The sequence below is a fragment of the Dipteris shenzhenensis genome, chromosome 3 (genome assembly GCF_047967505.1).
Source record: "Dipteris shenzhenensis isolate YYH24624 ecotype China chromosome 3, Dip_SZ_1.0, whole genome shotgun sequence".
Lineage (NCBI taxonomy): Eukaryota > Viridiplantae > Streptophyta > Polypodiopsida > Gleicheniales > Dipteridaceae > Dipteris > Dipteris shenzhenensis.
Window position 1 is genome coordinate 37,631,052 of NC_141598.1, and position 58,017 is coordinate 37,689,068.

The following is a 58,017-nucleotide window of genomic DNA, read 5'->3' on the forward strand; positions in this document are numbered from 1 at the left end:
GCTCTGAATGAGGGTAAAATAATGCAAGATGTGATAAACACTTACTTTGATGCTCCTTCATCCCAAAATGAAAGAAATGAATATATGGAAGTGAATAGGGATGACAACATGAGGCTCGAGGAGGAGAGCTTGCGACGTGAAGCAAGAACCATGTTGTATAAAGGGGCAAGCCATTGTCATCTTGCAGCCATTCTTCTCATCTTGAATTTATAAGCAACTTGTGGAAGGTTAGACACTACCGTTACATTCCTCTTTTGGTAAGAGTTTTGATGTAGTCTAAACTATAGTTTCATGCATGTACTTCCAAATTGTTACTTCGAATTCATTGAATGGGTCAATGTCCTAAGTTACTCCAAATACTACTTCCAAAAGGAAATACAATGCCCGACTCAAGAAAGGATGCAAAGAAGATGTTGTCATCATTAGGAATGGATTACAAGTCAATTCATGCATATCCTAATGATTGCATCCTTTACAGAGGAACATACGAGTACTCTACAAGCATCCTTCACAGAGAAGATGCTGGCATCATTTAGGAATGGATTACGAGTCAATTCATACATGTCCCAATGATTGCATCCTTTACAGAGGAGCATACGAGCACTCTACAAGCTGTCCACAATATGGTGCATCTCAATACTGACAAGACACAAGGAGTAAAGATTTTGGGAAACGTATTGCAACACATGCCAATCCTAACACGCATCGTGCACTTGTTTCATTGTGGATCATTAGGTGGACTTATGGATTGGCATTCTCGCAACCACTCTACGGATGGAATATTGAGGATCCCTATAGATGGAAAGGCTTGGAGACACATAGAGAAGAGGTGGCCTAAGTTTGGGCTTGAGCCTGGTCATTTGCGTCTTGGGCTCGCTATGGACGTTGTTAATCCCTTTGGACATCAGTAGACATTGTGGTCCACATGGCCAATAGTAGTCATAATATAAAATATTCCTCCTTGGATGACCATAAAGAAGGGCCATTTTATCTCCATTTTGATGTTGGCACTCATTGTGTCGGGAACGCATAAGGTGAAAAAGATGGATGTGTTTCTCAGCCCTTTCATGGGGATGAGTTGCAAAATTTATGGAATGGCATGCAAGTTAATGACATTTCAAAGCCTTTGGGTCAACATCATTTTTGAGTGAAGGGCATTCTGATGTGGACCGGGTTGCATGATTGCTAGATACCAATTGTCTATTCCTCTCAATTCTCTTCTACCTATTAAAATGCAAGATGTAACTTCTGTCGATGCTCTTTGCCTCGATGGTCTTTCACTTCTGCAAGATGTAACTTGTGTCCTTGCATTTTAATAGGTCTCCAAGTGTCCAGATACTTTGCATGTCCAAATTGTGGAGATAGTTTGTGTAGTCGACACTCAAAAGATCTAAACAAGGTGGTATTTGAGAAGCACATGTGGTTTCTTCCTATGGACCATATGTATCTTGTGGATCCATCTTTTGGGGAGCCATAGTTAGCTCTTATGCCTCTAGTCATTTGATCTAGAGATTGGGAGTGGCTTTGACGTGATCCAAAAGTCCAAACACCTCCAACTGATATGCAATGTCTCTCCATATTTTATACTCTTCCTTACTGGAGGTAACACAAAGTCACATATTTGTTGGACCCAATGCATATATTCAAAAATGTGTCTAAAAGTTTGTGGAAACATATGATTGGGGATAGAGACATCTCAAAGGCACGAGCTGACTTGAAAGTGATGAAAACCAAAAGAGCCTTCTGGACAATAAAAAACCGTGTTAGTAAGGTGATTTTACCAAAGGCACCCTTGGTCTTGAGAAAAGCAAAGGAGACATAGGTGAAGAGTGTTATCGAGGGTACGGAAATCCCAAGTGGGTACATGCATAACTTAAAGGGTTACTTTACTTCCTCGTGGAAAACTCAGTGGTCTAAAGTTGCATGATTGGCACAAAATGATTTAGGCAACATTACTTCCACTTCAGTTCGATCCATTTTTGAACTCTTGTTTCAATTTGACTGACACATCATTGTTTCGATAGTATGTACTTTCAATTGCTTTGCGGGAAAGTAGTACTAAAGATGCAACAGAGGCCATCAACAAGCTCAATGTAGGTATGTTAGAGGCTATAAAAATGCATGCCTAATGTTTGTGCTCATTGCAAAAGCAAGTTCCATTGCTTACCAACATGTAAATGCAAGTGGATATCATCAAAAGAGATCAAGACATTTTGCAAATGAGATTTCTCGTAGACCATGCCACATGTTTGATTGAAAAGGCATTTCCAACGAGTGTCATGGACATCCAATTGCATTTTCTCGTGCACTTGGCAGATGATGTGGCATATGTAGGCACTTGGCTTAGCCAATTGATGTTTTTCTTGAAACGGTTTATGAAGGTGTTGAAAGGGTATGTAAGACAAAAAGCTAGACCAGAGGGAAGCATGGTAGAAGGCTGGGTGGTGTAAGATTCAATGTATTACATTATTGAGTTTCTTGTACAACTCAGGCCAACAGACATGCCTTGACTTTGGGATGATAGCGATGACCCACGTGGTGTAGGAGAGATTAGACAAGGAAAAGGAAAGCAGAAGAAAACGAGTATCGCCTTGCAACAAAAAGTGAACACCTTTAGTCTTTACAATTGTAGACAAATGGAGAAATGGAAGAAGAAAGAGCTAAAAGAGAATATGATAGAAAATCTTGGACAAGGGCCAATAGAGGTAGGAAGTATCCCCGGGAGTTATCAGAAATGCCAGCTAAATGCACCATTCATTGGTTAGAAGATTCTCCTAAAGAGGAAAATTATGAACGGGTCTTACGTCTACCAGCAGGTTTGTTGTCTTTTGCTCATGGGGGCCCCTGGGGATGGGATGAGGGGGCCCCCGAGATTTCATCCACCTTGCTTTTGCACATCTAATGATATTTTGCAACATGGCGTTATGCCTCCTCCCATGCCCCTCATATTGCGCCCAACCGGGGGGTTTCACACCCCTTCACCTGAAAATTGGCGAGTAGTGTGTTGCCCTATAGAAAAACACGTCTTCACAGCCATAAACCCACAATCATTATAGAAAACCTACATGGATCTGAGTCATGCCTAGGCGTGCACAAAAACTCGCACGGCCTTCATGTTGTGCCCAAGTCTGCCTGTGAGATTATCTGATGAACAGGCTGTTGGGATTCAAACCTAGGCCCATCTACCAGAGGTTTGACCAGCTTACCCAAGTGCTATTTCGTTGCATTAATATTTAGGTTCATTAGTCCGCCCTATTGTAAAAGGCGCTCAAGGCGGGCGTGGGTTTTGACACCGATTAGGGGGTGGACAAAGAATTCGGGTGCCTCACCCATTTGCAGACGTGTTTCAAGGGCATGTTCACACTATGCACTTGGACACCTTCCAAAACAAGAATACACGTTGTGTCCGACATGTGTGACGGGGCCTAGAAAAAAAGAGATGACTGGGTGAAGATGGCTGCCCAACGTCTAGACATGCAAAATCTTTTGCAACCATTGAGCCAATGATTCTTTGATGAATAAAGAGGCAGCCTTCTTTCAAGGTATCACCACGTGGCACCCATCCTTTCTTCCTTCGTGGTCGGGCGGGTGGTGTTGAGAACCCGGCTTAAGTGGCTCTGGGAAGGGATGTGGGTCCCCGAGTATGTGGGTCCCAAGATTACAATCTCCTTTTTTCAATAATGTTTTTACTTGGCTAGCACTAGAGCATTTTACGAAACTCTGAAATCTTACGAAGCCATGTGGCACATTCTACTCTAAAATCCTATGAAGCCATGTGGCACATTCTAAGCCATTAGATAACTGGGCTATTATTGGCTACTTACAGTAGCCCATATACTTAGCAACAATTTAGTTGCGCCTACATGACAGCCATGGAATTGGTTGCATCTTCAGTCCTCTAAAAGTTGCATGGATACGTGACAAACATGGAACGGTTTCACTTGAGTCCTTGAATTAAAATCTTTCCAATGACCCACTTTGATGCAGACAAAGGGGATACATTTTCTCATGGGATGTTTGTCAAAAGCAATCAATTGTCATGCGCTTGATATACTCACATTCATAAAAGGATCTTCAAGGGCAGTGCTTGCATGCACCCATGAGTCTTGTTTTTGAACACACCCAACATGACACTACACTCGTGGTCTTATCGAGGGGCAACTGGTCGTGTGCGGGTGGGCAATGGGCAGATAGCTTTGCACATGATAGGATTCCGATTGCAATCCGATAAAGGTGGACTTATTGGAATCAGGGGCACATGGTTGCAAGAAGGTTGCTGGACCCTACCGGAAATAGGGGCACATGAGAGGATCGAAATCCGATTACATGATCCTGAATTCCGATTGGATATCCCCTCTTGCCGGACCGTACCTGAAGGTGCAGTCCCTTTGCATCCGTCCATCTAAGCCCGAAGGAGAAGTGGAAACGGCTAGAGTAAGGGGGGGGGCTGACGAGCGTAGGTGTGAAGGGACTTCCAGGGGGGGCTAAGTGTAAAGAGGACCGAAAGCTTGGCTTGGCGACTTCTGCAACAACAAGCGTGATATTCGATATCGTCAGCGTGACGTCATCATCATCATCATCGATCGTCGTCTTCTTCAACCTCGTCCTCTTCTTTTTTTTTCTTCGCTCTTCTTCTTCATCAGCTCTGTTTTGCTCTGTTCCTATCTCTCCCCCAACTCCCTGCTTCTTTCGCAGATCTCATCCTCCTCCCCTCCTTCCCCAGCTTCCCCTTCCCCTCCTCCCCCAGGTTTGCCCTCTCCTTCCCCCTCTTTTCTTCCTCCCTTCCTCCTTTCCTCCCTCACCTTTTCTCTTTTCCCGCTCATCCTCTTTTTTCGCTGACCCTTTTGCCTTTTCCTGCTCGCATTTTGCACCCTCAGCTCCTCTCGGTTGCTTCTCCGCGGGAGCCACGCTGTCGAGGGTGAGAGCTCTGGCGTCGCGGTAACTAGCCTCGCTGGCATGCTGCAATCTAAGTGGTACTATTTTGTAGACAGTCGAATGCTGCCCTTACAACATAATGTTGCCTAGGGATGTTGGTTGGAGATTTAAAATTGCGTGAGTGGGAGATTTCAGATCTGCACAATGTATCAGGCCAAGAAATTTTCTACAACAAGTCTTGTGCCCCACAGAGGTCCGCTAGCTGAGCAACGGGTTTCGATTCCTGCAACGGGATCTAATATTGCCATGAACAATGCCGGGGGGGGCGTAGCGCCCGCTGTTGCAGCAGCGACAAAGCAGCGATTAAGATGGACTTCGGAGTTACACGACCGCTTTGTGGAAGCTGTCACTCAGCTCGGTGGTCCAGAACGTGAGTATTCTGTCTTCATCGTTTTTTCTGTTGTGGGGTACTGATAATAATCTTTCTTAAAGTTTTGCTCTGTGCGCACCAGGCCTTGAGGCTTACGGTCTGCGATAAAACTTTTAACAAAATTACGTTTTGATCTCATTTTTCGTTGTCGCTCTCTGTGGTGATGAAATAGTTTCTAGTCATGACCTCGTATGATTGCACATTTTCCCAAGTCAATTGCTAAGCTAGTTAAAAATAACGCTTTAGGCCTAAGCATGGCTTAATCAGATAAGCATTAACGTTTTGCTGTCAGGACCCAATCATGCTGCGACGGATGTCTAGGGTATCCATAGCCTTGTATAGTCTCGATGCAAAATCAAGCTATTATGTTAAAAATAAGGCTTGAGAGCTAAGCATGGCTTAATCAGATAAGCATTAACGTTTTGCTCCAAGGACCCAATCATGCTACGACGTGTGGCTAGGGTATCCATAGCCTTGTATAGTCTCGATGCAAAATCAAGCTATTATAACATTGATATTGCAAGAATTATGATTTGATTCGTGCAGCTCTTAATGGGTGGCGGATACCAATCGTTTTGATTATGATTTTTCTCATGCGGACTACAATATGGGAGGATAAAGCCAAATATGATGGAGCACATAAACTCAGGCCAACATTTGAATAGTGCGGTAATATGGAAGGGACAGGGCCTGGTCTGACTATGAATGTGAATTTTGCACATTTGGTCTAGAACGCATAAACGCAGAGAAGGTATGCACAAAGATTCTGGGAGTTCTAGATAAAGCATTTACAGCTGTTGCTTTGCGCTGAGGGTTGGAGCAAAAGAAACTCCGGCCTGCTCTACAAATGCTTTGTGGCTGATGGCAGTTGGCACTGACAATGAAATTGGCATGTGGCAGTCAGTGGTCATGATATGAGTAAATATTTTCCACACGAAGAGCTTCTTCCGTGGCTGTATAGCCTCATCTTGCCTTATAGTTCGAGCCAAATTTTATATATATATATATATATATATAGAGAGAGAGAGAGAGAGAGAGAGAGAGAGAGAGAGAGAGAGAGAGAGATTATGGTTGTTTTACTGTCCATGGGAGATCGATACGATCTATGGGACCAAGAGATTGCATACGATAGTAGCAAAAACCAATTTTTATGTGGGAGGAGTTATATTGGCTTCCTGGATTTATGCGGTCCCCTAAGATGTGTAAAGTGGAGTAGGCTGCACATTCTAGAAGGATTTGTTGCACAGTCTCCACCGACTTTTGACAGTAGAGTAGATTGCGACATATCTCTGTCTTTAGTGTGTTAAGATGCTGTAACCGTTTCTCATTGTCAGACGGGCACATGAGGGTGCCCATCATTGTCAGTGGATGACTTGGTCATAATTGGTAATCACATTGGGTGTCACTGGACTGGCAGCACGGATGGGGTATTCAGGTATCTCAAAGGTACATGCAGGGATGTGGCCGCATTTTAGAGGGGTACCACCTTGGATGGGCATTATGATTGAGAGTTGGCATGATTTTTGGATTGTCTATGGTCTAGTGTAGGATATGATTTTGTGCCGGGTTTAGGGACCATCTCGTGGTTTAGCAAGAAGCAACCTGCAGGCGCTATTTCTTTGACAAAAGTAGAGTTCTAAATGATGTTAACATCAGCCTGTGAGTCTAACTTGTTCAGTTGGGTTGTCAATGACCTGGCGGCGATCCATGGAGCACACCAAGGTTCAGTGCCATGGATACTGTATGATCCAGTAAAGGATATGTTTTTGTGCTGGGAGCAAGAAGCTACCTGCTGTTGCTATTTCTTTGACAAAAGTAGACTTCAAACATCAGGGTGCTGGCTTAGAAGGATTTCCAATGACCCAGCGGTGATCCACGGTGACAGTCGATGTTGCATCGTGATTGCAGAGAATCTGGTCTTTCGGTTTAAATGGAGCACACCAGAGGTCAATTGGCCACTTCATTAGGGACAGTATTCAGGATGAGCTGGGCAAGCGGTTTTAATGCGCAAAGCTCCATTATACTTTTGAAAATGGGCATATAATACGGATGGCGAGCAGCCCTGTTGGTCTCAATAGTGGTTGTTCCCATCAAGACATTGGTGCACAGCAGCAAATAATGCATATATGCAAATGATGAAAAAAATGCACATGGAAGTGCTATTGAAGGAGACCAAGATAAGGCTACCATTGCGAATGAGAAAAACTTGCCACAACAGAAGTTGAGGATTAGGAAGGACAAAGGCAATCAGCTTCTTTCCGAGGAAGGTGATCTCATAGGGCACGATAATGCTACATCCTTGTCGGTAGAGCACCAAGGTACACTATTGGATGGGGATTTTACTGGAATCCCACACATGATGCAAGTGGGCAACATGCAGAATTTTTATTACACAACCAGGTAGAGCCTTCCATCTTTGGTAAGCTTATTAGTGAGTAGCCCACTATGATCTTACCCATGGGGAACTTCAGCCAGAGACTTCCACCAGCGACATTTCTAGTGGTTTATTAATAGGAGCAATGGAGAATTGCTAGGGGGCTGTAAGCCAGGAAACAAGGTGCGATCGCAAGGAGAAGGGATGGCAGTTGCTAGAAGAAGAGACAACTGACAACAGCTCTAAAATTTGGGCCGGAGTATATTTTGTTTGAGAGGAGGATCTTGAAGCTTGGGTTGTGTCGATTGAGTGAGGGATGGAGGTGGCGCAGCTGAGGGTGTGCCTCCTCATCTACTCAGCTTGATTGTATCTGTGGAGTCAATGCTGAATCGACACGGGTGATCTGTGCCATTTCATCCCATATCTGCTCCAATGGACCTATGGATACAATGTACAATTTAAGGGTTACCAATCTACAATCCATGCACCAAGAAGATAATGATCAGTAGGGATGTTTTTTTCCATGAACATGAGAGGCAAGATCAGGTTGAAGCCTAAGGAGATGTACTAACATTGATGATATCAGCCACTAAAGATGAAGTGGAGGAGAAAGAAGTCAAGGATGCATGGATCCTTGAACAGGAACCACAGGGGCTCCTCCAACAAAGAAGATTTACCTTCTCTAATGTTACATAAAGATTTTAGAGTCAGGTCATTGGTTGGCAAGGTGCGATCTTTTGACTTGGGAAGACCTAGCCAACTGGGCGGAAAATGATGGACATCCAAGAATAGATGAGGGTTGAAATGGACTCCGCTTGGGCAGCATAGTGCAGGTCTACAAGGGTTTTTAAAGCCAAGAAATAGTTGAATGTCTCTTTGAAAAGTTCAAGATAGATGAGTGGATAATGGGTATGTAGAGGCCAAAGGATGTGAGGATGAGGGAATTTTTGCTTGGAAAGCAAGGATGACAAGCATTAACATAGTGGCTTCACATCAGTGGTATCGGTTCTTTAGACGGACATGAAGTTAGCCTTGTTAAACGGAGATCTTAAAGTAGTTTATGTGGAACAACATTCTGGCTTTGACTACAAAGGGTAAAGCGTGCAAACAAAGGAAGGCACTCTACTAGTATGCCATCTCCTATCTGTTACCCTTGGCTGTACTGCTCTGGCATGCTCGCCCAGATGGCCATCAGCTTGTGTATGGTATCAGTTACAATGGTTGCGTGCAAGTTTGCAACCTTTGAACTCAAGCAATCATGCAAACTTACACGCAACCATTACATGTATGAGAGCACTCACGTAGGCTTGCATGTGAACTCAAGTAAAAAAAGTTGTGGAAAAATCGTCTTGGATTGAAGTTAAAATTGAGCAAAAAGGCTATTCTCATGCATTAGAGGCAACCAAGCGACTAGAAGGTGCATGAATTCTCCAGTACACCTCATCATTTGTTCCTTGAATTAGAAACCTAAAAAAAAAAGACCTTGACCAACCTCATATCTATTATTTGTGCAAAATCAACATCTTCTCCCCATGCAACTAATCACCCATCTAGTCCATGCTAGCAATCATCGACACATCGGGCTACTAAACCCATTGTGTATCGTTTTGTCACATGAATCAATTGGCAAACAATAGCTCGTAGGCACGTTGTGCAATTCAACAAATAACCCTCTATATTCTATGTTACACACAATATATAGATCATGTGATTTCCATAGAGGCCAACACTAAAACACTAAATCTTCATGCAAAGAGCATAAGCATTTGTTCATATAGCCAAACTCAATGAACCAATAGAAAGGACACATGCAAGTTGCCACTCTATAATTCCAATTTGATGCTAGGTCCATTGCAACTCGAATTTGATGCTACGTGATACTCACAAAGTTTGAAGCATATAGCATCAATTAGAACATTGAATTCCACACCACCTATCCTCTCGTTCAAGTATGGAAACATGAATAGAATCAAAGCAAATAAGGAGACAATCCAAAGATAGAGAATAGAGTAGGCTCTGATACCAAATGAAACAACCCTTAGAAGGTTAGCCTAAGCTGACTTGGAGGTATATGTCGATCTCCATCTTCAAGCTACCTGCAAGACCAACAGAGGTTAGAACACTTACACAAGGACACACATGATGTAGGCTAGTGTAATGAGGTCGTGGAAGAAGCTCCAGGTGTTGGAGCCACGAAGGGGGCTGATTTCCCCTTTGATCCCGGTGGTGCTAATGAACATAATATGCATGGTACACATTCCGATGACACTCAGCCCATATGTAACATGCGAGGTTGTTGGCCTAAAGCCTTTCATGTGGAGCATCAGGTTGCTATGCCTTTTGTTGCGCGAGAGAATGCAAATGGCAATGCTCCTATGAACGAGGAGATCTATTGGGATGCACAGCAAGCAATTTATGCTATCTTTTCTCATGCGCAGCAAGCTATTTATGCTATCTCTTCTCAGATTGAAAGGACAAATTAATGGCAGGATTGTTCACATGCTTGTGGACAGCGATAGCACTCATAGTTTCATCAATTCCAAGACCTTACAGAAGGTGGGACTGATTGCTATTGAGATTGATCATGGGCTGAGAGTAGAGGTGGCAAATGGACAGCATTTGGTCAGTAAATTTTGTTGCCAAGATGCAAGGATCAAGCTCTCTGAGGATTATGAATTTGCTGGAGATCTCTTGGCACTGGATATGGGCCCAATAGATGCTGTCCTGCCCTGTGATTGGCTGAAATCTTTGGGTAAAATCAGCATGGATTTAAATGCGCTATCACTTAGCTTTCTCCACAAGGGTAGAATTGTAGCATTGCATGGCATTGCAAGTCCTAAATTGTAGGTCATTTCAGCTAGGCAATTGGCCAGAGAGCTCAAGAAGGAGCATGCCCTCTACGCATTGAATGTGTCAACATTTCAGGGGGGTAGCATTTCCCGTGTTGAGGATTGTGATATGTAGTAGTTGCTATCAGAGTTTGCTGATGTATTTGATGATATGCCATCCCTATTGCCTCCCAAGAGGGATGTGGATCATGCCATTGTTCTAGAGCATGGCAGTAAACCCATAAACAAAGCCCCATACCGTCTCTCTAAGGTTGAGCGGGAGGAAGTGGTAGTATAGGTGCGGGAGTTGCTTGAGAAGAACTTCATCTCTCATAGCACTTCTCCTTTTGCATCTCCGGTGCTTCTAGTGAAGAAGGAGGATGCATCATACCGCATGTACATTGATTACAAGGATCTAAATAAGGCCACTATCAAGAACATGTTTCCAATCCCCAGGATAGATGACATGTTGGATGAACTCAAGGGTGCTCAGTTTTTCACGAAGATAGATTTGAGGTTTGGTTACCATCCAATCAGGGTGAAAGAAGGACATGAACACGAGATGGCCTTCCGCACAGAACGGGGCTTGTATGAATTCAAGTTGATGCCTTTTGGATTGACCAATGCACTGGCCACCTTCTAGGCACTCATAAACAAGATATTGCAGCCACTTCTTTTCAGATGCGTGTTGGTTTTCTTTGATGATATCCTCATTTACAGCAAGGATAGACAAGAGCACATTAAGCATGTGAAGCAAGTGCTGGAAATTTTGAGGATGCATCAACTTTATGCAAAATCCAGCAAATGCACTTTTACGGCAACGGAGGTTGAGTACTTGGGGCATATTGTGAGTAGACGTTGCATTCGGGTGGATTCTGCAAAGGTGAGAAATGCATCAAAGATTGGCCACAGCCACAAAATCCCACCCAGTTGAGAGGATTTTTAGGTCTTGCTTTCTTCTACAGGCGCTTTATTCGCAAATTTGCCAAGAGGGCAGCTCCTCTTACTGACCTCTTGAAGAAGGATGCTTTTGGGTGGTCAAAGGAAGCACCGTGCAGCTTTGAAGACCTGAAATTTGCTCTCACTCATGCACCTTTCTTGGTATGCCCTGATTTTTCGCGTCCTTTCATTGTGGAGGCAGATGCCAGTGGCAAAGGATTGGGGGCTGTTTTGAGGCAAGAACACGTGGTAATAGCCTTTGAAAGCAGGAAGTTTGATGCCAAAGAACTCAATTTCCATGTTTATGATTAGGAGATGCTGGCTATCTTGCATGCTTTCAAGAAATGGCACCACTATTTGTACGTAAGTAAAATTAAGGTGAAACAGATCAAAGGACACCCAAATTCTTCCTCACCCAGTGAAATTTGTCATACAAGCAGAAGAGGTGGTTGGCTGCAGTCCAAATCCTATGATTTTGACATTGAGTACAAAAAAGGGAAGAAAAATGTGGTTGCAGATGCCTTGTCCAGGATGTGGGCTTGCAATTTGTATGCTATCTCCACCATATTTCAGGAGTGGATTCATGGCATTCAGGAAGAGTATATGCAGAATTCTAAAGCAGCTCCCATATTTTCAGATTTGCAGAAAGGGTTATCCGGATTTCAAATTGCATAATGGGCTGTTGTGGTGCCAAGACAGGATTTATTTAGTGCCAGACTTATAATACCGCGAGCTGGTTTTGCAAGAAATGCACTCTTCTCCCATGGCTGGACATGTAGGTATCACTAAAACATATGAAAGAATCAAGCAGAGCTTTACTAGGGAATGCATGTGGAGAGATGTGGTTAAATACGTGGCTGAATGCTTGCCTTGCCAACAAAATAAAGTGCACATCAAATTGCCCGCAGGTCTCTTGCAGCCATTACCCATTCCAGAGGGCAAATGGATGCACATAGCAATGGATTTGATCACAAGATTGGCTTCTACAGAGAGGGGATGGGACAACATATTTGTTGTGGTGGATAGAATGACAAAATTGGCCCATTTCATACCCATCAAGACCCAGCATCACAGGTTGCTTGGCAATTCATTGATCATGTCTTTAAGCATCATGGTTTCCCTCAGGAAATTGTCAGTGACAGAGATGCAAAGTTTATGGGTCACTTTTGGCAGGAGATATTTACAGCAGTGGGTACTTCACTCACACCTAGCATTGCCTACCATCCTGAGACTGATGGACAGTCGGAAAGGGTGAACAAATGGGTGGAGGAATATTTGAGGCATTTTTGTCATGATACTCATAAGTCTTGGGATAAATGGTTGTCACTTGCTGAATTTTGCTACAACAGTACCAAGCATCTCTCCATTGCATCAGCCCGTTTGAGGCAATGTACGGATACAAGGTCGGGATGCCTTCTTCAATTGCTGACATGGCTGTGAAAAATCAGCAAGCATGGAATGACTTGGAGAGGATGGATGCCCCTCTGCAGTTGGCAAAAAAGAATATGCAAAATGCCCAAGCCAAGCAGAAGAAATATGCAGATGAACGCAGGAGAGATTTGTCTTTCAAAGAGGGAGATTATGTGCATTGAACCGTTATGCCTCATTGAAAGGTAATTTCAACACAAAGCTTGCTCATATGTATTACGGTCCTTATAGGATCATTCGCAAGGTTGGAGAGGTAGCATATCAGTTGGAGCTACCCAGTGCCTCCAAGATCCATGATGTTTTCCATGTGTCTTTGCTGAAACCACACGTTGGACAGCATGTCCATGTTCTTCTAGAGTTGCCACCTATGGATGAAGAGGGTCACATTGTAACCGGCCTTTGGAACCCCAAAGGGAGGTAAACCACAACTATCTCTGATCACACCGTCAATGACAGCCGCTTAGCACCCAATTAATGTGAGAAAATGGAGAGTGAGAGAGAGCAAGAGAGTGAGAGCTGAAAGCTGAGTTGCAATAGAAGAGTGTGAAGAGTACAACTCAATGAGTGAGAGATAAGGTTTTGTCCTAGTGACAAAACCTTAGTAGTCACTAACCATAGTTAGTGAACTAACTGCGGTTAGGGGGAAAAACCTCTTAAAGAGGGAAAAGTGCCCCTAACTAGCTTATTAAATTACATTGGTCACTGCTGAATTATATCTATAATTCTAACACCCCCCTGCAGTGCCAATGTCATGTACAAGGCTGATCAATCACCAAACAGATATAAGTTCAGGGCACTACGAAATGCCTCAAACTTTTCACGTGGTAGTGCTTTGGTGAAAATATCTGCAACGTTGTCATGTGTGGACACAAAGATCATACTGATCTCTCCTGCATGCAACTTCTCTCTGACGTAGTGATAGTGAACCTCAATGTGCTTTGTGCGAGCATGAAACACTGGATTCTTTGCCACTGCAATGGCACTCTGACTATTAGTGAGAATTGGAGAAGGACCCTCCAAAGACAGATGGAGATCAGCAAATAGACGTCGCAGCTAGACACATTCAACTGTTGCTGTGAAAGCTGCCTTGTACTCAGCTTCACATGATGAGGTAGCCACTGTAGATTGTTTCTTGCTCAGCCAGGAAATGCAAGATTTACCCAAAAAGAAACAATTGCCACTAGTGGACTGCCTAGTATCATAATCACCAGCTCAATCTGAATCACTGTAGGCATGCATCTGCAAGTCACCCCCCCCCCCCCGGGAAATAGCATGCCAAAAGACTTCGTGCCCTGCAAATAATGGAAGATGCGCTTAACTGCCTGCCAATGCATAGTTTTTGGACTGTGCATGTACCTGCTCACCTGAGATACCGCAAACTGAATATCAGGTCTAGTGTTGTAGAGATATATGAGGCATCCAACAGCCTGACTGTAAAATGTGGCATCAACTAATTCTCCTGCATCATGCATTGTGAGTTTCAGCCCCGGCTCCATGGGAGTGGCTATGGGCTTACAATCATGCATGTTAAATCTGTCCAAGAGTTTCTGAACATACTTGGACTGAGACATAACAGTGCCACGTCTCTCATGAGAGAACTGGATCCCCAAATAAAAGTGAAGCAGCCCCAAATCTGACATGTCAAAGTTGGTCTGCAAATCAGCTTTGAAATCTGCAATTTTGTCTTCGTTGGACCCTGTGAGCAGTAAGTCATCGACATAAAGAAGGATGACTAAAATTTCCCCCCCATCCATCTTGATGTAGAGGGTGCTCTCAGTAGGACTATTGTGCAGCCCCTTGCTGGTCAAAAAGGCATGGATCTTGGCATACCATGCACGAGGGGCCTGTTTCAGCCCATATAAAGCTTTGTTGAGCTTGCATACTTGAAGTGCATTTGCTGTAATTTCAAAGCCCGGAGGTTGTTTGACATACACCTCTTCCAGCAAGTCCCCATTTAAGAAGGCTGTTTTTATGTCCAACTGATGAACATTCCACTCAAAGTGTGCAGCCATTGCAATAACTGATCGGATGGTGGTCATCCTGGATGTAGGAGCGAATGTCTCCTCATAATCTATGCCCTTTTTCTGAGCATAGCCTTTAGCAACCAGCCTTGCCTTATATCTGTCAATGGAGCCCTCTGGCTTCCGTTTGACCTTGAAAACCCATCGTGTGCCAATGGCATGTTTACCCGGTGGCAAGTCTACAACATCCCGAGTCTGATTTTTTGCAATGGACTGCAACTCATCGTGCATGGCATTCATCCAATGCACATTGTCCTTTGCCTCTTTGAATGTGGTAGGTTCCTCCTCATCAAGAAGAGTACCTGCATATGCTGATTCCACTGAATTAGCACCTTCCATGTGCCTTGCTGCACTGCAAGTCCTGCCAAGTAACGGAGCATCAATTTTACTCTCCCTGAGAGTCTGTAACAGCCAGTTTGGGACTGTTTTTGCTGCATGTATGTCTGCAATTTCTTGCTGCACCAACTGTTCCACTGCCTGTGGAGGGGGCAAGACATCTTGTGGCGGAACTAAAGCATTTGGAGGTTGCTGTAAATTCTGATTTGCATCAGAAAAATCAGCAGGGGAATCCAAGGCAATGGGTAGCATTTGAAATTCAGCCTGAGTGTGAGCTGAATTTTCAGAAAATATTACATCTCTACTTACTATGATCTTGCGTGTAGCAGGATTGTAGAGACGGTACCCCTTGCTTTCTGCACTGTACCCAACAAATATGCACTTGATGGCTTTATCTGACAACTTGTGTCTAAATTCAACTGGCACATGAGCATAAGCAAGGCATCCAAAGACTCGGAAGTGATCCACTGAAGGCTTTCTATCATTCCAGACCTCATAAGGAGTTTTTGTTTTTAAAGCCTTAGTGGGAGCCCGATTCAAAATGTAATTGGCACACATCAAACCCTCAAGCCAGAATTTGTGAGGCATGTGTTTGCTTTTCAGCATACATCTGTCCATCTCCATGAGAGTTCTATTTTTCCTCTCAGCTTTGCCATTTTGCTGAGGGGTCAGCCTGACTGTGAGCTGATGCACAATACCTTTGCCTTTCAGAAAAGCATCAAATTCTGTAGACAAGTATTCCCCACCTCTATCTGTGCGCAATGTCTGTATCTTGAGTCCGGTTTCATTTTCAACCATGGCTGAAAAGTGTTTAAACACCGTGAACACTTCTGATTTGCGTTTGAGCCCAAAAACCCAAGTGAAATTGGAGTAATCATCAATAAATGTAACGAAGTAGAGATGACCACCCAATGATGGAGTCCTCATGGGACCACAGACATCACTGTGTATAAGCTGTAATTTGCAGACAGCTTTAACTGAACCATCCTTCTTGAAGGGAAATCGATGCATCTTGCTCAAAATGCACCCTTCACAGGCATGTGGAGGAGGTATCTCAAGAGGTGGCAATGCATCAACCATGGAATACTTCTGAAGTGTCATCAAGCTGTTGTAATGCATGTGGCCATATCGGGCATGCCATAATTCTGCATTCCAGCCAAGCACTGGCTATAAATGCAACTCAGATTTCTGTACTTGCACTGTCAGAAATCTGTCCAAGCATCAAAAACTCTCCAAAATCTGCCAAAACTGCTGCAAAACACTCCAAGAAAGGCAGTATAAACTGAAAACTCCAGAAATTGCTCTCCCAACACAAAAGCCCCAAAATAGGCCTGAAATTGCAACCGGAAAGGGGCAAATTGATCAAAAGCCCCAAATGTTGCAAGAATTGCGCTCTGTCTGCAAAAGCCCCAAATTTCATTGCGAGATTGCAGTGTAATTACAAAATCCCCAAATTTCTTCAAGAAATTGTACTGCAGAACTGAAAGCCCCAAATTTCGAGCTTGAAATTGCAACCAGAAAGGGGTAGAAGTACTGAAAGCCCCAAATTTTGCAATTTCAGCAGAAAGCGCCAAATTTCAGACCAAATCTGCAATGTTTGCTCCAAGTGTAGCTCCGAAGCTACAAAATGATTGCTGTGTCTGCAACAAACAAAATGCCCCAAATGTACTCCCAAAAAACTGAGCCAAACAATGGCTGTCTGCAAAATGCGCCTGCCAAAGATCACCTGCGAGGTTCTCCTGTACGAAATCAAAGGACTACTTGCTGTACGGAAGCAGGTCCAGTACGGAAGTACTGTACGTTTGACAGTACGGAAGACGCACGTGCTGGTACAGACGAAGACAACGAGCTGTACGGTTGGTACGGCACTGTACGGCGAAGTACGAACGCGATGTACGGACAACCTCTGCGAGCTGTACGAACGGTACGTACGCGATGTACGGATGTTACGGTACGGGCGTAGGTAAGGTACAATAGGTACGGTACGCGATGTACGGCGAGCAAGTACAGTATGGATTTCGAGTCTGTAGGTGCAGTGGTACGGCAGGTAAGGTATGTAGGTACGGTACGGATTTCGAGTCTGCAGGTACAGATGCAGCTAGAGCTGAACGGGGAAGAAGCAGGGAGCGGGATCAAATGCTTTGATACCAAATGTGAGAAAATGGAGAGTGAGAGAGAGCAAGAGAGTGAGAGCTGAAAGCTTGGAAGCTGAAAGCTGAGTTGCAATAGAAGAGTGTGAAGAGTACACCTCAATGAGTGAGAGATAAGGTTTTGTCCTAGTGACAAAACCTTAGTAGTCACTAACCATAGTTAGTGAACTAACTGCGGTTAGGGGGAAAAACCTCTTAAAGAGGGAAAAGTGCCCCTAACTAGCTTATTAAATTACATTGGTCACTGCTGAATTATATCTATAATTCTAACAATCAAACACACCACATCAAATAATAGCACATAAGAAAATACAGGTGAGGCTAGAATGCCCCTGCTCAATGATCACATAGCAACACCGATTGGCCCCAAACACTTGGCACCCCTTGCGGTATTTCTTTATTCTTCTTTAGTGAAAAGTAATAGCGAAATTACAACTAGGGCGCACCCTGAACTGATCCCACTAGCTATCATTGTTCACCGGCCCACACTAGGCACACACTGCGTCGAACTGGCAAATTGTGCATCCCAACTACTAGAGCAAGGCATAGGCATCCTCTGACCTCAACAACCTGGTATCAACCTGAGTTCACCCTCTGTAACTAGGTGATTGCAACAGACCCGGAGAATCCCGTAGAGAATCTCAAATATAGAAACTAGAAATAAATCTCAAAGTGAAAGCAAAGAGAAACTGGGCTGGAAATCCGGGATTGTGCACCCACAGCACGGGCTGCAACCAAAAACACTTGCCCCACACTACCTCAGAACAGAGTTTTGCAGCCAAAAACCCTAATTCGCAGCAAGAAAAACGAGCCTCGGGCTGCGTGCAAGCACAAGATGCCTGCAATAGGGTCCGTACAGGCTGTACGGCCTGTCCATACAGTCCGTACATAATCCCCGCAGCCTGGAAAGAATCCGTACAGTCCGTACGAAATGTTTGTCAGTATGACAGGCTGAAAAATCCATCGTACAGCAGCAGATCAGTGCCAGGAAAGGCTCCGGCGATTTGCAGATGGTGCTCCCGGCGGGCTTGGACTGCGTGCAATAGGGATGGAGAGCAAGGAAACAGAGAAAACCAGCAACGAAAAAGCAACCAGCCACTTGGAGAAGGTCTGGTGCGGCTAGAAGGAGAAGGAGGAGATGGAGAGTTCTAGAACTGGACGCCAGCTGCCCTAATAGGAGGGAGATGCTAAAAGTGGAGGTGATGGGCTGCATGCCTGACACGTGGCACCCCTAACCCCGTGTACCAAGGAAACATTGGCTTCCTAGGGGCAACTTTTAAAGGCTCTAACCCCACCAACCAATGACAAACATTGGTACTGTCTAGGGGCAACCTTTTAATTCTTTTTAACCCCTCTTCCCACATGAAACTTGGGAATCTATGTGGGGGCAAACTTCCTAGCTCCGTCACACCCCTCCGCGAGGTCAAAGTGATGCCATGCCTTGATTCTAATAGTTAGGTCTAGCGAGTGTGTCCAGTTAGATGCTAACACTAGGGGCTTTCAAAAACTCACTACTCCTCTAGGCCATTCCCCCATGGCCAAACTGGTTACAAACTTAGTCATAACTTATTTGCTTACAAAATTCACGTCCATGTGACATACCCCTCTTGAAACAGCAAACATAATGGTTTGCTGCTCCAAATTACAGCAAATAACAATGAAAGAGTTAGGGCATGAATAACCCATCCAATTTTATACAATAATATACAACTGGCCATGAACATATGGTCTAGGAGAGCACGTGAATCCATTAATAAGGCATAACCAACAGGAGTGACTAGTACACTCATCATAGGGGTCTCATGGCAGAAATACTATCGCCAACAGCACCTCGGGTGAACATAAAGTATCCCCAAGCGACCCTATGATACCTTGTGAGCTGTCCGTCCTAAGGAGGTGGAGGCATGACCCCCCTCATGGGCACCAGGTATTGCTCCAGACGGATGCTAGGCTGAACCTGTATGTCCCTCGACTGTAGTTGGCATAAGCTGGAATGCATCCAAATAGAGCTCAACAAACATAGACAAGTGCACCCGATTGGCCCCAAACACCGTGGCGCCCCTTTTGGTATTTCTTTATATTTCACAGTGAAATGATTACAAGTTGCATCTAGGAGACCTTCCCTGCAACTGAGCATGCAGCCCCAATTCATTGAGCCTTCGCAACGCTTTCAAGCATAGAACATCATCACATAAGTGCACTTAACCCATAGGCTCAATCCAAAGGCATTCTCTTTTCCGAGTGCAATTCCATTGGCTATCCAGATGCAATCACACTGCACCCTAGCTGCACTCTCTTTGAGTGGTTTCCAGATGGCATTCACAAAGCTTTTCAAAGCTCCAAAATAAAATCAGTAAAGTACCCAACCAAAGAATGACTCATGTAGCATTGCTTGGGCACCTGTGAACCAAGAAAGAGGCGGCACACGAGGCCAACCAATAGCTTATGGCAAAAAGAAATTGCAGTAGCAAAATCACAACTCACCAAGCCCTGAAAACTCGAACCAAGTCCTCAATCGCCAAGAGGACATAGTAGCCAATGCCCAATTGCATTCTCAGCCAAAGAGGAGTGCAAAGGCATGAAGAAAGAGCATTTACAAGAGCCGACCAGCAAGAATTTCACTGAAAAATACGAAAAGAAGCACTTCTATCGCGAAGAAGTGGGAGTTCTTGGGCTCAAAAGAAGTGTGCTTTTGAGAGGAATGCATTGAGAAGGTTTTGGAGAGGTTTCATCGTCGGAAAGTCCTCCAAAACTGAGAAAAACCAGTCAAACAGCACGTGGGACCACTCGAAATTCAACAGAAAGCTGTAGCTTTGCAAGAGGAGAGGCCCAAGAGGCTGTAGAAGCAAAAAGGTTTAAAAAAAGCCACTTTTGCAAATTCGACCAGCAAAAGAAGTGCTCAACTTTGCTTCTCTCTCTTCTTTATCAACTTTTCCTCTAGGTGATTGAGTAATCGGTGTGTCCATCTCTTGTGTATTTGATGTTTTCCATTCTGAATCTTCATCAAATATGACATATTTAGAGTTTATGACCTTTTGGTTTATGTGATCATACAATTTGTATGCTTTTCTTTCTTCATTGTAGCCATCCATGATGCATTTACCTGATCTATCTTTGCCCAACTGACAAGAGGTTCTTGCTAAGCTTTGGAACATAAAACTTACACCTCTCACCAATCCTTTCGTACCAAAGAAATTGTTCATAGGGACAATGCGCTTTCCTTGAACTAGATTTGGTGTATTACACGGAGCTTCATTTTAAAGGGGGGAAAGGGAAAAACCCCAAGCCCCCTTTGAAGCGCATCGCATACTTTGCTGGCCGTAGTAGTGGATCTAATGATTGTCCCATCATGCAAGGTAGGTGGCTGTAGGAGCTTGGTGGCTATATAATTGGCTCCAAGCTTGGTGCCTAAAAAGCAATGAAACCAAGTCATCCTACTTAATCTTAAATGAACTCCAAGGGATGCCACTTAATCCTCCTAGATCTGGTGCTCTCTGCTCCATCATTTTTTCCAACTATCGTTATGTTATGTTACATAACCAAGTTTGTGAAGTTGAAGATAACATAAGGTTACACATGTGATCACTAAGTAATAGGAACTCGTAGTGTTACCATGGTGGTCAATTTCCACTATCATTATTTTAAGTGTCCATGTCCCAATTAAGCCTATTGAATGCTAACACGGTGGTAGAGTTATCTAGCATGAAAACCGGTTGAGCATATAAAATTCTTGATTGAAATAAAAAAATCTCGGTAATTGTATAAAATTTAGGGATTTTTATAATTCAATATCTACATTAGACCACATAATGGTTGTAATTGAACATGTACGCTAACTAGAATTCATGCAAACATAACAGAATTGGTTAAGTTATAGGTAACTAATTCTCCTAAGTAAAACTAGTGCTGTGAAGTTGAAGATAACATAAGTTACAAGAGTTCAAGAGTCTTGACTAAAACTAGTGCTCACTAGTTATTTCTGGTTGTGGGTATAGTTACAAGTCATGCATGTGATCACTAACTAGGAATAACTAATAGTGCCAACATAGTGGCCGATTTTCACCATCATTATTATAATTGTCCATGTCCCAATTAAGCCTATTGAAAGCCAGCATAGTGACCAATTTCTCCACTGTGACAATCGGTTGAGCAAATAAAATTCCTACTTGAAATCTCTAGATTAGACTACACAATAGTGCCAACATGGTGGCCGGTTTCCACCATCATTATTATAAGTGTCCATGTACTTTAACCAATTTTCTCTAATTAAGCCAATTTTTGTGGTCATCATGCAAGCTCAATGGTTGTAATTGAATGCCAATTTTCTCCACCGCAATGGGTAGAATTAGAGATGCATCTTCAAATTCCTTTGCACATCACAAGCATTCTTCTTGCAATCCTTTCACCTTGCAAGCCTTCTAGGATCCTACAAGCCCTGCGTCCCTCCACTACGGTGAATAGAATTAAAGACACTCTTCTTGCAAGCCTTGCGTCCTCTCTTGCTTACCCCTTGCACTCCTTCTTCCTCCTTGCAATCTTTGCAACTCACAAGCCTTCTCCTTGCAACTTTTGTTCCTTGTACTAATCATGGAAGTCTCAGAGGCATACTCTAAGGGTCCAATATCCTCTAGCCCGTTCCTTTGCAACATCCAGTGATTCCACTACTGTTGCTAGTCTTAATCACAACATCCAATGCATCCACTGATCTTTAGATCAATAGCTTTTCAAGATGTCTGAGGGAAGTAAATGTCAAGGACGTTCTACCAAACACACGGAGGGAAAAACATAGCACTGCAAAGGGGAGGCAGAGGGGAAGCCATCGGGCCAAACGGAAGTTGAGGAATCCAAACGGGTGAGGAGTTATGAAGAAAAACGGAATTCAGCTGAAGGAGGCTGAAAAACCAGTCCGAAATCTCAACAAAGGGAGAAGATGAAGAGACAAAACCACACACGTGAAGTTTAGAAGGCCCAGGAAGGTCCAGGAATGGTAAAGGAGCATGTAGAAGGCACTAGTTCCACCTAGAACGCTAGGGGGGGCACTGAAGGTACATGGCCCTCTAGGGGGCCCATTAAAAACGCCACATCATCATTTCCCAACAACCACTCTTTTAATTCCTTGGAATGCCTTTGGGCCTAGGGATTAATTACGCTTATGTGCTAGGCACCATGCCATGTTTAATTACACATTATTAAGCCCACGCTTGGACTTTTAAAACCAAAGTTGTCATAGTCTTGTAGTACATTAAAGTACTTAGAATTTCATGCCCCCGTGGCACTTTCCTCACTCAAAGAGCCCTCTTTTGCAAAAATCAAGTAAGTTGAAAGATGCTTTTTCATTATATTTGTAATAGTAGAAGTTGATACAATAGGGACTGACCCTCGCTTATGTTTTACATCAAGAACATGGGTCTTGCCCCAATGAGTAAGTGTCAGCTTCTTGTTTCTGGTGTCAAGCACACCTCCAACTCGATAACACCATGGCATCCCCAACAAAACGTCACACTCAGGTAGTGGCATAATGTAAAACTCTTCTATGTCCACATAGTTCTAAATATATGCAGCCGCAACTTCCCGATGATCGGAGTGACAGGAGTGACCAACTCCGGATTAGCCATGTTTGCTTCACACTGAGCTCCCATATCTTCTGCATGTATACCCAACTTTGCTGCGAGCTCATGTGAAATGAAATTCGCTCGGGCACCCGGATCAAAGAAAATAAGACATGATTGATCCCTGCTCTTTCCCTAAGTCTTGCATAACTCCGTTTTCTCCGATTCATGCATGCCTTCAACAACATCAGGCAACATGCCAGCACTCGGCTTTGGCTTTTCCCCCCTTGTGTCATCTTTCTTTTCCTCCTTATGCTCATGCTTTTCTTCTGCAAAAGACTTCCTCTTCCGATGTGGGCATTCATGGGCTCTATGGCCTTCCTGCTTGCAAATGTAACACTTGTGGGCTTCAAACAGTGCTTGCCTCTCCTCCGGAGACAACCGAGGTTGTGACGAAGGCTGTCCACGCCTTTGGCCTGCAACAAAGGCTGATTTTGCTGGTTTTTCGAACCGCTTAGCCTTTTTAAAATCTTATGTGGCATTTCCTTTGTTTCCCGAGCTGTTTTTAAACCCATTGATCCGTCCCTGCATCAAAGCATATATTGTATTTGCATTCTCTATAAGTTGGGACAGATTTGTCACCTGTGTTTTTGTGCAATAATCTCTTATCTCTTTAGGCAATCCACAGTAGTGTTTCTCAACCTGCTTAGAGAAGGGAACTAGATGGTAAGAGCTGATAGGTAACAAGGCATCTCAAAATTTCTTGTTGTATTCATCAAAATTTCTGCAACCCTCTGCACTAAGCTGATGCCATTGAGTCATAATGTTCACTTCAAACGTGGTGGTCAGCCATGCCGCTGAAAACAATTGCTTAAACTCAACCCATGTCGCGGGAGCTCTTCCTTGCAAAAGTAAATTAGTCCACCACTGAAGGGCATTACCTTTCAAGAAAGTGGTGGCTTTTCTGATTTTTGAGCTCTCAGTGAAGTTACCTCCGGTGTACGCAGCATCAAACTGTTGCAAATACATCAAAGCTTTCAACTGGTCCTGCATCCCACTGAAAGTCTCAAACTTGACTCTTGCCCCACCTTCTTTGAAGTCCTTTAGTTTTCCCTTAGGCGCCAGATTGTCATACACTGGTGGCTGCAAGTATGGGGGTTACATTATTCCAGGTACATTAGTTTAGTTCCCATACTGGGATTACCCATGCCGGGTCCCGTACTAGACATCTGCGGGGGTCCCAAGGAACCATCCAGCATACCAGGCATCCCTGTTTGCATTCCGGGCTGCATCCCCATGTTGGCATACATTACATTTGCATTCTCGGGCTGCATCATGCCTCCCATCATAGGCTGCTGTACCGGCCGCATGCCTGGCGGAAATGAAACATTTTGAGGGCTTGGCATACCATTCCTACCATGGGCTGTCCCACCATGGCCTGGAAAACTGATCCACTGCCAAAATAACCTGGTTGCATCACAGGCTGGGGGTAGGGCTGCTGTCCTTGATGCACAAACTGAAAACTATTCCCTTGCGAGGGATTTTGCTGCAAATTTGTGGGCTGCTGGGCATTTCCCATCCCAGATCCATGCAAAGGCATCTCTGGTGGCTGTCCACTGAAAGATACATGTCTTTGAGTCTTCTTTTTCTTCGCTGCCCGCTTGCTTTTGGGAGGTGCTTGCAGAATTTCTGCAAGGTTTTGTGTGAGCAAATTCAAGGCTTCCATGGTACCTGCCACTGGCGCTTAATGGAGAGCTTTGGCCTCTGCATCATCTGACTCATCAGGCTCCTCATTTTGAGAGGCTGCATGCATAGGCTCAAGGGTAACATGCTGTCCCGCATCAGGTGCATCATCACCACTGGCAAAAGGCTCTTCCTCGTGGCCATTTGACAACTCTGTTTCCTCTTGCGTGGAGAGTCTCTGACCGCTCACGGTGTGACATCGTGGCTGTAATACGGATGCAATAACCACTTCTCTTCACCCAAAGCTACCAGGGCCCACCTTCTGTAGAAAGAGAGAGTGGTCTCGGCAACGGAACCACTGTAACTGGCCTTCAGAACCCCAAAGGGCAGTAAACCAAAACTATCTCTAATCACACTATCAATTACAGCCGCTTAGCACCCACATCAAATAGCATAAAAGATAATACAGGTGAGGCTAGAATGCCCTTGCTCAATGATCACACAGTGACATCGATTGGTCCCAAATTACTTGGCGCCCCTTGCGGTATGTCTTTATTCTTCTTTAGTGAAAAGTAATAGTGAAATTACAACGAGGGTGCACCCTGAACTGATCCCATTGGCTATCACTGTTCACCGGCCCCACTAGGCACACTCTGCATCGAACTGGCAAACTGTGCATCCCAATTGCTAGAGCAAGGCATAGGTATCCTCTGACCTCAATAACCGGTATCAACCTGGGTTCACCCTCTGCAACTGGGTGATTGCAAGAGACCCAGAGAATCCCGTAGAGAATCTCAAATAGAGAAACTAAAAATAATTCTCAAAGTGAAAACAAAGAGAAACTGGCCTGGAAATCCGAGATTGCGCGCCCACCATAGTTGCACGAAACGGCCGTTTCTTGCCAGGAAACGGAAACAGCGAAACGGAAACAGTGAAATGCCGTTTCGTAATACCCTCCTCTTTTTTTTTTTGGATGGATGTCGGTTTGTCTGTTGGGTGTTTTTGTGTAAAGGTTGTTGGGGGCGGTTGGCTCTCTTTTGATTAAATTGATTTTGCCCTCTTTTGATTAAAACATTTTTCGCCGATTCGTCGCCTCATGTCGTCGTTTCCGCCAGCTCCTGTGCTGCTGCTCTCCATCCTGCTGCTCTCCAGCCTCTCCATCTTTGATTCCTGGGCCTTGGCACCCACAGCCTGCTCTCCTCTCCATCCCTCCATTCAGTAGGTTGCTCTCCACCCTACAAGCTGCAGCTTGCTCTCCATCCTCTCCATCCTGCAGGCTGGCAGTTGCTCTCCATCCTCAGCCTGCTCTCCATCCCTCCACTATCTCTCGTCTCTTACCTCTCCATCCTCCTTCTACCTCTCATCCTCCTCCTCCGACTCTTTCTACCTCTCCATCCTCTTTCACCTCCCCATCCTTCTTCTACCTCTCCATCCTTTCTCACCTCTCCATCCTCCCTCTCACCTCTCCATCCTCCCTTTCAAACTTCGGATTGTGATAACTTCAAACTTGTTAGAACTTGGAACTTGGAACTTAGAACTTAGTTCATGACACATGTTGATTGTTGAAGCATCATTCATGGATAATAGATGATACGAGATAGATCAATCATCATAGGAATTTAGAATCATAGAAGCATGCATGATGCTTCAAGTACAGATAATTGTATTATGTATGATTTGCACTCTATTGATAATTATATTATGTATAAAAAATAAATTTTTATACATAAATTGTATCATATTGCCGTTTCTTCCGTTTCCGTTTCGGCGGGAGCTGGAAACTCCGTTCTTCCGTTTCCGTTTCGGCTGGCAACTATGGTGCCTACAGCACGGGCTGCAACCAAAAACACTTGCCCCACACTAGAACAGGTTCCTGCGGTATCCAGAACCCCGGCAAAGACCTCAGAACAGAGTTTTGCAAACAGAAACCCTAATTCGCTGCGTGCAAGCACAGGACGCCTGCATTAGGGTCCGTACAGGATGTACGTACAGTCCATACACAATCCCCGCAGCTTGGAAAGAGTCCGTACAGTCCGTACGAACTGTTTGTCAGTCTGTACAGGCTGAAAAATCCGTCATACAGCAGCAGATCAGCGCCAGGAAAGGCTCTGGTGATTTGCAGATGGTGCTCCCAGGCTTGGACTGAAGCAACAAGGCTGGAGAGCAAGGAAACAGAGAAAACCAGCAATGAAAAAGCAACCAGCCACTTGAAGAAGGTTTGGCGCAGCTAGAAGGAGGAGGAGATGGCGAATTCTAGAACAGGTTCTAGAACTGGACGCCAGCTATGCTAAAAGTGGAGGTGATGGGCTGTATGCCTGACCGGTGGCACATTAATGTCCCTAACCCTTGTACCAAGGAAATGTTGGTTTCCTAGGGGCAACTTTTAAAGGCTCTAACCCCACTAACCAATGACAAACATTGGTACTGTCTAGGGGGCAACCTTTTAATCCTTTTTAACCCCTCTTCCCACATGAAACTTGGGAATCTATGTGAGGGCAAACTTCCTAGCTCCGTCGCACCCCTCCGCGAGGTCAAAGTGATGCCATGCCTTGATTCTAACACTTAGGTCTAGCCAGTGTGTCCAATTAGATGTTAACACTAGGGGTTTTCAAGAACTCACCGCTCCTCTAGGCCAGTCCCCCATGGCCAAACTGGTTACAAACTTAGTCATAACTTATTTGCTTACAAAATTCACGTCCCCGTGACACACATCCCCTATGTTCCGGAGTGCATCGTGGGTTTCATAGACCATGTACTCCGAAACAAGGCCTACGTAGAGTATCTTATCAAGTGGTGGGGACTCCCTGAGGATGAAACTTCATGGTAGCTAGAAAGCATTGTCCAGGACCACCCCTGTCTCCTACTGGAGTGGTTAGTAGTTGCTGTTTGCTGCACTCTTGGACAGCCATGCTGTGGAATTTTGAGGGCAAAATTCTATGGGAAGGGATGGCTGTAATGAAGGGGAAAAAGGGCCAAGCTAGAGGTCCTTTAGGTGGAAAATGTGGAGGGACTATATAAGTCCCCATCCACCCCTTACTATGTACCTTTTGATGTGACATCTAATCCTATCTACTCCGACCTCCTTCCTCCTACGTCCTGCCCACACTCTCTCTCCCTATCTCTCTTCCCATCACTCCTTCTCTCCCTCTTCCTCTCCCTCTACCCCCTTTCCCTCCTATCTTTGTCTCCTACCCCTTCTCCTCCCTTCTTCCCCCTATCTCTCTCCCTCTTCTGCTAGTCTATCCTCCTCCCCCAAATCTGCCCTACCTCCTTTTCTACAGCTAGTGCATCACCACCCAATCATAGATCCTCACAAGGATCACCCATGAGCTAGAGGTTAGGCAACTCGGGACAACACGCTCTCCCAAGTACGGCTACATGTCCCATATTATGTAGCACCATCTACGCATGGATATCTTTAGAGAGGCATAGGATAGGACGGGCTCCATCCTAGCTGGTTATTCTTAGGAGGCCCCACCCCTAAGAATGCCCCAAATAAACCAAGGCTCACAATCGTTTAGGCATAGGGTGTCTCAGGGCTAGGTTACATGACCCTAGGTTAACTTGACCTCCACACTATCCATGTTATGTCCGTGCGTAGACAAACACAAGGAGCCAGCTATGGCAAAGAGTCACGAGTAGAAAGCACGGGATGTGGTGCCTTAGTCTTTGTTTCCTCGGTGTGGATACGTTGTAAAAAGACTAAGTACACTAGAGTGCATTGGAGTAGGGATTGAACGGTCTCTAGAGAACAAGCTAGAGAAGGAGAACTCATAGATAGTGATGTCATGAGTATGGCTGCCCTCTTGAGCTTGTCTGGGCTGAGATCAGTCTCATACTTTCTATGGGTAGGAGTAAGACCCACCATGCACTCAAAGATTGGTATTTCCCTGACAAATAAGCAGCATGGGTGGTGTTGGAGTGTCATATAAGCTGAGATAAGCTGCACAAGGAGAGGGGAGCAGCAGGAGTGGATGGGAGAAGGGAGGAAGGCAGCATGGAGAGGCAAGGGAAGGGGCAGTGTGGGGGTGACGTGAAGAGGGGGGTGGCTGAGACGGGTCAGACAGTAGCAAGGGGAGGAAGGCAGGGGCAAGGGAGGAAGTGGAGGGGGCAGGGATGGGTAGTGCAAGGCGGAGGGATGGAGCTATGAGAGGCCTCACGATCGTAGCCTACACATTGTCAAGAATGGATTTCTTGAGCATGTGCGAACCTAGAATCAATCAAACTAGGATTCTGCCATGGACCACTGGTAACTTCCACATGCTTTCTTTTGTTCTTCTTGACTTGTGTGCGTGTTTCTTACGTTTGTTTTCAAAGCAATTTCTGAAGTTGTAAGATTAGATATGTCCTAGTCATATGAAGGTTTGCAAGGTGTTGTATAGCTTAATGGTAAAAGGACACAAGGTAAATCAGGAAACCAAATCTAAGAATGTCCATGAAAAGTCACAGAAGGCAAATCAAAACATCGTGCTTAGTTGGATTGCCCACCAATTAAAGAAATTTAACATTAAAGAAATTTAACATGATGAAAGGATTTGAAAGCTATTTAACGTGTGCAGGAAGGCATGTAAAAATCCCCTAGAGTTAATGTCTTTTGAAGAAAAGGACACTTTAAAAAAATTGAAAAATTTTAACTAGGAATTGCATTGGTCAATATTAATGGCAAATTGATGAAATTCAATAAAAGGAAACTGAACACTCACATCTATCCTTCAGAGCAGTATACTTTCTTCAAGTAAATTATAGAGCTGCACAAAATAGCAAAGAGTGACCGATATATTATGATAGCAAGGTGTGTCCAAGCTTGGCTGGTTTAAACCACTGTTATATGTGTTAACCATGCGAATGAGTACTCAAAATAGCGTTTATTATTATTATTTTTTATTTTTTGTTTCCAGGAAGAATTTGAAACCTTTTGCGTACTAATGCAAGATTTCTTGTATGCAACAGGAGCCACTCCAAAAGGTGTCTTAAGAGCTATGGGCGTCCAAGGTCTCACCATATACCATGTTAAGAGCCACTTACAGGTATTGTTTTTAGAAATTACAGCAATATTAGGAAAGTTTGATATTCAAAGCTGTTGAATTATTTTAATGTCAATCCTTTGAGAAGGCGGCATTTATATTTTTGAAATGGCATGCTTTTGTTCCAGAAATACAGGCTCGCTAAGTATATTCCTGATTCTGCTGTGGATGGCAAGTTCTCAATCTTTTGCTCTCAGTTATAAGAATAGTGGAAAGGCCACAATTTTGTATACCCATGCCTTCTTGTTCTTTTGGTTTTCCAAGTATCAATTGCCAGCTCTTTTGCTGTGGAGAAATATCTTTTCAAAGGGGAACTTGGAGGCTGGTGTCGTGATTCCTGAATGGTCTAATCTGATCTTGGTGTTTCTTATAGGTGGGAAGTCGGATAAAGCAAACGCTGTAGACATCCTATCTAATCTGGATGCGGCATCGTGAGTGGTTTCTAGTATACCAAAATTTCCACATGATGCATGCCAATTGAAGGGTTTTTTTGGGTGGTTTGTTCTGTATTTCCATTCTTCCTCTTCCCTTCTTTGTTGCCATTGGATTCGATGTCAATAATTAGTTTCTAAGTGAAAAGTTTCTTTGGGCAGTGGACTTCAGATAACGGAAGCTCTACGAATGCAGATGGAAGTGCAAAAGCGACTGCATGAGCAGCTTGAGGTGCCCTCGATCTTCTTTCTAATTACTTGTGCATTTGAGTGGAAGACATTTTGGTTAACATTGGCCAGCAGGGTGGGCTCTGAATTTCTTTGAATTGAACTCTGAAATTAGTCTTTGCTCAATGAAAGATCTGCAAAAAGAGTCTAGTCTTTTATGCACATATGTTAAGGGATGGAACGTGAGCATATTCTATCTACTCGTGCTTTTGATCGATCATTACTGTTTGAGCGGCTTGGTGACTAGCACTGAGTATTCTAGAGGAAGGTTAACAGGGTATGCTGGGCCGTGCCATGAGGTTTCCTTTTGTGGATTAAACACTTAGATTTTGAAGGTCCAACATGGGCCTACTTACTAACCCTTATATTCCAACATGTGGTGGTGGTTTTACTGCGTAACCATAGTCTTCATTTATGCCTCCTATATAAAGGGCTAATGCTCTAGTCTCAGCTTGGATTGTGAGAAAACGGGAAGCAAGAGCAAGAGTGAGCAAAATGGAGAGAGTGAGCTGAACGTAGTTCACTCCCCAAAGTGTACTGAACTGAAGTGAAGTACAATGAAAGAGATGAGGGTTTTGTCTAAGTGACAAAATCCTATCTAATCACTAACCGTAGTTAGAGATTAGACCGTGCTTAGGGGAAAAAACCTCTAAGAGGGAAAAGTGCCCCTAACCCACTTATTACATTACATTGGCCACTGCCTAGAATATAATAATAATTCTAACACTCCCCGCAGTGCCAATGTGGTGTACAAGGTAGTGATCAATCACCAAAAGGAGATAAGTTTAGGGCATTGCGAAATGCCTCAAACTTCTCACGTGGAAGTGCTTTTGTGAAGATTTTGCAACATTGTCATGTATTGACACATAGATCATACTGATCTCCCCTGCATGCAACTTCTCTCTGACATAATGATAATGAATCTCAATGTGCTTCATGCGAGCATGAAACATAGGATTCTTTGCCGTTGCTATAGCACTCTGACTATCAGTGAGAATTGGAGAAGGACCCTTCAATATGAGTGAACAAACGTTGCAGCCAAACAGACTCAACTGTCGCTGTGAAAGCTGCCTTGTACTCAGCTTCACATGAGGAAGTAGCCACTGTAGATTGCTTCTTGCTCAGCCAAGAAATGCAAGCGTTGCCCAAAAAGAAACAATTACCACTAGTGGACTGCCTGGTATCATAGTCTCCAGCCCAATCTGAATCACTGTAAGCATGCATCTGTAAGGCACCCCACCTGGGAAGCATCAAGCCATAAGACTTTGTGCCTTGCAAATAACGGAAGATGCGTTTTACAGCTTGCGCCAATGTGTTGTCTTTGGGTTGGTCAATGTGTTGTCTTTGGGTTGTGCATATATCTGCTCACCTGAGATACTGCATACTGAATATTGGGCTGTGTATTGCACAAGTAGATGAGGCATCCAACAACGTGGCTGTAAAGTGTGACATCCACTGATTCACCTGCATTATACATAGTAAGCTTCAGCCCCCGGCTCCATGGGAGTGGCAATAGGCTTACAATCATGCATGTTGAACCTATCCAAGAGCTTCCGCACATACTTGGATTGAGACATAACGATGCCACGCTTGTCTTGTATAAACTGGATCCCCAAATAAAAATTTAACATGCCCAAATTTGTCATGTCAAATTCATCTTTCAACTCAGCTTTAAAATCTGCAATTATATCCTCATTTGACCCTGTGAGCAGCGTGTCAGCTACATAAAGAATGATGATCAAAATATCCCCCCCATTCTTCTTGATGTAGAGGGTGCTTTCCGTGGGACTATTATGTAATCCCTTACTTGCCAGGAATGCATCTATCTTGGCATACCATGCACGTGGGGCTTGTTTCAGTCTATATAAAGCTTTGTTAAGCTTGCAAACCTGAAGTGCATTGCCAGAAAGTTCAAATCCAGGAGGTTGTTTGACATAAACCTCTTCCTGCAAGTCCCCATTAAGGAAAGATGTTTTTATGTCCAATTGATGGACATTCCACACAAAATTTGCAGCCATTGCCATAACTGATCGTATAGTGGTCATCCGGGATGTAGGAGCAAAAGTCTCCTTATAATCTATGCCCTTCTTTTGTGCATAGCCTTTGGCAACCAGCCTTGCCTTGTACTTGTCAATAGACCCATGTGGCTTCCTTTTTATCTTGAAAACCCACTTCGTACCAATGGCATGTTTACCTAGTGGCAAATCCACAACATCCCAAGTCTGATTTTTTTCTATGGACTGCAACTCATTGTGCATGGCATGCATCCAATGCACATTATCCTTTGCTTCTTCACAAGAGTCAGGCTCCTCTTCATCAGGAAGAGTCCTTGCATAAGTTGTCTCAACAGAAAGAGCTCGCTTTGCGTGGCCTATTGCACTACGAGTCCTGCCAGGCAATGGGGCCTCAAGCCTACTCTCCCTGAGAGTCTGTAGCAACCAATTCGGGACTGTTTTGGCTGCGTGTCTCTCTTGAATCTCTCTCCTGACAACTTCATCCACACCTTGTGGAGGTACAAAATCAGCCGGTGGTTGAATCGGGGCATGTGGATCGGGAGAAGGTTGCTGTAAATTCTGATTTCTAGCATGAACCTCAGTTGGGGAACCAAATGCTATAGGAAGCATCCCCTCAAACACATCATCTGAAGAAGCTGGAATCTGAATTCAGCATGTGTATGTGCTGAATTTTCAGAGAATATAACATCTCTACTAACAAAAATTTTGCATGAAGCAGGATTGTAGAGACGATAGCCTTTGCTTTGTGAACTATACCCCACAAATGCATTTAAGTGCCTTATCTGACAACTTGTGTCGAAACTCCACAGGCACGTGGGTATATGCAACACAACCAAAAACTTTGAAATGGTCCATTGAAGGCTTTCTCCCATGCCATGCCTCATAGTGAGTGATTGTTTTTAAAGCCTTTGTAGGAGCCCGATTCAAAATATAGTTTGCACACATGAGGCCTTCAAGCCAAAACCTGTGAGGCAACTTCTTACTTGTAAGCATGCATCTATTCATCTCCATAGCAGTGTGATTCTTCCGCTCAGCTTTGCCATTCTGTTGAGGTGTAAGCCTCACTGTAAGCTGATGCACGATAGCTTTCTCCTTCAAAAATGCCTATAATTCATGAGATATATACTCTCCCCCTCGATCTGTGCGAAGTGTCTGCACCTTGAGTCTTGTCTCATTCTCAACCATAGCCACAAAGTGTTTGAAATGCATAAACACTTCTGATTTTGCCTTGAGACCATAGACCCAAGTATAGTTGGTGAAGTCATGTATGAATGTAACAAAATAAAGATAACCCCCAAAAGCAGGTGTCCTCATGGGACCGCAGACATCACTGTGAATAAGTTGTAATTTTCGTGTAGCTTTCACTGCACCATCCTTCTTGAAAGGAAGTCTATGCATCTTACCAAGGATGCGACCTTCACATGCATGAGGAGGAGGTGACTCTAAAGAAGGCAAGGCATCAACCATATCATGCCTCTGAAGTGTCATTAAGCTGCCATAGCTCATGTGTCCATACTTGGCATGCCATAACTCCGCATTTTGCATCGCAGCAGTGGGAGTGCTTACTGATAATGCATGATCGGATCTTTTTTCATATAAATCAAGCTGAAAAAGACCCTAATACAAAGTGCCAGACAACATCAAAGCAGAGTCATTCTCTTTGTCTCTGACTGCGCACTTATCATCATCAAATACAACCTGAAATCCTTCTCTATTAAGAGAGGACACTGAAAGCAAATTCTTCTTTATGCCTGCACATAGAGAACATCTGAAATTCTGAAATTAGTGCCATTAGTGGATGTGAGAATAAGGTCTCCCACTCCACACACTGAATAAGAAGAATTATTTGCACAAGTCACCTTCTTTTTAGAAGGTGGTGGATGCAGAGATACAAAAAGGCTCTTCTTGGAAGTGATGTGCTTTGAAGCACCGTTGTCAAAATACCAAGTATTCAGTGTCTCATTGACATTGAGAGAGCATGCATCCTTTGAAGGATCATAGTTGCAAGTCAAAAAAGCATAAGGGTCATCATCATTAGTGGATGTAGCATTTGAACTACCCACTGAAAAATCTGAAGTGCAAGATAGAAAGGCATAGTGCTCTTCCACAAAGTTGGCTACAACATCTCCCCCATCATGAGAATGAGGAGATGATACATCTGACACAACCATACCTGAATCTCTTTTCTTCTCTTTAGCTATGCGCTTCTTGCATTTTCCAATATAATGACGTGGCTTCTTGCAATAGTGACAAATGCCCTTCTTTTTCTGTTTATCTGCATCACCCTTAGCCTTATAAGAGGGCTGTCCTGAATCGGCTTTATGCTGATGTGTTGGTTGATTGGCATGTTGCTTTTGCTGTCCTTTTCCCTTGGGCTTGAACTTGGAAAGCATGGCATGCTTGCGAGCGCGGGTTGCCATATTTCTTCATGTCTGCTCCTCCTGTAACAGAAGTCCTATCAACTCGTGAAAAGAGAGAGGATTGCTGCCCCCCCTCAATGACAAATTTAGTGAGGTGTGAAAATCGAGATAGGACTCAGAAAGAGAATTCAGAGTGGTGGTAATCATCTTTGAATCCGGAATGACTTCATCAATATTCAGCAATTGTTCCCTCAAGTCCTGAAGCTTTGTGAGGTGAGAATTCATGGAATCACGTATGGGAAAGCTCTCCCTTCAGAAAGGGAACTCTGGCATCATTTCTTGCTGCAAACATACTCTCTAGTATCTCCCAAGTTGCCTTTGATGTCTTGAATGACCGAATGTGAGGTATAATGAACCTCTTGATAGAGAGAGACATCACTGAAAGAGCTTGTGCATCTCTAGAGTCCCATCTTTTCTGCTTTGCTGTGGGAGCTCTTGGAGCAGCAGCTCCGACTACTTCATAGCCACAAAGTGTTTGAAATGCATAAATACTTCTGATTTTGCCTTGAGACCATAGACCCAAGTGTAGTTGGTGAAGTCATCTATGAATGTAACAAAATAAAGATAACCCCCAAAAGCAGATGTCCTCATGGGACCGCAGACATCATTGTGAATAAGCTGTAATTTTCGTGTAGCTTTCACTGCACCATTCTTCTTGAAAGGAAGTCTATGCATCTTATCAAGGATGCGACCTTCACATGCATGAGGAGGAGGTGACTCTAAAGAAGACAAGGCATCAACCATATCATGCCTCTGAAGTGTCATTAAGCTGCCATAGCTCATGTGCCCATACTTGGCATGCCATAACTCCGCATTTTGCATCGCAGCAGTGGGAGTGCTTACTGATAATGCATGATCGGATCTTTTTTCATATAAATCAAGGTGAAAAAGACCCTAATACAAAGTGCCAGACAACATCAAAGCATAGTCATTCTCTTTGTCTCTGACTGCGTACTTATCATCATCAAATACAACTTGAAATCCTCCTCTATTAAGAGAGGACACTGAAAGCAAATTCTTCTTTATGCCTGCACATAGAGAACATCTGAAATTCTGAAATCTGTGCCATTAGTGGATGTGAGAATAAGGTCTCCCACTCCACACACTGAATAAGAAGAATTATTTGCACAAGTCACCTTCTTTTTAGAAGGTGGTGGATGCAGAGATACAAAAAGGCTCTTCTTGGAAGTGATGTGCTTTGAAGCACCGCTGTCAAAATACCAAGTATTCAGTGTCTCATTGACATTGAGAGAGCATGCATCCTTTGAAGGATCATAGTTGCAAGTCAAAAAAGCATAAGGGTCATCATCATTAGTGGATGTAGCATCTGAACTACCCACTGGAAAATCTGAAGTGCAAGATAGAAAGGCATAGTGCTCTTTCACAAAGTTGGCTGCAACATCTCCCCCATCATGAGAGTGAGGAGATGATGCATCTGACACAACCATACCTGAATCTCTTTTCTTCTCTTTAGCTATGCGCTTCTTGCATTTTCCAATATAATGACGTGGCTTCTTGCAATAGTGACAAATGCCCTTCTTTTTCTGCTTATCTGCATCACCCTTAGCCTTATAAGAGGGCTGTCCTGAATCAGCTTTATGCTGATGTGTGGGTTGATTGGCATGTTGCTTTTGCTGTCCTTTTTCCTTGGGCTTGAACTTGGAAAGCATGGCATGCTTGCCAGCCCGGATTGCCATATTTCTTCATGTCTGCTCCTCCTGTAACAGAAGTCCTGTCAACTCGTGAAAAGAGAGAGGATTGCTGCCCCCCCTCAATGACTAATTTAGTGAGGTGTGAAAATCGAGATAGGACTCAGGAAGAGAATTCAGAGTGGTGGTAATCATCTTTGAATCCGGAATGACTTCATTAATATTCAGCAATTGTTCCCTCAAGTCCTGAAGCTTTGTGAGGTGAGAATTCATGGAATCACGTATGGGAAAGCTCTCCCTTCAGAAAGGAAACTCTAGCATCATTTCTTGCTGCAAACATACTCTCTAGTATCTCCCAAGTTGCCTTTGATGTCTTGCATGACCGAATGTGAGGTATAATGAACCTCTTGATAGAGAGAGACATCACTGAAAGAGCTTGTGCATCTCTAGAGTCCCATCTTTTCTGCTCTGCTGTGGGAGCTCTCGGAGCGACAGCTCCGACTACTTGTGCTGCATTTTGACCTCTACCCCTGCCTCCAGCTGTAGGAGTGACATGTGGAGCCACTGTATCTGGTCTTGCTTCATCTCCATTGACATAATCCCAAAGATGTCTGCCAACCAAGATATTGCGAACCATGAAACTCCACAAGGAGTAGTTGGTGCCATCCAACTTAACCTCTTGTGTGAGAACTCCGAACACCTCATTGGGGTTGTTCTGAGCCATTTTTGCCAGATAATCTCAAAAAACACAGCAAACTGACCAAATAAAATCCTTTTCAGGGATTCCAAATGCACAAGTAAAACCTGCAAAGAAAATCTGCCCACAGTGACAAATATTGTCACAGCCTATCCGAGGCTCAGAATGCACCTAAATGCTCTGCTGAATGCCTAAAAATCTGCAAATAGAATCTGCAAAAAGTGGCAAAAGTCTGCAAATTCACTCGTACTGAGTCCATAAATGCTTGTAAACTTCCAAAATGCTCTTATACCTGCAAAATTGCAACCCAAATGCAAAGGCCCCAATTTCTTGTGAGAAATTGCATACAAAAGAGGGCAAATGATCTGAAAGCCCCAAATGTTGCACAAATTGCACTTTATCTGCAAAAGCCCCAAATTTCAATGCAAAATTGCAGTGTAATTGCAAAAGCCTCAAATTTCTTCAAAACCTGCAGATTAACTACAATGTTTGCTAAAGCTCCAAATGTGCTCCCAAAAGCTAAGCCAAACAATGGCTCAATGCACAAATGAACCTGCAAATGGACCCTGCCAAAAAATGACAGACACCTTCACCTTGTACGGAATTGACAGTACGGATTTTGTACAATGGTATGGACAGTGTACGGTCGACATCCGTACACTTGTGTGGATGTACAGAGTCCAGACGGAGTTATACGGGCGGGGTTGTATGGAAACAGTAGGAGAGTATGGAACTGTACAATGTACGGCGCAGTCTATACGACGAAATCTGTACGGCGCAGAATTGTATGGCGGAATGTACGGCGCAGGACTGTACGGCAAAATGTGTACGAAAATTCGTACGCTTATACGAACAACTGGTACGCAGGGTTGTAAGAATGTACGGCCAGGCGCATAGGTACGGGGATGGTATGACTGGCGCTGATCCATTTCACACGTGTGGTGGCACGGAGCAGGTAGCTAGTACGGGATCCATACAGTCGTACGGGTTGTACGGAATGGAGGCTGCAGGTCGCGATGAAGCTGTACGGAATGGAGGCTGTAGGCCGCGATGAAGCTGTACGGACGTGAGGCAGGAAGCTCGGCGATGGAGTTGAAATGCAAGAGCTGGAAGAGGAGAGCGAATGCGGAAGCAAGGAGCAGGTCCAGGAAGGGAGAGCTGCTCTGATACCAAATGTGAGAAAACAGGAAGCAAGAGCAAGAGTGAGCAAAATGGAGAGAGTGAGCTGAACGTAGTTCACTCCCCAAAGTGTGTTGAATTGAAGTGAAGTACTATGAAAGAGATGAGGGTTTTGTCAAAGTGACAAAACTCTATCTAATCACTAATCGTAGTTGGAGATTAGACTGTGGTTAGGGGGAAAAACCTCTAAGAGGGAAAAGTGCCCCTAACCCACTTATTACATTACATTGGCCACTGCCTAGAATATAATAATAATTCTAGCATGGATATTACTTCTCTCAGCTACTGCCTACAATTTGGGACCTTAGGCTTGGTATTTGTAGGCATTGCTCTACCTACAAGCACATAGATTTCTTTGTGTGTTTGATTTTCTCAGGGTTTGTGAGCTCTTCTTTGTGCATCACCATGGTGACCTAAAGCTAAATTTGTAGCCACTAATTTTATAAAAGAAGAGAGCTGAGTCCCAGATATGAAGAACTGAATGTTGGGTGCGGGTGAGCAATGGACTGCAAATGGAATGCGAGGGAGTAGACAACAACTGAGAGAACACGAAGTACTTGCAAATGGATAGTGAGAAAGTTGTACAAGTATTGGCCAATATAGGCCCCAGAGGCAACCACAAGTGTTGACCAATGAAGTCAACTTGAGGGTTGATTGGCCTACAAGGCCATACCAAGGCTAAATGCTAACAAGCCCGCCTCTATGGTATGGCTGAAGTATCCTAGATACATCTGGAAACTTTATCATGGTTGCACATATTCGTTCAAGATGGATATAACAACCTATGACAGTACAGGGAGATCAACATCATGTAATAAATGATGCCAAGTGTAAGGCATGCAAAAAGTCTCAAACTTGGGTCGTGATAGAGATTTCGTGCAAAGCTCTGCTATGTTATCCTCCATGAGAACGTAGGACAACTGTATATCTCTAGCTGATAGGTGCTCTCGAACATAGTGATAGTGCGTGCTTGGTGCACGCATGAAAGGTAGGATTATACAAAGGGCAAAAGCGCTCTGGCTGTCAGTGTAGAGGATCGTAGAAGTGTCTTGGCTGACGTGAAGATTTGAGAGTAACTTATGGAGCCAACACACACTACTATAGCTGTGAAGGCTGCCTTGTACTCAACTTCACAACTAGAAGTGGCATTTAAGGCTGCTTCTTGCTGAATGAAGAGATGCATGAAGAGCCAAGCATGAAACAGTTGCCATTGTGTGACATGCGGGTGTCATAACAACTTGCCCAATCACTGTCCATGAATGCATGCACATCTAATGAAGACTAATCACTATAGAACAGTCCCAAATGCTGCTTTGTCCTTCAAGAAACGAAAGACCCGCTTCACTGCCTGCCAATGCTGTGTGCTGGACTTGTGCATGTACTTGCTTAAAATTCAAAAACGGCATACTGTAAATCAAGCGGGGTATGGCAAAAGTAAGTAAGGCAGTGTGCTGATAAAGAGTGGCATTAAATGGGGCACTTCCATCTTCGTAGGAGAAACAGAAGCCAGGTTATAATGGAGTAGAAACTGGCTTACACTCCTCGAATTGGAAGCGTTGCAAGAGCTGTCAATATATTTGGATTGACTCATCATTATGCCCCCATCAATATCAGCAAACTGGATGTCCATATAGTAGTGCAACTGGCCCATATTTGACATTGCAAATGCTTTTTGCAAATCTGCCTTGAACTCTGTAATATTCTGAGTGTCTGGCCCAGTGATAAGCATGCCATCCACATAAATAATTAAAATTAAAAATTCAGATTCACTCTTCCGGCCATAAAGGTGGCCTTTGAAATCCAAGAAGGAATGTGTCTTTCCACACCATATCCTTGGTGCCTGCTTCAAACCATAGAGGGTCTTTTAAAGCATGCATACTTGATTTTCAGATCCTTCAACCTTAAAGCCTGGAGTTCAACCAGGCTCGATCTTTCCTCCAGGGTTTTAGTGGTCAATCGGTTTTGTTGGCCGCGGCTTGGTTTGTATGTTCTTGCCGGTGCCATATGTATCACTCAGCTCAAGAGACCTGTAAGGGAGTGGACTTGATGGCACATCAGATGTTAGAGCCAGCGTGGCTCAGGAGATATTGATCCTTCCCACATAGGAGGGGGTTGAAGGAAAGCAAGAGATAGAGAGCAAGCTACACAAAACATATTGAATAAGATAGAAAGAACATACAAAGTAGAAGGTTTTGTCTAAGTGACCAAACCTTATCCTATCCACTAACCGTAGTTAGGGGGAAAAACCTCTAATGAGGGAAAAGTGCCCCTAGCTCACTATGTACAAGGAAAGGATCAATCACCAAAAGGAGATAAGTTCAGGGCATTGCAAAATGCCTCAAACTTCTCACGTGGAAGTGCTTTGGGGAAGATGTTTGCAACATTGTCATGTGTGGATTCATAGATCATACTGATCTCCCATGCATGCAACTTCTTTTTGACATAATGATAATGAACCTCAATGTGCTTTGTGTGAGCATGAAACACATGATTCTTTGCAACTGCTATAGCACTTTGACTATAAGTGAGAATTGGAGAAGGACCCCCCAATGATAAATGAAGATCAGCAAATAAACGACGTAGCCACACACATTCAACTGTTGCTGTGAAAGGCTAGATGGGCAGATCTAATGCAAGATTTTGATTTTGAAATACGTTATCAAAAGGATTCTATGAATAGTGTGGCGGATGCCTTAAGTCGAGCCAAGTTTATAAATGCTATGTCATTTACGGAAATATCCTTAGACCTATTTCAATCCTTGAGAGGGCTTTGCGCAACTGATAGTCATTTCAGTTCTTATTGGCAGAAGGTCCAAGATGGGAGTCCATGGTTGACTAGGACTCAGGGCTTGTAGCACCTACGGTACATGCGGTGGGAGGTCAGTGGATGATTAGGAATTGCATTTTATCTCACAAAACCCTTCAAGGTCTTCATGAAGCGCTCGAGGAAGAACAACCATCGTGCATGTATAGTACCGCATATAGCAATCTCATCCACCAAATGCACTAAAAGATGTAGTTGGCTTGTGAGAATAGAACGTGGAAATGTCTCCTCCACTAAACAAACCACCTCCACTGACATAACTCGAGTATTCTCAAGCGTGGTGGGATCTATTTCCTTTGAGCTCACATATCTAGAAATGAAAAAGTACACCATAAGCGCAATATGAACACCTTGCATGGAGCATTGATACGCATCATATTTTGTATCATGTAAAGTACCTCACAAGCTCGCTCATCTTGTAATACAATCCTTCACGTCCTTCGATGCACTATGAGAAATGCTTGTAGGTAGTATGAAACTCTTCAAACATCCCATTAGGCTCTACATTCAACCCATATCCACTTTTCCATAACGATGTGGGTGTGTTAGTACAATCTATATCCTCATCGTTGTCATGCAAAACTAGCCCTTTAGCCTTTGGCATCTCATCTTCTAATACATATTCCTCATTAAAAGATGCATGTTCATCTCCCGAGTCAATTGGCAACGGTACATATTGTGGTCGACCTCTTTTGATAGAAGGATTTTCTACTCAGTTACTCCTCTTGACAATTGTGTGTCCCTTCATAGCATGAACCACTTTCAATGCATTTGTAGATCTAACATGGATACCATCAACAATCACAACATGATCCCCCTTTATCCTCTACCCACAATCAATTGCCTTGGAGGTTGACCTCTCTTTTGAGACATAGGAGGGGCATCATTGGGAAAACATGCTACTAGAGTAGTAAAAGCATTTGTAAAATGTATCTTTGGTGTAGTAATAGCTTGAGCATTTGATGCATCACATTTGGCCTGCTTCGTCATAGCCAAGGTTGCAAAATCACCCAAATCTATAACAACCGCATCTGTTTCGGAATGGAAAGATACGTGTACCAGGTGTTTCGGATCCTCAATTCAAGATTCTCTGGGAGTGTCATGATGCTCCTAGTGCTGGACATTCAGGTATACATTGGACTTTGACTCTTGTGAAACATACCTTTTATTGGCCTAAGATGCGTGTACTTATTGAAAGCTATGTGGTAGGTTGCCGAGTTTGTTAGGTTACTAAGGCCTAACGCCATAGAAGCGCGTGTTTATTACAGCCGTTACAAATCCCTGGTAATAAATGGGAAAGTATTTCCATGGACTTTATTACATGTTTGCCTAGAACGTGCAAGGGTCATGACTCCATTTGGGTCATAGTTGATCGTCTGACAAAGATGGCTAGATTTTTACCTACTACTAGATCGACCATATCAGCTGTTGAGTTAGCTCACGAGTTTGTGGACCAATTGTTTAAGCTATATGGTTTGCCTTCAGACATAGTTAGTGACTGGATTACAAGTAACTTTTGGACACTTGTTTTTGAGAAGTTGGGAACTACTATAAGTATGAGTTCCTCCGATCATGCACAATCTGATGGCAGTATAGAGAAGGTTAACCAATTGGTTGAAGATACGCTTTGGGCATATGTTTCTAAGAGAGTCTCCATGGGAAGATTATCTCCCCATGATCGAATTTGCTTATAACAGTGCAAAGCATTCAAGTACGGGTTACAATCCATTTATGCTCATGTACGGGTTTTAACCTAAGTCACCATTTATGGTTGGGTTCAAGGAAATTCAAAATGATGCTGCAAGGACATTCTTGCAAGACATGCAATAAATGTTGTACTTTGCCAAGGAGTCTATTAGAAGTGCCCAAGATCGGGATAGATTTTATGCTAATAGACATCGTTCACCCAAAGAGTACTCTGAAGGAATGATGGTATATTTACGTATTCCCAAGGAATCAAAGAGCCTAAGTATTGGTCTGGTTCCGAAATTATCCCCCAGATACTGTGGTCCGTTCAAGATTATTAAAAGAATTGGACTAGTTGCATATAAACTAGAATTGCCTCTTGGTGTTAAAGTGCATCCAATTTTTCATGTTAGCCGACTGAAAGAGTTACTAGGTGCGGATGATCAACTTGTTTCTTCTCAAGAAATAATAGAAGTTACCGATTTGACTTTTATTCCACACGAACCTGAGAGTGTTTTTGAATTTCGTGAAAGACAGATTCGGAATAGAACTATCATGGAATACAAGATCAAGTGGAAGGATCGTGTTGAGGAGGATACAACATGGGAGACATCACCTAACCTCCAGAGGACATTCTCAGCGAATTCAGGAGTGAGTTCTTAAAGGAGGGGAAGTATGTCATGTGCACGGATTAGTATTTGACGTGTACTGGGGTACATAAGGCTAGCTTAGGTAGCCTGGGGAGGCTTAGGGCTAGGCAGGCTCGATTCTCGGGTTGAGTGACGAGGGTACGAACCACATAGAGGTCTCTGCTATTTTTGGTGCATTAGGCCCGAGTCTATAAAAGGGCCCCAGAGGTGCAGTTTTCAAAGAGCCGATGGGAGCAAGTCTAGTTCCCTAGTGCTAGTTCTGATCTTGGATTGAGTCGTAGACGCATGCCTGCATCTTAGCGTGGCCCAAGGCCCAGTAGCAGATCCAAGGCCTCTAGGCGCCACTTGGTGGTAGGGGACACCAGGCTGGTCAGGATCTAGTTGGGAGTTCGTGCCAGTAGCTCAGCTCGTATCTCAGAGGGGACATCTCTGTTGGTAAACTAAAAAGAAAGCATGGAGTGAACACAAACTCAGAATTCTTGCTTTTAGAATGAAGAAGGGTGAGGTCCTTATGTAGGCACTTCTTACATGATCACTGACATCACAGATGACTTCAAAGCTCCACAATAATCTCCTCAATTTACTCCTAGATTCTCTCAATCATCCTATGTGGCTTCTACCACCACCTAACTGTGCTTATGGGCACCTAACTGTGCCTCTAGCACACACACATAGAAACCAAGGTGTGCCTGAGGCATACACCTTGAGATATCCCAACAAAGCCCCCCTCAAGGGAATGCCTCAGGCTATGTCAAGGATACATCTAGCACAAGGTGTCACATGCCATCTCATGGTGGTCATGGATCTATCAATGGCTAGGATCTCAAGCTAGCAAGGGTTCCCATGGGTGTAAGGTAAACAAAAGGGATACAAAAGATCTTCCAATGGTTATTTCCCCTGCATGTACATGCACACAATGTCTGCAGGAGGTACCATGGAGTAAAACACATACACATGGCCTACATCATATGGTGACCAGAGGTGTTACAAAACACACAAAACACAATAGTTTATTTCATTCATTTTGGAGGACTATCCATGCTGAGTACCTTGACTCAACAAAAGAGAGATCTGGAGCATACATGAAGATGATTCAAAAAGCATAATCTTCAAAGGATGCCTCATCTTGTGGAGGCACATCAACTGAAAGTAGATTGGCATTTTCTGTCTTTGAAGTTGCTTCCTTTTTTACTCTACAAAACCTTTCATGATGATTGTTTTTGCCACAGTGTTTGCATGGATTGATTTCGAAGCAGTCCTTTGAGAGATGATTAGTCTTCCCACAATGATTGCAAGGTGAAAACTTGCCCTTCTGGATTTTTTTGGCATAGGCTGTGTCATTGCCTTTCCGGAGCTCCATGTGCCTTTCTTCTTCTTGGAGAGCAGAGATAAGACCTTCAAGATTAGGATTAGGAAGATTTTTCAAAGTGGTAACAATATGATCATAATCTTCAGGCATACTCTTGAGCAACACTGCCATTGCATCATCTGTAGTGATAGGAGAGTTGATAGAAGCAAGTTGAGTCATAAGACTCTGCATGTAATTGACATGGGCAGCCAAAGGAGTGCTACTAACCATCTTCAATTCAAAGAAAGAAATTTTAAGTGATAATTTTGAGATGTGAGAGCTAGCACAAAAAATAATGTCAAGCTTCTGCCAAGCTTATGAAGGAGACTCTAAGTCAGAGATGTGATGAATATAATCATCTCCTAAAGCAAGAGCAATGATGCCATATGCTTTCTCCTCTCTAGCAGGATCTCTTGCCGGGTGTGTCGGAGCTGAGGATTCTCCAGCATTGGAGGCTGCTGAAGAAGAAGTTGAAGTCGGTTTGACAAGTCCTCAGAGGTTTTCCCTCATCAATGCAAATTTCACCTTCATCTGCCATGTGTGGAAGCCCTTACCATTGAACTTATCTATATTCAATATGGTAGCCATGAGAGGGTCTAACCCAGGTATTGGGCAGTTTCTTCTCTCTTACAAGGCTAGAAAAATAACTGAAAAGCTTCAAAGTATAAGCATTTAATGCAAAGACTTGTGACCAAATTTCATACTACAAATCAATGATGCTTTCACTTACATGCTTCACAGAGGTGGCTAAATGAAAGCTTTCCAAGCAAATCCAGCTGTAGCAACTCAAAGCAAAGCTGTAGCCACAGTTGTACTGATGCTTTTTAAAACTTCAAAACCTCAGAAATGCTATGTCAAAACTGTCAAAAACAGAGGCCTGAACTTGGAGGGCTTGTATCTCACTCTCCAAAGCAAAGAAAAAGGGGCTTTCTGAGGCAAAAGAAAGCTCATATACCAGAGAGAATCCACTGAGGAGGAGAGGCGCAAATCCACGTCATGTCGCCATAGCTCGCTTCTTCAAAGTCGACTGGTTTTTCTCTGTTTTCTCCTTGAATATGCAGCCATTGCTGCTCAGATTTCAGCACAAGATAGCCCAAGGTATGGAGAAGCTTCCCCTGAAAGGAATTAGAGAAGATGAAGCAGTCTCGGAGAAATCGCAGGAAAGAGATTCGACAATTTGTGCGAAATGGCGACCAGCAGAGATGAAGATGCTTCAATTCCTTGCAGCCAAAGGTTTGCCCCTTTGAGAGGTATCTCCAGTAGGAAGGGCTTGGAGAAAGGCGGAGAACTGAGGGAGAACAGGCTTTAGCAAGATTTGGGAAGAAAGAGGAGAAATGGTGAAGATGAAGAAGATGAAGAAGAAGATGATGTGGCAGAAATGGGCTCAAGGGGGATCAAAGGGCTCTGATACCATGTTGGTAAACTGAAAAGAAAGCATGGAGTCAACACAAACTCAGAATTCTTGCTTTTAGAATGAAGAAGGGTGAGGTCCTTATGTAGGCACCTCTTACATGATCACTGACATCACTGATGACTTCAGAGCTCCACAATCATCTCCTCAATCTGCTCCTAGATTCTCTCAATCATCCTATGTGGCTTCTACCACCACCTAACTGTGCTTATGGGCACCTAATTGTGCCTCTAGCACACACACATAGAAACCAAGGTGTCCCTGAGGCATACACCTTGAGATATCCCAACAATCTCTTGATTCAGGATCGTATCCCGTAGGTGTCATGGTTGGGTGGTGAGCAGCCTGCTCAGATTCCTCACGTTTGGTGTGTTCTTGTGTTTGCTTGTAGGTCAGAGGTTTCAGTATTGTTGGGGACGTGTCGTCATTGCACTTCTTGATAAAAACAATAGACCAAACTTCAAAATAAACAGATTAGATATTTACTCTGCAATACTATTCGAAGTGTATATGTATGAACACTGCTTAATGATCAGGTTCCTGATATTCTAAGTATTGTAATTAGAATATTATTCAAAGTGCATATGTACACAAACTACTTAATGATCAGGTTCCTGATATTCTAAGTATTAAAATACAAAGTAATTAGAATCTCAGATTGCTGATATTCTAAGTATTAAAATACAAAGTAATTAGAATGTCAGATTCCTGATATTCTAAGTATTAAGATACAAAGTAATTAGAATACTTACAATATCGAAAGCCACAATACCATTTCATGCTTTAGGAATGTCACAAGAAGATGCAAAAATCCAACATCTCTTGCAATGCTTAATCACTTGGCCTCAACTGAAAAGTCTTATGCGGTTGTGCAAGGTGAGAGAAAACCTTGCATCCACTAATTTAGTGTCTGTATAGGAAGCTGTGAAGACAACCATTGAAAGGTTTGAAAAATGCAATTTTATGGCAGCTGATATTTAGTTTTTGAATGCTCTATCCTAATCACTTGGCCTCAACTGAAAAGTCTTATGCGGTTGTTCAAGGTGAGAGAAAACCTTGCATCCACTCATTTAGTGTCTCTATAGGAAGCTGTGAAGACAACCATTGAAAGGTTTGAAAAATGCAATTTTATGGCAGCAGCTGATATTTTGGAATGCTCTATCCTAATCACTTGGCCTCAACTGAAAAGTCTTATGCGGTTGGCAAGGTGAGAGAAAACCTTGCATCCACTCATTTAGTGTCTGTATAGGGAGCTGTGAAGACAACCATCGAAAAGTTTGAAAAATGCAATTTTATGGCAGCTGATGTTTAGTTTTTGAATGCTCTATCCTAATCATAATGTAAATACTGAAAGAAGTCCACAGACTCATTGACCCTTCGAGAAGGGGTTGCAATGTTGAGGTAGAAGGAGTTGTAATGCTGGAGACATGGAAATCATGCAGGGAAATAAGAACAGGAATCGCTTTGGTAAATTCATCTTTTCACGGAAAGCCTAAGTTTCTAACCATTCATTACTTGGAAGAGGGTTGATGCTGAATCATTCATAAAGAATTCAGTTGGGTAGGGACAACAAGGAAATTGTTAGTCAACTCCTCCCACATTGCAGAAAAGATAGGGGCCTATCAGCAGTTACACTGCTGGAGTCTGCTTGCTTGTGGTTGGATAAACAGGTTGATGCTCTTCAGGCTTTACTTTATAATCTAGAATCTTGGAATGGAATGGGTTTTGCTAGCACATGTAGCTCTATAGATTGGTAAGTCTAGTATTCTTTGATAATTCTAGAAATCGAATAGGAGATGCCGAGAGGTATGCCTTATGTTTGATGAAATGAGTTGTTTGGGTGTGAAGTTGTGTATGGTTTATGTAGGAGGCTTTGGAGGAGAGATGTGTTGGTTGATGTACTCAGTGTGTGGTGCAATGGCAGTTGCATGCAAGTTTATGAATGTGTTAGATGATGATTAGAGGACTTTCTTTCCAGGTGCAACGGCAGCTGCAGTTGCGTATTGAAGCTCAGGCCAAGTATCTGCAAAAGATAATTGAAGAACAACAGAGGTTAAGTGGAACTTTGAAGGCCTCTACAAATTCCTCAAAGGAGCCAGAGGGGCCACAGTTAGTTGAGCCACTGGCAGTGGAAACTCCTGAAATCAACTCCAATCGTACCTCTAATGTTAAAGCAGCATTTTCGCCCTCACAAGCGTCATACGATATTCAAGCACAGAGCACTGGGCACTCTGGAAGCAGTTCGATAAGTTCTGTTCCTGTTGCAGATGCTGCTGCTGGATTATCAGATGCACAGATGGAGCGACAAAATGTATCTGCTGCTTTGGAAGATGTATCTCTTGTAGCAAGGCCAGATGTGTATGAACCAGCAGGCGAGCCAACTTTGAAAAAATGCAGGGTAGCTGAATGTATGATAGAAAATGAGGAACAAGGGGATTTCAAGCAGTTAAAAAATCAGCAGGTTAGCCAGCAACCTGGTGAGTCATCGGGATCAAGGTTACTCCAGCATGAGGAAGGGCAACCGTCTCCAACAAGGCCTTGTCAAAGGCAGGTGAGCTTCAATCTTGTCAAAGGCAGGTGAGCTTCAATCAAAGCAGAGGAACTTAACAAGATATCATTTGTTGCTTTCTCACATTTTCATTATTTGCAGGTATTGCAACTCTGTTATAAAGCTTGTGAAGGAATTGGAAACGAACAGACAGTGCACCAACCATCAAGACCCTTAGATCAAGGTGGGCCATCATCGGGGTTGTCGTACAAGAAATAGCTTGCTCGCAAGTCAGAAGGATTCTTCAGTCGGTCAACTTACCAAGGGATGACATCAGGCAAACATTGCAATCAGCAAAGTAATTAATTCATGCCTCTCAATCAGGTAGACTAACTTGATTGCAATGCTGACACTTATGTTTTGATAGCTGTACTGTGAAATGTTACTGTTCCATGCTCTTCTCAACCTCCAAAACTTTCACAACGGATCTTTGCAAGGATTTACAGAAATCACCTCCTAGCTACTGCTGCTGCCTACAGTATCTCTCTTTAATTTGGGGAGGCTTGTGAACTATGTTATCCATCTCACACTACATGTAAATTTGGTTACTTGTTACTAGGTATTTGGACATACTAAATTCTCTCGTCTAGTCGTATTAGCATTATGAAGCATGGGATAATGTCAAGGTTTATTTGAAGTAATTTCGTATCATGCTTATGTTCCCTTAAGATGAATGTTCGTTTAATTCTTCAAATCTATTTTTCAATCTTATGACTAAAGTGCGGCATTTCTGTTTCTCACTTCAGTTTGACTTCAACCAGAAAAGGAGTCTGTGTATGTGCAGGCACATTCGTGTGTGTGTGCAAAGGGGAGAGAGAGAGAGAGAGAGAGAGAGGTCCTCGTATGGTTTATGGGAATAATGTGTAATGTGGGAGCTGCCCGAGTGGTTGCTGCTTTAGTGTGTGCGGAGTAAGGCATTGTTGGAGATTTTTTCAAGCATCTATGATCTGGACGATGTATCTTCTGCCTTGTATGGAAGGAAGTGCTTGCATTCCAAAAGGGCCTGTTGCTGAGGCTTCGCTGCTGCCTGATTGCAATGTGTGTAGAAGGTGGGGACATCTGCCCTGATTATGGAAGAGTATGCCGTGCTTCCAATAGAGCATGTTGCAGTTTTCACTGTTGGTTGATCGTATAGCTGTTTCCCCATAGTTATAGAATGAACGAGTGTGCCACCCTAGTAGAATGTCCTGTCTGAAAGTGTGCGCTATTGTGCCCCTGTAGCATTCGTGTGCACCTAATGTGAGGGGAAATGGACAAGTGTGTGTTCTTCTAGTAGAATGTGGTGACATTTGCCTTGTGGAAGAGCATGCTATGCATTTAAAAGGGCATGTTGCTTAGGATTAATCGCTGCCCAATTGTAGAGTAGACAGCCATTTCTGCATGCCAAGGTTAGGTCTACTTTCATCCCAAGTGGTGTGATCCCTGCAGATGGATGTCATTACTTTTGTGTTTGCCTGGTTACTGGACCAAGGAAGTATGGCTACGTTCAGAGCCCTTGTTCAGCAATAAATTGGATCCCTTAGAATGGATTGCTGTGTTGCATATTGCTTCGTTTGGTTGTTTCCTCCCTCCAGAACTCTTAAGAATTGATACCGACACTGCAATGCAAGCAGGCTTCTTCATGTGTTGCATATACTCCTTGTTGTGGGTGCCTCCCTGCAGACTTCACAAATTGATACTGAGGTACATGCAAGTAGGCTTCTTCTATAACTCCAGGGATGGTTTGTGTCCTTTCACTTTGATTGTAGGAATCTGCTTTGGACCCTTGTGGATGTGTTTGACTACGGTCTCCAACCAAGTAGTTCCAAATTAAGATTTCCAGCCTCACTCCGAGTATGCTATGAGAAGTTGTTTGTGCAAATCCCAACCCCATGCACCAACATTGGTGTGACAAATATATCAAATAGACAAATTTATCAAATAGGACGAGTTTAAACTCTATCACCATGTGTCTTTTGGTTACATGTGTTCTCAAACTAGTAGGATTGCCCCACAATTGTGCATCTATGGTAGAAAAGAATCTCAACCCATATGTCCTATAATTGTCGACGGTTTCAATTGGCTGCTCCCGTAAAGGAGAATTTGTTAAGTCTTTGCGAGTCCTAACTGTTAACCGTATGCTTTTAATATGGATTGGTTTCAATCCAAATTTGTGTCTCTCATTGAGAGTGAAAAACATACCACATCATTTGCATAGAAAAAAGCAAAATGGCTAACCTTTGAATCATGGATTCTTAAATCCTTTTCCAGCGTGATACACTATCTTTTAGACTATACATAGCCCAAATAGAGGGGGAAAAGCGGGCTTGACATGGGAGTGTTGAAGTCATAAATACCATTTCTTTATTGAGCATTACTTGCGCTTGTGTATTTTGGCCATAGTACCCATATGTTTGAGGTGCTAGTATATGTTCCATAGATTGAGTTTGGGAACTAAGTTGGGTCTTTTGGAATTCAACAAAGCAATTTTGTGGGTCTTCTTGTCGCAGTCCTTCAACAAGAACATGTAGCTTTGTTTGGGTAGACTAGAAAAAGAGTAGGGCCACGCATAAAGTATGGCTATGGAATTTAGGAGAAAGGTGGGTCACAATGGTTTTGAATGGTGAATACCTAGATCCGACACTTGCTCCGACACTTGCAAGCTACTAAGAAAGAAAGAAGGTTTATTAAAAGTCATCGGAAGACCAAAAAGAAAAAAGGTTGGTCACAATGGCTTTGAATGGTGAATACCTAAATTTGACAACTGCAAGTGATTGAGAAAGAAAGAAAGTTTATTAAAAGTCTTCGGAAGACCTAAAAGGGTCTAGGCTCAAATAAATTGATACAATGAGTTGAGGGGTGGTCCACTAAGTGGGCATCAAACCCATAACAAATATAAAAGAAAATCCATAATCTTGATCATAATGGCATCGGTACATAAAGAGAAACTCACTTTGAGCTCATGAATTGGAAGCCAACGAGAGCGTCAACCCTATCTACCACATCAACAAATGTTAAGCAAATGACACATGGTAGGTGGCCATGTCACCCTACCATTTTCGCAAGAAGGCCACATCATCAACATACATGGCAATGCCACATCATCATTACCACATCAATAATTCCACCTCAGCAATAGTACCAACTCAGTAATTCCACATAATCAACAATGCCCTACCTCATCACTAGCGACCACATTTTTGGCACCAACCCACCTTATCTTGATCCCAAGTGTCATAGATTAGTTCAAATAAATCACATCTTGAGCCAAGTAATCATAATTGTCGCTCATTTTGGTAGCCATTGGTTGTTGTAACCAAGGTGTGCAAGTTACTTTAACTAGAGTCAATTGACACATGTAGCTATTGTGGTTTGACTTGGTGACACTAATTGAGGTGCCCTAGCCATCGAGGTTACCACAAACTAAAATTGCCATAGTTAAAAACCCCCATTTGAGCCTAGTTGTGACCAAGAGTTCAAAAGCTTTATCATTTCAAGAATATTGTTCTCAACTCAACTCAAATAGCACTTGTTAATGCATTTTTCTTAACTCAATTCAAGTAGCCCTTGTTAAGGCATTTGAGATTGTTAACTCCTACTTAGGTCAAATTCATTCCTAATAGTGCAATATAAATGCATCTATATGCATATGAAAAAACTTTCAAACTATAAGGTATGGAATATATTCTGTGCTATGTTCATTGGAAGTCAATTTAATTCCAATTATCCTTGTTTTCACTTTATTTTTACAACCTCTAGATGTAGACCATAACTCTTGTTTTTAAGTCGTGATTCATATGCATCCCGTTAGCAACCTCCCATGGGTCATTTTTAATAAAGAGCTTGCAAATCAAGCAATCAACTCCAATAGACGGAGTCTAAAGATAAAATCCAAAGCAACACACAAGAGCACAATACAACATAGAAGAGCATAGACAAAGATGAGGAAGAACATGGGACACAATAGATGCAACGCAGAAGGTTGTCACAATTGCTCCAAGGCTCCCTCCTTCAGATTATATGGGTTACCAAAATTACAAGTCCTCTTATAAGAACCCTTAATGCAAGAGGTTTAACGAATAATAGGGAAAACTATTGTAAAGATGAGATGGGCCATCAACCTTCAATGAGAAACACTAGATGCATCGTTGCCATGGAAATACTTCACTCTAAAGAAGGCCAAATACCATGCATAGTGGGTGAAGTGAGGGAGCAACAAAGGGAAGTAATGAATGAGTTGTAGGAGATGGATGATATATAAATGTTTAGTATGTTACTCTCTCTTGTATCCATTGAGGTACTCTGGTTTTTTCATATCATTTTTTGAAATTAGTATAACTATTTCCTTTGCCCAAAAAAAAAAGATTGAGATGCCAATGACTTATCTACAATGAAGAGACTTTGTATTAAGAGTCTTGTAACAAGTTGATGATTTTAAGGTGGAATCCATGGGAATTGGCAAGATGTGCAATCGACATTCAAAACTATTTCAAGAATTTCTTTGGTAAAATTCGTATGTATCACCAAAATGCTATTTTCATTCTCCAATTTTCAATGTCAATAATATAGTGGAGATCTCCCATGTCTTTGAATAAAACTCAACAATGATCTAAAATTGACTTCAAAAACAAGCTTGCCAGTTGGCTATATGATGATCAAGTAACCTATATAAAGCACAACAAGAACGGTGTCTTGTGTATTGTTTGTATAGAGCGATGGGCCAAAAGTTAATGATTGAAAAGCCATGTAGAGTGATGGATCAAAATTTGAGGATTGGAAAGCCATGTGGAAAACAATATTGTGTATTCTAATATTCCATGTCCATGTTGCTTGCTTTTGTTATGCCTGAAACATGGTTGCACGTAGGTGCTTTGCTTCATCCAGACATGCATGGTGCCTTTGCATTTGCTTTAAGTGTGTGGGGTATATTGCCATTTCTAAATGGCTAGGTGGAGCAAAGTTAAAGCCCTCAACTTGTGAGCAGACCTGTGCAAAGTCTTTATGCCTTTAATTTTCCAAAGATCCATCATACTTGTACCATACCCATTTAGTGCTAATGACTTTCCTTTTCATAGGCCTATTAACCAAGTCCCAAGTTTAGTTCTTGATGAGGGTGTCATACTCATCTTGCATGGTAACTTCCTAGTTTAATTTGCTATATCCTCATCCAAACTTGAAGGCTACTTAATCTTACAAATCTCAACCATCAAGGGCATATTGATATGTGTTTAGACACCCTTATTTTCTCTTCTATCCTCTTTGACCTTTGAAGTCCATCTATGGATGACTCCACCATGATTGGAGGGCTACCTTGCCTACTTTGGATGTGGCTTGCCTTATGGAGCTAAGGCTGTGGTGCTAGTGGACTCTCTTTCTAAAATTGAATCTCTACTTTAGGTGTGGGCACAAGGTGAGTTATTTTTTCGGAGGATGATAATGTGGATGGAACCATCTCCTCCTCCACTATATGTGGCTACTCATGAAACACCACATTATGACTGACTAGATTTTCTTTGCGCCTATATCATATAATTTGTATGCCTTTGATTCCCAATGAAATCCAAGAAAGATGCATTTCTTGCTCTTTGGGTCCAACTTTTTTCTAGAGCTATCTAGAACATGTGCATAACACTCACATTCAAATGTTGTGAAATGAGAAGTTGAAGGTTTCTTACCTAAGTAAGCCTCTAGTGGTGTCCTGTTTATTGTTAGAGCCTTCATGTAGCTCTCATTGAGGATGGGTTCTATAGTGATGACCACCTCATCCCACAAAAACTTAGGCAATCCTTTCCCTTGCAATATACAATGCGAGAGCTCCATGACAATTTTATTGTGATATTCTACAATGCCATTCTATCAAGGCATATGCGCAACTATGAGTTGGTGATGAATACCATCTTGTTCAATTCTATTGTGACATTCTACATCATCATTTTGCCAAGGCATATGTGCCACTGTGAGTTGGTGTCAAATGCCATTTTGTTCAATTACCTATCAATCTCCTTTGAGATAAACTGACCTCCTCTTTCTATTTGAAACTTTTTTTTCATCTCACTTTCATTCTCCACTATCTTGTGCCACTCTTTAACTTTTCCAAGAGATTCATCCTTATCCCACAAATAATACACCCACATGTACTACTATAGTCGTCGATGATTAGCATGAAATAGGAACATCCTTTTTAAGTTGGTTTGCCCACATAGATCACCATGCACTAGAGTGGAAAAGGTCTTGTTTGTTTCCCATCATAGAAGATTCACATGGTTCCTGCACCTATGAAAATGCAGACAAATGCATAGTCATACTTGCTTTAGCATCTCCTCAAGGACAACATAATTGAGGTGCTTGAACATTTCATGTCATAGCTTACTGATGCCCACTCTTGTAGTGGTTGTTAGAGAAATCAACTCATACAAATTGTTGTTCCTGATTGCTTTGGAAACAACCTTGCTAGGTGCATCAATGATTTTTGCTCAAATTCTTCTTAATCTGAGGGACTAGCAATACTCTTGAGCTTCATTATGTTGAATGGAAAAAGCAACAATATATATACCTTCAATAGGGCATTTTCCATTGTTGCAGACCGTCACATTGATGGGCTCTTTAAGAGGCATCAATGGGAGATACCATTCCTTCCTATTGTTATGTAATAGGATGCTTGACTATCAAGGAGCCATGAATCATTTCTTATTGAAGCCCGAGTTGAGAGGCATACTTCTTCAATTGTGACCCATAGCTCCAACTTAGATTCAATCATGTTGGCAGATTCATTGCCTTTTGACGAAGACTTGATTATACCCTTCTTCTTATTCCGCAAGCTTCTTTTAGTAGTCCTTGTTCATGTGACTACTCTTGCTATAGTAGTGGCACATACCCTTGAACTTCCTCTTCTTCATGTCCTTTGTCTTCTCATCCTTCTTCTCACCACCCTTTCCTTTAGTGGTGGTTGAGAATGCTGCACTACTTTCACCATCGTGGGTTTTCAGTTACATCTCCTCCTGTAGAAGCCTAGCACCACATTAATCAAGTCATTGTTAAGAATCATGGTGTAAAAACCACTCCCTAAGGCTAAGGGTGATTGTATGCACATGGTTTGCATGCAAAGAGTCGCATGAACAATCATGGGCTCCATAAATGGTATCGCATGGAACATGACCAAGGATGTGGAGAAGAATGTACACAAGTGTGTGGATTGTAACCCTCAAGGATGGAACTCTTGGCCTCTTTTAAAAGGCCTAAGCGAGTCTTGTTTCTAGGGATTGAAATACAAGGACTTAACCTTCATATAGATGAAAAGTTCATCATGTGTGGTCTCTCTTTCTCTCCTCCATCTCTACCATGCTCAAGTCTTCTATTTCATTCCATACTCTCTCTCTCTCTCTAGACTTAACCTTCATATAGATGAAAAGTTCATCATGTGTGGTCTCTCTCTCTCTCCTCCATCTCTACCATGCTCAAGTCTTCTATTTCATTCCATACTCTCTCTCTCTCTCTCTCTCTCTAGATTGTTGACATGGTATCAGAGCTAGTAGTGTAGCTCATTCTTTTGAGAGTCTATGGAGTGTGCAATTTCTTCATTGAGTGCTTGAAAGAGTGGTGAAGTATTTTTGCCAAAGGTTGCTGAGTGGAGGTCTTCAAATTGCTGAGTGAGGCTGATTGTATCTCAGGCTACCGAAAGAGCTAGCTAGAGCAGCCATAGCTCCACCAAGCAAGGAAGCTTAGAGGAGAAACACAGGTTCAGAGGTGACCAAAGAAAAGCTGCTACCAAAACTCTCAGCGCAACCAACACTACACAGAACAGACATCGATCTGCATGAAAAACTTGAGTAGGTTGTGTGTGAAGATTGTAGCAACGAAGTAGTTCAAGCTGAACCAATCAGTAGCCGCAAAACAACCCTACAAAAGAAACCTTCATGGCAACGAGTAGCAACAACTCATAAAAGAAGCTTGGGAAAATTGCAAAAGCTCCTGTCACCTGAAGAGGCAGCCACACACATCAGGAGACTGTGCAAAAGGAGCTAGTGAGTAGCTTGATTGGTAGCGATCATGACCAGAAGCTGTGCAAAATGCTACAAAAGAGCATAAAGAACTGTAGAATAGCTACAGCTACTGTGGAAGACACTATATAGGCGACTGCGAGCAAAGACAAATCAGAGAGCTGCCTGAATAATTCATCAACTGATGTAGAAGAAAGCTAAAGGAGATGCGCCAATAGCAGGAAGAGCTGCGTTGAAGAAAAGCTTTATCATCTACAAATTGGAGCGGCCAACCACCTGTGAAAGTAGCCCAAATTGGTGCTGTCAAACAAGCAGGATCTCAAACATGAATATGCCAAACTGTTTAACATGGAGCTTAAATGAAGTTGTCAATGGTTGATGAATTATCCACTACAGATATGACATCACTTTTGGAACCTTTCACTTTTTTAATGTCAATGAAGTGATCACTCTTGATAAGGTATCATTTCTATAGTCAAGGATTACGTTCACATTTTCATGTTTGCATTAATGGGTAATTAACGTTTGTTAATTTTGCTCTAAAGTAGCGTGAAATCAATGTGATCACGTTGATTACCAAGAAAAATTATTAGGAAACTGGACAAGACCACTGCTAGTATTATTAACATACTTGGCAGTAGTATTACATTATCGATAGTGGTATAGACTTTATCGATGGTTATTATTATCATTAATATTATAAATGGCAGTAATACAATATTATTGGCGGTTGTCATCATGGTACCGTCAATAGTACCTATGGCACTGGTGGTATTGTTACCTGCAGATTCATAGTTTCTAGCGTAGCTCCACGCTATATATTGGTGGAAAGGACAATATAGGCTCTTCATTCGATCCAATTGTGGTTCATATTCCGATAAACCATTTGGTAAGTTGGGATAGAAAGGTAAGAGAAAGGCGAACCATGATCTAGATTGTATTAGTAAGGCTAGGTGGGGGAGGGTGAGTTAGCATTCATTATACTTGTTGGTGTGGTTTGCTACTTCGATTCCTTATGTTTTGGGGAAATCTCAGACCATGAACGTGAATGCTAGTGAATGTAAGTGTTTGTTTTGTTCTATTGGGGTTGGTCTATACTCTGACTCCTTGTGTTTTGGGAAACTTGTGGACCACGATCATGAGTGTCAATGAATGCGATCGTTAGTGAGGAGTCTTGCATTAAGGATTTACAATGTAGAGTTGTGAGATTTCGATTTTGGTCTAATTTATTAATAAAGCATGGAGACAAGGGGGAGATGAGATCACATTGCCTTTGTGAAGGTCCATTAGTGAGACTAGTTCTTCACCTTTTGCAATG

General features: G+C 42.9%; 1 protein-coding gene across 3 annotated transcripts; it reads left to right on the forward strand.

The window, feature by feature from the left end:
* The first annotated feature begins 4,660 nt into the window (after positions 1 to 4,660).
* On the forward strand, positions 4,661 to 49,429 carry LOC147903741 (protein PHOSPHATE STARVATION RESPONSE 2-like). 3 transcript variants are annotated; one of them, XM_087400982.1, is made up of 9 exons: positions 4,661 to 4,747; positions 4,878 to 4,973; positions 5,071 to 5,305; positions 29,564 to 29,640; positions 29,766 to 29,808; positions 30,011 to 30,068; positions 30,231 to 30,300; positions 48,154 to 48,726; positions 48,826 to 49,429. In XM_087400982.1, the coding sequence occupies exons 3-9, from the start codon at positions 5,080 to 5,082 to the stop codon at positions 48,940 to 48,942; spliced, it is 1,164 nt and encodes a 387-aa protein (XP_087257108.1). In that variant the 5' UTR covers positions 4,661 to 4,747; positions 4,878 to 4,973; positions 5,071 to 5,079; the 3' UTR covers positions 48,943 to 49,429. The 3 variants fall into 3 exon arrangements, with proteins under 3 accessions (XP_087257108.1, XP_087257116.1, XP_087257124.1); XM_087400990.1 differs by having other exon boundaries at positions 48,154 to 48,722; XM_087400998.1 differs by having other exon boundaries at positions 5,127 to 5,305.
* Positions 49,430 to 58,017: the final 8,588 nt, after the last annotated feature.

Bases quoted from the DNA above. Each gene is read 5' to 3' on its own strand.
- LOC147903741 (XM_087400982.1), top strand. From the start codon at position 5,080: ATGTATCAGGCCAAGAAATTTTCTACAACAAGTCTTGTGCCCCACAGA. The intron at 29,809-30,010 runs GCAAGTTCTCAA...TGTTTCTTATAG, and splicing joins TCCTGATTCTGCTGTGGATG to GTGGGAAGTCGGATAAAGCA. The intron at 48,727-48,825 runs GTGAGCTTCAAT...CATTATTTGCAG, and splicing joins CAAGGCCTTGTCAAAGGCAG to GTATTGCAACTCTGTTATAA.